At 45.7% G+C, this 71,469-nt stretch overlaps 1 protein-coding gene and 1 long non-coding RNA gene across 6 annotated transcripts; one reads left to right on the plus strand and one right to left on the minus strand.

The window, feature by feature from the left end:
* Positions 1 to 7,968: 7,968 nt before the first annotated feature.
* LOC147000128 (uncharacterized) lies at positions 7,969 to 14,876 on the plus strand. Of its 2 annotated transcripts, XR_015046189.1 has the most exons (5): positions 7,969 to 8,153; positions 9,112 to 9,215; positions 9,987 to 10,133; positions 13,340 to 13,676; positions 14,117 to 14,876. It is a non-coding gene; the product is annotated as an uncharacterized LOC147000128 (long non-coding RNA). The 2 variants fall into 2 exon arrangements; XR_015046190.1 differs by lacking the exon at positions 9,112 to 9,215.
* Positions 14,877 to 34,920: 20,044 nt separating this feature from the next.
* LOC110285774 (stearoyl-CoA desaturase 4) lies at positions 34,921 to 52,713 on the minus strand. Of its 4 annotated transcripts, none has more exons than XM_029472332.2 (6): positions 52,361 to 52,692; positions 51,871 to 52,138; positions 48,546 to 48,676; positions 47,049 to 47,254; positions 44,928 to 45,160; positions 34,921 to 35,083 (listed from the first exon to the last, which is right to left on the minus strand). In XM_029472332.2, exons 1-6 carry the CDS (start codon positions 52,460 to 52,462, stop codon positions 35,061 to 35,063), a joined length of 963 nt encoding a protein of 320 aa, XP_029328192.1. In that variant the 5' UTR covers positions 52,463 to 52,692; the 3' UTR covers positions 34,921 to 35,060. The 4 variants fall into 4 exon arrangements, with proteins under 4 accessions (XP_029328192.1, XP_029328191.1, XP_021007827.1 ...); XM_029472331.2 differs by lacking the exon at positions 34,921 to 35,083 and adding an exon at positions 39,305 to 39,783; XM_021152168.3 differs by lacking the exon at positions 34,921 to 35,083 and adding an exon at positions 42,192 to 42,660 and having other exon boundaries at positions 52,604 to 52,713.
* Positions 52,714 to 71,469: the final 18,756 nt, after the last annotated feature.

Below are 71,469 nucleotides of genomic sequence, written 5' to 3' on the forward strand. Positions count from 1 at the left end.
ATAGTTTAAAGGGGAACAAGATTCAGTTTGGCTCATGACTTTATAAATGTCAGTCCCTGTACAAGGGGGTAGAGACATGGCAGCCAGAAAACACAGAACACCTACCTACTCTTTCTGGCTTCCTCTTGCCACCCAACTCCCAACAGCTTTACCCCACCTGAACACCCAGCCCTATTACCCATCTTGCACGGATTTTCCCTGCGTGGATCTTCCCGTTCATGAACAGCTCTGGAAATGACGTCATGGACGCCCAGCAGAGGACTTCCCTAATCCTCCAGGGGCTCCATCTCAACCTAGCTGAGCTGTCCATCAAGATGAACGGTCACAAGCAGTATGTGTGCAGCCACCCCACTGAAAAAAATGTAAGACACGGAGCAAGAGGTCATGGGGGAACTTTTAGGGTGTCTTATGTCTTGTTGGGGGCATTGGTTATACAATTGGACACACTGACCCTAAAATCCTCAACGTTATAACGTAGCTGTTGATAATCCCAACTTCATGGTATTTCAGTGAACACAGAGGGCATGGTGTCTGGAACCTAAGAGTGACCATGGACCATGGCATGGAACCCTGGAGAAAGGCCTGGAAGAGGAAGTCTGGGTCTGACTGTAACCAATCTCACAGGCAGGAAGATATTCTAAAGAGATACCTGTGGCCCTCCCTTCCTTCAGCTCTCAGCTTTGCAACAAGCTCCCTCCCAAAATCAAAACAAAACAACCAGCAATCTCCTGTTGGGAAGAGGAAAAGGCCTAGTGCCAGCCAAAGGGGAACTTGCCTCAAGAAGAGAGATTTCCCGGTTGTCAGACCACCTGGAAGACAAATGTGTGCAGAGATAATAATTAGCAGTAGGTGGAACCACATCTTGTTGGGAAAGGGAGGTTGCTTGTGTGTGCGTCATTGTACTTTCTATTTAAGCCTGAACTTCATGCCAAGACCCTGGAGACAGGCTAGTTGGGTGCAGGGGACAGGAGGTATTGGGGTGAGTCACTGGACCCCTCGGTTCCTCTTTCCAATACATCCATAGTTAATAAATCTCCTTTCTTTAATTTCTCTATCACTGGTCTGTCTGGTTGGCCTGTTGAGGACTGTGCTCCAGCCTACCTTGCTTGTTAGGGTTGCTAAGGCCCTGCCTCTGACCCTGACAACTCCAGTCACCCAGGTTAACCCTCAAAACAAAACTACACACATAATGAAGAAGCTGCATGGGACTTGCTGGAGACCAGAAAGGGAGATGGATAACTGAAATCATTTTAGACTGAGAAAGGAACCGTCAGTTTGTGAGGCGACTCCGCAACTGACTTAGAACATGTCACAGAGGAGAAAGCCAACCTCTGCTGCCACTGATGCACCATTCGTTAGGAGGAATGATAATCTGAAGAGACTTTGTGCTGCCCACCCCTTTAGCTATCCCGGGCATCTCATTCTGCAAGAAAGAAAGCGCTAACCTTGGATGCTATGCAGAGGGAACTTTGTCTCTTGGGAAGAGAGTCCCACGTTTTTGAAAACATGTCAGACCACCTTACAGGAGAGACTGGAGCTAAGAGAGTGGTGTTTGGTGCCACACTTTGACCGAGACTGCTTAGTTACATAGACTTCTGTACTTCTTGTTTTGTACTTAAACCTAAGCTTCTAGCCAAAGTGGGAAGTGGTGGTGAACGATTTTAATCTCACCATTCAGGATACAGAGGCAGGAGGATCTCTATGAGTTCAAGGCCAGCCTGGTGCACACAGCAGCTAGAGAAGACTCTGTCACAAAAAAAAAAAGAAGGAAGGATGGAAGGAAGGAAGGAAGGAAGGAAGGAAGGAAGGAAGGAAGGAAGGAAGGAAGGAAAAGAAGGGGGCTGGAGGGAGAGACTCTGTGGTTAAAAGCAGTGGCTGCTCTTCCAGAGGACCCAGGTGTTGGATTTCAGACTCAGGACTAGGGGCTGGGGTGCATATTTTCCCTCCAAAGCAGACCTGGCCTCCAGGTTCTCCCAGCATCCCTCAGTCCACCCTGAACCAACTTTCCAGCACCAGAGGCTTTTCCCTAGATAATCTAGACATTCATTTTCATCCTCTGTGTGTATGTGTGTGTGTGAGAGAGAGTGTGTGTGTGAGTGAGTGAGAGAGAGTGTGTGTATGTGTGTGTCTTTGTCTCTCTCTGTGTGAGTGTGTGGTGTTTGGTGTGTGTGTGTGTGTGTGAGAGAGAGAGAGAGAGTGTGAGTGAGTGTGTGTGTGAGAGAGAGTGTGTGTGTGAGAGAGAGTGTGTGTGTGAGTGTGTATGTGTGTGTGTGTGTCTTTGTCTCTCTCTGTGTGTGGTGTTTGGTGTGTGTGTGTGTGAGAGAGAGAGAGAGAGTGAGTGAGTGAGTGTGTGTGTGAGAGAGAGTGTGTGTGTGAGTGTGTATGTGTGTGTGTGTGTGTCTTTGTCTCTCTCTGTGTGTGGTGTTTGGTGTGTGTGTGTGTGTGAGAGAGAGAGAGAGAGAGTGTGAGTGAGTGTGTGTGTGAGAGTGAGTGTGTGTGTGAGTGTGTGTGTGTGTGCACGTGCGTGCGTGCTGCTGAGGTTCAAGCTCACCCTTCTCCCTGCCAGGCAAGCCTGGCTACACCCTCTTTAGATTTTTTTTTTTTTAATGTTTGGGCTGGTGTCTCATGCAGCCCACGCAGGCCGTCGTCAAGCCTTGCTCACTGTGTGCTCAGGGATGACCTTGAATTCCCCACATTACCACTTACACTTCCCAAGTGCTGAGATTACAGCTGTGCACCACACAACCTGACCATGTGATTAGTTTTATTTTCTGTACTGTTTAGAGCCCAGGATCTTGTACATGCTAGGTATGAGTTCTTCCTGTCTGTGCTATATAACACGGCCTGTGATTATTCGATGTAATGATATAATGTGAGTCCTCCACATAGTTCCTATCTGCGTCACTGGCTTTGTTATTATGCACAACAATGCACCTCGTGCATATGTATAATTAGACAGAAGCCTACATAACCTAGTTAAGTTTTAACTCCAGAGTTTAGTGGGTGCGTGCTTTGGGAGAGCCATTTTACACACACATATTCAGTGTGTGGCCGTGGACCCCTGAAAGCACCTAAATACCTTGAGGGGATAAAACCCTTCGTCTGATTTGAGGTCTTAAAGATTTACGCTTGGTTGTCTCCACAGAGTTTTATAATTATAACTCTCCATTTTGCAGATAGTAAGGGGCCCATCAATAGTTCCGAGAGGGGGTCTAGGGGCTCCTGAGATATTTGGGAACAACTACCTTGTTGTTTCCTCGTGTTTGTTTAAGATGGTGACTGTATTTACCTTAACATTTCTGAGGGCAGATGTGAAATCAGCGAGATTCAATGCATGGAAAAGATGCATCAAAGTACTACCCTGTGGTACCAATGCTGCTGGCATGTCTCAGGTGTGTTAGTCCTGAGTCTGTCACCTATACTGAGAGAGGTATATGAATATGCATATACATGTGAGTATGTATATATGATGTGCATGTCTATGATGCATATGTATCTATGTGTATATGTATATGATGTATATGTGTATGTATACGCATGCATGCTCACACACACACACACACACACACATACACATCGTGTGCAGATGTGGTCTGAGCATCTGTTGCAACATCCCTGAGTCTTCTCTTTGTTCTTTCCCTCCCTCCTCACACACTGCTGGGTACTGGTGCATCTGTGCCTGAGGTGGTCAGAAAAGTGACACATTTTGGCCTTTACCTTGTTGCTACCTGCTCCTATGAGTTCATTGGGTTGACATTTAGTCATGGAAATACTTTGTGTATTCTTCTAATGATTTATTTTATGTGCATTGGTATTTTACTGCATTTGTGCCTCTGTGGGTGTGTCAGATTCCCTGCAACTGGGGTTACAGACAGTTGTGAGCTGCATGAGGGTGCTGAGACCTGAACCCAGGTCCTCTGGAAGAGCAGCACGTGCTTTTAATCACTGAGCCATCTCTCCAGGCCCCTGTCTATCCTTATTTTGAAGAGAGCTTTTTGAGTGGCTATTTTTTCTTCTAAGATACTAATTATCCTTTGTATTTTTATTTAATTGAGAAAAAGGGAATTCTTATTAGAATTCCCTGTTAGAGCAAAGGACAACGGAAACTCTTTGTCGCGATGTCATGATTACGGTTTTATAGCTGCCAAGAGACATGATGACTACAACTCTTATAAAGGAAAACATTTAATTGGGGCTGGCTTACAGTTTCAGAGGTTCAGTCCATTATCATCATAGTGAGAAACACAGGGGTATGCAGGCAGACATGGTGCTGGAGATGGAGTTGGAAGTATTCCATCTTTATCCAAAGGCAGAAGGGAGAGACCCTGTGCCACATTGGGCATAACCTGAGCATAGGTGACCTCAAAGCCCACCTCCACAGTGACACACTTCCTCCAACAAGGCCACACTTTCCAATAGTGCCACTCCCTGGGCCAAGCATTCAAACCTCTGAGTCTATAGGGGTCTGTACTGGCTATTTTTGTGTCAACTTGACACAGCTGGAGTTATCACAGAGAAAGGAGCTTCAGTTGAGGAAATGCCTCCATGAGATCCAACTGTAAGGCATTTTCTCAATTAGTGATCAAGGGGGAAAGGCCCCTTGTGGGTGGGACCATTCCTGGGCTGGTAGTCTTGGGTTCTATAAGAGAGTAGGCTGAGCAAGCCAGGGGAGGCAAGCCAGTAAAGAACATCCCTCCATGGCTTCTGTATCAGCTCCTGCTCCCTGACCTGTCTGAGTTCCAGTCCTGACTTCCTTTGGTGATGAACAGCAGCATGGAAGTGTAAGCCGAATAAACCCTTTCCTCCTCAACTTGCTTCTTGGTCATGATGTTTGTGCAGGAATAGAAACCCTGACTAAGACAGGGTCATATCTATCCCAACTACCACACTTGAACTAATCTAAAACGAGCCATTCCTCTCCCTTGAGTACCACGCCAGGAATGGTATGGATGAGCACGCGGTTTCCTAGGGTCAGGCCTTCACTCTTCCTTCAGTAATTTAAATCCCAGGACAACTTTACAAAGAGGCAGTCGAGCAGCTAGCGAGAAAGGAAGGTATTCTAAAATCTCACAGGTAACGGATAATATTCTGTATAAAAAGTGAGCAGTGCTTATATTCTCTGTGCCTCTTATCCCTGGTAAAGCTCTCCCTTCCACCGCTCAGGATGCAGCCACACCTGGCTTTGACAATGGTACTTGGGGTTTGAACTCAGGTTCTCCTGTTTGTAAATTAGTTGCAATTGCTGCCTGAGCTATCTCCCTGGCCTCCTCCCCGTGTTTGTGTGTTTGCTTTGATTTTCAGGCAGGGACGTATGCAGCTCAGGATACATGAGCGCTTGGTCCTTCTGCCTCTAGTTCCCAGGTACCAGGATTATAGCCATGGCCACCATGACCTGTTTTCTCTGTATTTCTAAGTGATGTGCCTATATGGCTAGTTAGTGATTTTAGGTGTTATATATATAATTTTATTCACATCTAACCATCAAAAATGAGGTTTTCTCTTTTCTTCCTTTCTTGCAGAACCCAGAGCTTTGTATGTGTTACACAAATACTTCACCACATTGGCCATCTCTCCTCCTCCTCCTCCTCTACCTCCTTACTTTTCATGTGGGCGGGTATTTTGCCCACATGTATGTGTGTCATGTGCATGCAGTGCCTATAGAGGCCAGAAGAGTGTGTTAGTTCCCCTGGAACTGGAGTTAAAGTGGTTGTGTAACACCAAATGGCTGCTGGGAACCTACCCTGAGTCCTCTGGAAGAGCAGCCAGTGAGCCTCTCTTCAGTCTGATCATCTTTTCTTTGTTACGTTAGCAGGATGATGGGCACCTGTAGACGATATTTTCTTCACCCTCTCCGTGCAGATCTGTTGTAACTTTGGCTGTGTCCACAGTCAGAGTTTATACAAATCTATGTAAATATTGCTCACGCTGGAGTCATGCAATCGCTCCATGATTTCATTCTTACGTAACTTTATTTCCTTTGGTTATAGTAACAGTGTGCTTTTGTTGTTCTTGTTGTGATGTTGTTGTTTGTTTTCTTTTTTTTTTCTTTTGGGTTCTCTATATATATTTAACAATTCAACCCAACCTCTGCATCAGTTGTCAGCAGCTCTTCCTAGTACATCTGGTCACATCAGGAATTCTGTTAATCCCGGTGACCTCAAGTATTCTCTCCTTCAGCCTTCTCTTCTGCTAGGACTTAGCCAGGTACCCTCCATTCATCCTCTCCTCTGTATGTTGGGTTTCTTCCCTGGGTCACTGTGTTCCCTTCTTTTCTTGCATGTTCCTTTATTAAGAAGTGTGCATATTATTAGCCTCTTAGAAACAGAGTGTTTTAAAAAGACTTCCGTAGGCTTCCAGTTCTCCCGAAGTGTGTGATGCTGTGCCTTGGTTTGGAACAAATTCCATTATCAAGAGTGTTTGCTACATTTTATAATGTGGTGGGAAGGAGGACTTTAGCTGGCCTATGCCAAGGTGTCCCCTAAGGAATCAGGCCATGCGACAGGCCTAGTATAAGGGAAGAGAAGTGACCTGGAAAGGGATAGAGGCAGAGAATAGAGGGGAGAAGGACAGAAAGAAAGAGAGGAAGAAAGGAAGAGAGCATGAGAGGCCTGCCAGGGACATGTAGGGGCAGAGAGAGAGAGAGAGAGAGAGAGAGAGAGAGAGAGAGAGAGAGAGAGAGAACAAGTAAGCTGGGGTAGCCAAGCAGTCCCTCTTATACACTTGGCAGCTCTATAATTTGGGGTAGCTGTTACTAGGTTCCTGGGAGTAGCCTAATGAATTGTCTGTAAGCTAACAAGAACCAAGACCTGAAAATTACCCAGTTATTCTCTGACCTCTACCCATGCATTGTTCACATTTGCCTGCATGCACATGTGCATGCAAACACACACACACATACACACACACACATACACACACACACCATATATAAATTAATTTAAAAATCATTGAAAAGGGGGAAATGCTTGTTCTTCGTAGCTAGGGAATTTTCTGTGATTCATCCAGTGATGATCTTTTATTCCCTTCTGCTTTTGCTTCTCTCTCTCTCTCTACCGAGTTTTTAGATCTGAAATGGATCCCCTCCAGTTTTTCAAAGATTTACTATTTAGGTATTTTATGGGTATGAGGGCTCTGACCACTTGTATGTCTGTACAGCCGAAAACTTATCAGATCCCATTACAGATGGTTGTGAGCCACCTCATGGTTGCTGAGGATTGAACTCAGGACCTCTGGAAGAGCAGTCAGTGCTCTTAGCTGCTGAGCCATCTCTCTAGCCACTCCCTCCATTTTTTTTTAACCGGGGGTTTTACTGTATAGCTAGGCAGTCTGACCTTACTCACACTGCTGAAACTAGAAACAGGTCCTAGTGTGGCCTTCTGAGTGCTGGGATCACAGGTGCATATGTCCATGTTAGACAATATCTTTTTAGAATTGCTATGCTTAGTCTAGTATAATCAAAATAGCCTAATCAAACTAGCCCTTTAAAATTTGTGTTCCTGGTGCAGTTCAGCAGTTAAGAGCATTATTTTTTCCAACCCATGTAAGAAGCAGAGCCGTGGCTTCTGCCCCAGGGTTTTGTGGGATGCACTCTTAACTCCAGGTCTACACAGAGCAGGCTTGTGTTCCCATAGCAGCTGTACACACCACCTGATGTCGGCATCTGTAAGGACAAGATCCGCCATGGAAACCTCTCTGGATTGGCTTGTCCATGTCCCATATAATGCCCCCATCCCTCCAATGTTCAAGGTTAGCATGGGACAGACAAAAGGGCGCACCAGAGTCTCTGTCATCCCCTGGACACAGGTGTGCAGGCTGAGCTTGGAATCAACACCTGTTGCCAGGTGGGTACACAGAGCCCCTCAGGGTGATGCTCCTTCCCTGAGGAGGAGCCAGGCCAGCACTTGCATCCCTGCAAGGATGCTCTGACCTCCTCCCTGGGGAAATCTCACTTGCATCCAGCATAGGGCCAGGGTGTGGAGCAGGAAGCAGAGATTCTCAAGAATCCCTGTGCTTTGCTGCTACAGTGTTTCTCTCTCCATAGTTCACAGGGCGGCTCCTATTTACAACTGTGCACTTAGTTTCCAGGAGAGCCAGAGGGACCCTGCAGGAAGGAGCTGGCCTTTTCTCTCTCAAGATGAGGAGCAGAGTTGAAGGTGAGGCAGACACTTCCCTCAGCCCCTGACTGAGAGGGAGAAATGAAGCTGCTCAGGACACTGTGGAATGCCAAGGGTGAGGGTCCCTGCAGCTGGTGCAGGCTCTGAGACTCCCTGGGGACAGGGTGGGGGTGGGGTGGGGGTGGGGCAGAACTGCAGCTGGAGCTCCTGTGAGACCTGGGCTTCTGTCAGAGCTCTTTGTTCTCACTCCACTCTGCTCTCCTGCTGGCCCTGTCACCCCTGGCCCTGTCACCTTACCTTGCTCTGTGTAACCACTGAAGTGTCCCTTCAAGATCTTAGCCTCAGGTGTCTAGAGTGTCTCTTTCTCACCAGCCTGGTATCACATGGATCGCTTAGAGTGTTGGTCAATCCTCTCTCTATGTCTGTGAAGCTCACTGACACCTCTTATAGGCAGCGTGACCACACCCAACATAAGCCCAGGTTAAGATAATATTTCCACTGTGACCCCAGCCAATCCCTGCTGGATCAAAGGTCTTTCTTTTTTCTTTTTTTAAAAGCATCTACGAAGACAACTTCAGACATTCTTCCACCATGCGAGCATGGCGTAAGAGCAGTTGTCAGGCTTGGTAGCAGGTGCTTTTGAGTCACCTCCCTAGCCCTGTGTCAGAATTTAACATGGATGGACAGTTGGTCATCTTGTGTTCTCTGAGCATTGCTATTTCCACAAGAAAGACTCTGATTGATTATCCAACACCAAATGGCCAGCCCTGAAAACATACAGACTGTGCAGGCTCAATTTAAGAATCTATGTGCAATTACACATACATATACGTAATAACAATTCTTGGGGAGGAAAGGCCATGAATTTGAGGGGAGCAATGAAAGCCGTAGGGGAGGGTTCGGAGAGAGGAAGCAGAAAGAGAAAATGATGTAAGAATTTTATAACTGCTTCTAAAATTAAATAATACTTTTTATTTTTATTTTTTGCTTTTTCCAGACAGGATTGTTCTATGTAGCCCTGACTGTTCTGAAACTCACTCTGTAGACCAGGCTGGCCTCAAAGATCCACCTTCTTCTGCCTTCCAAGTGCTGGGATTAAAGGCAAGTGCCACCACTGCCTGGCTTGAAATACTATTTTTAAAGTGCTGAAATTCAGGCTGTAGAGATAGCTCAGTGGTTAAGAGCACCGACTGTTCTTCCAGAGATTCTGCGTTCAATTCCCAGCAACCACATGGTGGCTCATAACCATCTGTAATGGGATCTGCTGCCTTCTTCTGATGTGGCTGAAGACAGCTACACTGTACACATATATAGAAAATAAATAAATAAATCTTTTTTTTTTAAGTGCTAGTATTTGGGCCCAAGAGAAGGTAAAAGGCTCCTGCCTCAAACCCTGATGCCCTGAGTTTCTTCTGTGATGTGCCTCCCTCCCTAAACACACCCAAAATAAGGAAATAAAAATGAAAGAGAGAGAGAGAGAGAGAGAGAGAAAGAAAAAGAAAGAAAGAAAGAAAGAAAGAAAGAAAGAAAGAAAGAAAGAAAGAAAGAAAGAAAGAAAGAAATTCTACACTCTTAGCTGGAAGGAACCTTTGTCTTATGACTGCCTCTCAGTCTTGCTACCCATGAGACCTGGTCCCAAAATTCCCTTGTGTATGAAGTAGGTCTCTAGGGCAGCCCAAACTCCTGTGTTGCTTCTCTATGATCAAAGAGATTACAAGAGTATGGTGAGGGCTTGGGTGTGGCGAGACCAAAAAAAAAAAAAAAGTCCCCTGGGATCTGCTGGGTTTTTTCTTCACAGATGACTGCTTTCATACAGCTGCCTGTGGATACAATGTATCTTTGTGACGTTTGTTCTTTCCCTTCTGCATTTAGCTTATTCAAATGGCCTCTTCCTGTGTGCCGAGAAGCAGCAGGCCCCTGGGGTTCTCCGTGTGAAATAGGTGTGAAGCATATCCTGGGCTTGCAGAAGGGCTGCAGGTTGGACCCTCTTAGCAAGGAGATGGACCTCTGGCTGCCTAGGTTAGTCAGACTCTTTCCCAGAGAGTTCCTTACTTACCAAGACAAAGGAAGCCCCACCCTCATATCCACCCCTCCCCCTCCCCACTCAATAAATGTCTACGAAACCCTGACAAAAGGAATCAAGAGTCCCAACACTGGGGAGATAAGTGTCAGAAGGATCTTTTTTGTACACCCAGCCTGGGCTAAGTAGTAAGACATCGAAAGGGGGGGCGGGGGAGAAGGAGGGAGGGGAAGGAGAAAGAGAAGAGAATGGTTTCATATTCATCTTTTTAAAAAACGCAAACTTTAGCCAACTTGAAAATACAAAGTACCAACAAACTGTACCCACTTCTTGGATTCCTGTTGAGAAAGCTGAGTTAAGTAGCACATACAAGAGCTGTGGGGGGTCAGTCTGCACAGAGCTGAGTAGCCACGTGCCCATCTTGAAACTGGGATGGGGTATGGGATACTCTAGCCAGGTCAGGCTTCTCCAGTCATGACCTTTGGCCCTAACATGACTGCATGCTATGTGCTGGTAGGTCTGAAAGCTAAATTAACCCTGTGCCAACTTAGCTTATGAAATGTTTCCCGGCAATTTATAATAATGTGTTGAAAGGCAAAGCCTGGCCCAAGGGCCTTTTAAACCTGACTTGCCTAATTTCTGCTCTTAGAATAAGGTGGAAAACACATAAAAGAGAATTTTCAAAAGCTTACCCTTCCATTCACAGTGTCTCAACCAGGGAAGGCACACATGTGTAAGGTTTATAAAGCCAGTTAACAGACAGGTACATAACATAAGATAAACATAGCCTTTCCCCTTATTTTGACATTTTATAGACCTCTAATCTATTGTTTGGTTTTTTGTTTTGATTTGTTTTATAAAATAGGGTTTCTCTGTGTAGCCCTGGTTGTCCTGGAGCTCAATTCTGTAGACCAGGCTGACCTTGAACTCACAAAGATCCACGTGCCTCTACCTCCTGAGTTTTGGCATTAAAGGTGTGCTCCACCACCACCTGGCTACAATCCCTAATCTTTTTTTTTTTTTAAGATTATTTATTTATTTATTTATTACATGTAAGTACACTGTAGCTGTCTTCAGACACTCCAGAAGAGGGAGTCAGATCTCATTACGGGTGGTTGTGAGCCACCATGTGGTTGCTGGGATTTGAACTCTGGACCTTCGGAAGAGCAGTCGGATGCTCTTACCCACTGAGCCATCTCACCAGCCCTACAATCCCTAATCTTGAAGGCTGGATTCTGACTTCTCAAACTGATCATTAGTCCACAGCAGAAGGTTTGCAGTGGGCAGAGCTGGCCCCGGTTAGGTCCTCTTTCATGCTAATGCTGTCCTGGGCAGCAGAGTTCATGAATGCCTTCCTGTGAATGCTGTAGCTCTCATGGTGAAGTTCCCATCATATGTCATTAAAATGGTCACCTTCTTGTGTCTGGTGAGGTATATGAGGGGTATAACACCTTGGGAAGACACACGTAGGCACTGTTTATCAAGAGGGACATTCTGGTAAGGCATTCTAGAGTTCCAGCCTCTGGTCTAAAATACCTGGTCCTACCCCTTCTTCTCATGGGTATTACCATGACAAAAGTAGGAGACGGGGCACTAAAAAATGGTGGGGTGAGGGGTCGCAACAGGGACTACTTTATGTAAGTCCATGTGGATACATACTTGCAATTTTTTTCATTAGCTTTTTATTAAAGTAACTCACATCCCTGGAATGGATCAGGTGGTGAGAGCTTACAGCAGGGACTTCCCCCCCCCCCCTTCTCTTTGCAACGTTTTCACAGGGACTATTTCCTTGAATGCATCACTCTCGGAGCATTTGCCTTGACAACCCTTGAGTCTACCGCCATAGTCAGTCTATGGGCTTGGGATGCAAGGGCCACAGAGCATACATCATCTCAAACTCCGAGAATTTTGTGAGGATGATGGAAAGAAGTTTTATTTTATCCCACATTTTATTTGAATTAAATTGCTGGTACCTGTCTTACATCTCCTGCTCTGCTTTTGGCACACAGCAGGGCATCCTCAGACACACTGCTGATATAGCACCTTTGGTTCTGCTAATAGCTAGCACCCCTGCTTCTGCAAAAGTCTTGATGAAAAAAGTTAAGACAGCTACTTTTGTTAATCATTTAGCAGAAAATGTTACTCATGCTCTAAATGTTTAAGAGAATTTAGATAGGTGTTTGGAACAATGGATTGATGCTCTTTATTGATACTATATTCAAATTATCATAAAGAGGTTCAGAGTCTAAGAGTAAGGAGCCATCTCCAGTGTCATGCTAAATACGAATGGATTTGTGTCACTTCTAACACAATGGCAGTCACTATAATTGGGAGAACATTCAAAGACACTTGCAGGGTATTTGGTATAATTCTAACACCTCTCTGGATGTTTTAACTTTGCATAACAAGATTATGAATTTAAACAGTGCTGCTCCACTGAGTTTAATTCTGCCGATAAAATTATTCATGGCTTAAGGTCAATATTTTCATCTTGGTCAAGCTTCAAGAATGGCTTGAACATGTTGGCCCTTCTTGTCCTAGGAATACTTTTATTCCTGCCCATTTTGATAAAACTTGCCTTTAATAACATCATGTATCTTGGTAGCCAACGTATATAGCTTGAAACTAAAAATGGATCCCCAGACAGAGTCTTTAATTTAACAGGCTACCAGTCAATGACGGGTAAGATTCTGCACAGAGCCCAACCAACCTAAGATAAAAATGCATTAATTTGACAATGCACATTCCATGACAGGTAAGGAAGGCACTTTTGTCAGAACAACCTAAGACAGACGCAGTCTTGTTTATGAAATAAAAAGGGGGAAGATGCGGAGAGCCCTTGATGCCGCTTCTAGAATATTGGCAAGAATATTTACACTGGGCTAGGAGGACAAGGGAGTAAGCTCAGATAAGAATATTTACATTTGGGCTGATGCAAGGATCAAGGTGAACACAGCCAGGGAATGTATGGCATTCCTTTTATCTTGGTCATCCTGATAAGCCCCTAGACACAGTGGCTACAGGACTTTGTGTTTATTGCCTTGTTGATTATTATGCCTTTGACCTAAGAACTGACCTTATTCTTTGCATGTACCTAGAATGGTATAAAAGCAGACTGGGAAAAAATAAACCTGCTGCAGCCTCAGCCCTGGCTGGAGTCAGGCTATAATGTTGTCTAACTGTCTTTCCTTTCTTTAATCGTCAGTCTTTCCCTCGAGACCCTGATGACTGACTGAGCTGGCTTGGTCACGACACCACTGCTTGGCTCTGAGAATCACTTATTGTTGTCAGTATGTCTTTAATTTCCTTCAGTGTGGAACAGTTGTTCCTGGACTCTCATAATCCTGCTGCCATTGGTTACTGAAGCCTTGGTCTTTCCGTCTGTGCATCAGTTTGGACTTCTCTGGTGCTGCTGAAGGGGCTCAGGCTGTGCAGCCTCAGCAGAAGATTCAGAACACCAAAGCCGTATTTACTGCACCCTCCTGGCTGGAAGATGACTTGGATCTGTCCCATGCCTGGTCATATTCCATTATGTGATTAGGGTAAGGAGTTTGAGATTTATTTAAAGAGCATCTGGAAAGATGTCTCGGCAGTTAAGACATCCCACCACGCACTCCAGTCCTGAGGGATCTGGCACCCTCTTTTGGCCTCTGAAGGGCACCCGGGAATGCATGCAATGAACAGGCATACATGCAGACAAAAACATCCATACACAAAATAGTTGGGCTGGAGAGATGGTTTAGCAGTTAAGAGCACTGACTGCTTTTCCAGAGGTCCTGAGTTCAATTCCCAGCAACCACATGGTGGCTTACAACCATCTGTAATAGTATCTGATGCCTTCTTCTGGTGTGTCTTAAGACAGGGACAGTGTACTCAAATACATAAAATAAGTAAATATTTAAAAAATAGTCATTTAAGAAGATTCTTGGAAATTACTTAAATATTCCTTTCTTCACCAAATATTTATTCACCTTCTTCACAGCATTCGAGGCCATCAGCACACACTGGCTTCTCTTCTCCAAGGCTGCCCTGTTCACCCAACCCCGGCTCCATCTTGCAATCATAGGCGCCCCCTTGTGGTACATGAAGACCCCCCTCATGTACTGCATGCCTCTGTAGTTGTGTCTACACCTGCCCATCTACCCTGCTCTGTGAAGCCTCCGCCTTGCTTATCCACCAGCTTTGGATAGAAATTGTTCATAAAGGAAACAGAATAAGAACAGAGGAGGAGAGGTAAAGAAGACAGGGAGGATAGGGTGGGAAGAAGGGGGGTGGAGCGAGATAAACATTGGCTTATTGCGGAGTATGGGGTCATGGCAGGGAGTTCATCTTAACTACATATTAGAGGGTAGAAATACTGAGACTCAGAAAATGAAAGTGCATATTGCCACGCTGACTTTAAGTCTAATTCTTTTGCCTTGCTGGAAAAACAAGATTATACTGACATTTATCTGACACGGAAAATTGAGAAAGGGATTTCTTTAGGTCACGTGGCCCACGAACCAGCGGTAGGAGAATTAGAGTGTCGTGAGCTGAAAGGAGGCAAAGTGATGACAAGACATCCTTGTCACTACGTGCCCTTGGTTTAGAAATGAGGGATAGACTCAACACCTTCACAATGTGAGCTGAGGCTTACCAAGGGGCCCAAATACCCTGGGAACAGACTCTTCCCAATATAGCTGTCATCCTGCCACTCTGCCCTGGGGCATACATTCCAATTCCCAACTTGTTCCCTAGTTTTGTTTTTTTTTTGTTTTGTTTTGTTTTTTGTTTTTTTTTTTGTTTTGTTTTTTTTTTTGTTTTTTTTTTTGTTTTTTCGAGACAGGGTTTCTCTGTGTAGCCCTGGCTGTCCTGGCACTCACTTTGTAGACCAGGCTGGCCTCGAACTCAGAAATCCGCCTGCCTCTGCCTCCCAAGTGCTGGGATTAAAGGCATGCGCCACCACGCCCGGCTTGTTCCCTAGTTTTGAAAGCAAATGGATAAGCAAAATCTAGCACTGGGCTTACTGCTTGCATGGAATCTTTGTTAAAATGCATATTTGTTGTCTGAAAACCAATGTGTAAGTGGTGGTTTTGATGATTTGCTCGGGAATCTGCCTGTGAAGGCTGAAGTCCTGTTCCACAATTGGTTCTTGATGGATCAATAAAGATGCTAGCAGCCAGTGGCTAGGCAGAAGAGGTGGACTTTCAGGTTCCCAGAGGCAGGTTAAGATGCAGGAGGAGGAGAAGGGGTCACCCACTCTGTGAGATCTCAGGTGGGATGGCCATTGGCCACTTCCCTGACTGGGCCTAGGGTAGCAGGCAGGAGATTAGAAACACATCTAAGCTGAGGGCAGATTTAAGGTGCTGAGCAAGGAGAAGATAACTGGGCAACTGAGGGAAGGATTAGAGAGGTTTGAGCTGGAAGTGAAGAGAAGGCAGCGCTAGCTGAGAAAGGCTTAGAAGAGCCAGGCCATTGAGCTAAAAGCATATTAAAAATAAGCTAATGTGTGTGTGGGTCTTTCATCCGAGTATCCAAGGGGACCTGGGCAGTGGGCTGGTAGTGCTGTCTGCCCGGAGCTTAAAGCAGAGTAGTAGAAACTACACAATTCACCAACAGGGTTTCAAAAGAGAACTCTTTTGTTTTGTTTTGGCTTGGTTTGGTTTGGTTTGGTTTGGTTTGGTTTTGGTTTTTTGAGAAAGGATTTCTCTGTGTAACCCTAGCTGTCTTAGAACTCACTTTGTAGACCTGGCTGGTCTCTAACTCAGAAATCTGCCTGCCTCTGTCTCCCAAGTGCTGAGATTAAAGATGTGTGCCACCACTGCCCGGCCAGAAAGAGAACTCTTTAAACATCCCCACACTATGGTATGGTATTATGGATAAGGTCAAGAAATAAATACCTAATGGAAGGTACATTGGTCCATGTACTGTAAGGAGGACAGCAATAAGCCAGATACAATCACAATGTGGAAATGGCAGGTATAGGAGGCTTAGAGGGGATCTGGTATGGGGAGGAAGCCTGGAAAACTTTCTAGAGAGTTGAAAAAAAGCAGGGTTAGCTAGCTCCGTGTTAGTGGGAGAAGGATAGGGGACAGTAGCATGTAGAGAAGAGAGAGTACTCACTCACTCTCAGGTTCTGCCATTGGAACATGGGAATAGAGGGAACGTGCTCAGAGACGAGGGACAGGCTTAAGCAGGAAGGCACCTTGTCTCAGAGGACTGACATCACCAGGCTTCACCCCAGTAAAACCAATAAAGAGTTCTTAACAGGGAGTCTGAACGCAGGGTGTGATTTTCCAAAAATCATTCTGGATGCAGTATGGTCAGCGGCCTGCACAGTGCTCCGGTGAGGAAGCCATTCCTGTGGCCTCGGTGACTGAGTCTGAGGACTCTCTCCTGAGGAGAAAATGAAAAGCTTGAGATTTGAAAAGGAGGGCAAAGGTTGGAGTGTAGTTCAAGTGACTGGGTGGTTGCCTAGCCTTCATAAAGCCTTGAGTTTGAATCGATGGTGGCAACACACCTGTAAAGCCAGCATTTGGAAGGTAGAAGGAGGGGGGCCTGAGTTCAAGGTCATCATCCTTGTCTACATAGCAAGTTCAAAGCCAGCCTGGGCTGTATGAGACCCTGCCTCAAAACAAACAAACAAACAAAACACACACCCACACAAACAAAAACTGAGAAAGGTCTTATGAGATCTTGACAGGAAAGATCTTGGCCCGTTCTTGGCCGCTTTGTTCCCTGAAGTCTATCTTTTCAGTCTAAGGGGACTCAGGAGCATCCCCTCTTTGTCGAATTCCATGTCCAGTCATTTGGAGACTCAGGGCAAGGAGCTTCTGAAGTGACTGAGTGGGAGGGGACTAATAATTAAGTTATATAATTAGTCTTGGGTCGGTCAAATCCTCACCGTTCCACGAAGATCAAAGATTTACTGTCAAGACTTGGAAGACCAGTGGAACTCATCTCTCACAGACAGATTACATAACATCCTTAACCAAACATGAAGACACGCCCTATTGAGACATCTCTTGGCCTCTGTGTGCCGCCCCAGGTTCGATTCCCAGTACCTACATAATAGTCCATACTACCTGTTGATCCAGTCTCTGGGAACATGGAGTTCTTTTCTGGTCTCCACAGATACTGGGAATGCACATGGTACACAGACATAAATCCATTTTTTAAAAGAAAGCAAGAAATAAAATAGTCTTTTTAAGACTATTGTGTCTCTTCAAGACTGTAGAACAGAAATCTAGGTCCACCCTTCCCAGACAACCCTGCCTTCCCAGGTCTCAGACCAATCTGTAAGAGCCCTGGATCCCACCAGCCCTGCAGTACACAGCTTCCCCAGGCAGCCTATTCTTGGCCGCTTTGTTCCCTGAAGTCTGTCTTTTCAGTCTAAGGGGACTCGAGAGCATCCCCTCTTCTTCTCATTCTACGTCCAGTCAATTCACCGCCTTGTCATTCGCTCAACTCCAAAAGTGCTGGCTCAGAAGAGGGTAGAGAGGATTGAGCAGGCATCTGAGGTCAAGAGCACAGAAAGCCCGATCTCTCCCCAGAGGGCAGGCTCTCCAGGGCATGGCAGGCTCTCACTGGGCGTGTTCAGAAACCAGGTGACATCAAGGAATAAGGAAAAGATAGCACGGATGTTTTCAATGGACTTTGTCAACTGGCAGTGTGGTTTTGTGCGACTGTCCCCACAAAGCGCTGTTTGTAGTGTGCATTTGAGGTTATGAGGATTAAGAGATTTAGAGGTGTACTCAAAATCATCCGAGCCTGGGACTTAATTAAAAACACGAGCATTGGGCCAATGAGACGGCTCAGTGGGTAAGTGGCTTGCTGCCAAGCCCCATGGCCTAAGTTTGATTCCTGAAACCCACATGTGGAAGGCAAGAACAGCAAGCTGTCTTCTGACCTTAACGTGAGTGCAGCCCATGCCCACATCCACACACAATGAATAATTAAAAAAAAAAAAATCTTCATTTCCCTCTCTCTTACCCATCTCATTTACCCAGGGATGGTTTTCCAAACCCCACACACTCCCTGCTTTAGATGTCCACAGATCATTACAGTGCAGCAGAGGCTCCTTCAGTGGGTCCCTAAGATGCACCCAATCAACAAATACTCTGAACTTCACAAAAGGTATGGCTTTTATGATGAAAGGGAAGCAAAATTCAAAGGATCTGGAGGCCTGGAATTTTCTGGAATAGGAAGGTGAGTGCACTCCTGTAGGTAGGCGCCATCTTTGTCAAAACCAAGAGTCTGTCCAAACACAGCAGCCATACAACCATAGATGCCTGCACCGATGGGTTTTAGACTGGTCCTTTAGAGCAGGGCTTCTGCAGGTTCCTCCTTCCCTGCCTGTGTCTGAGGCATATCCTCAGACATAGTAGCATCCTGTAAGCACACTTGCCAGTCCTTGCAACTCCAGTCAAGGGTCCAGTGGATAATAATTGCCGGGTACAGTCTCTGCATTTTCGGCTCCCAAGTTTTGATGGCCCCGTTGGCCTTCTTTCAAGGAATGTGTGATAATCCATATGAAATACTTGCCTGAGTAGAATTTTGATGTTTTATTTTTGATCAGACCATTTTTTTGACAGCCAAGGAAAGCTTTAATTTGTCATCAAAGCTAACTAAGGTGGGACCTGTGTTCCACCAATCTTGATGCATGTCCAATAGAGTCACATCTCTCTGCTTTATAAACTTCAGTGCTGTGTTCTTCGATTGGATTCAATGTTAAACGCCACAGAATCATGTACTCTTGTTTCCATGGTTTGTATATGCTCGGCCCATGGAGTGGCACTAGTAGAAGGTGTGGCCCTGTTGGAGTAGGTGTGTCACTGTGGGCGTGGGCTTTAAGACCCTCACCCTAGCTGCCTGGAAGCCAGTATTCTGGTAGCAGCTTTCAGATGGAGATGTAGAACTCTCAGCTCCTCCTGCACCATGCCTGCCTGGATGCTGTCATGTGCTCCCGCCTTGATCATAATGGACTGAATCTCTGAATCTATAAGCCAACCCCAATTCAATGTTGTCCCTACGAGAGTTGCCTTGGTCATGGTGTCTGTTCACAGCAGTAAAACCCTAACTAAGACGCTTGTACATAATAAATATTGATTCTCCGTTTTGTTCTTTCATTCCTCCAACACATGTTGGAGAGCTTTCACACGGGGAGACCCTCTTGGCGTATTGAGAATGTATCAATGGACAAAAGGGATCTGACTCTTCCCCTCCCCCCCCCTCCCTTCCCCGGCTCTGACATTTTAGCGGAATTTATTTTCATTTCACTAAAACAAGCAATTTCAAAAATGACCACCACTTTTTGTCAGGGAGGGGGAGGCATAGTAGGAGCCTCCCAGTGAGGCCAGTTGTGACCCAGCGTGGGGACAGACCTTACAGATTCACAGGAGATCCTGCTGCCCTCACTGCCCATCGGGCTGTCCCCTAGCTGTCCTCATGCTCCCTGCCCCCTTTATTTTACTTTTCTTCTATTTTTATGTAGCATTATTATATTTCACAATCTCCAAATCCCCTCATGGGCCAAAGGGTTGGACATATCCTATGATACACAACTGGCACTTGCTTTAACTAAGATAAATTTACATATAATGAAGATATAGATCATAGATCGTGGGCATGTTTGTTTGTTTGTTTGTTTAAAGCAAGGGAGTGTGTAGGAGCTGCCTGTAATTCTGGTACCTTCTGCAGCTACAGTGCAGGGTAGAATTACATATTGTGTTCAGAGCGATGATCCCAAGGCTCTGCAGGATGCAGAACCGGTAAGAAGAGATTTAATTATGTTCATTAGGCTACTTATTAAAGCTAGGCAATGGACTGAGGCAATCTAGAGAGATTTCAGACAACAGTGTCTTCTCATTAACCCGTAGTTAATCAGAAACCCAATTAACCAATGCGTTCTGCTCCTCAGTCCCGCTCCTTCCAGACTTACTTATTCTTCTTCACAGCCGTGACGGAGTCACCGGTCCAGATCCCATCTTCTCACATTTACACCATGGAAATCGATGGATTATTTCATCCTCCACAGGACAGAATGCTTCCAGAGACAAACAGGTACCTCAGAGAGAGATGATTGGTCTGTCGAGGAAGGGGCATGGATGAGATATAGAAGCCTCAGCCTTTTCCCAGATATTCTGCATTCTCTTGAACATATGTAGAAGTGAAAAGCCCACAAAAATGAGAAATGAAGCTGGCATGGTGGCTAATAGCACTCAGGAGTCTGAGGCAGGGGGATGACAGGCTTGAGGAAAGGCAGGTCTCCATAGGGAGGTCCTGTCACAAAAGAAACAGAAAAAAAAGCAAAATGAAGCAACACAAAGTTACGGTTTTCTCTCACAGACGGCCCATTTGTGATTGGTAAGTCTTTTCTTGTTTTTTTGTTTTGTTTTGTTTTGTTTTTGTTTTTTTTTTTTCGAGACAGGGTTTCTCTGTGTAGCTCTGGCTGTCCTGGAACTCACTCTGTAGACCAGGCTGGCCTCGAACTCAGAAATCCACCTGCCTCTGCCTCCCAAGTGCTGGGATTAAAGGCATGCGCCACCACGCCCGGCTGGTACGTCATTTCTTTGACCATGATGCACCCTTGGGAGTTCCAGTCTGTGAAAACACTAGACTTACCCCCCTCCCTTCTGGCTGCCTTAGGTTAGACCCTCCTTGGAACCTCCAAGCCCCGCCCACATTCTTTTCTTGGTCACCTGAGTTGAATCTTATCTACACCACTTTTCACTTCTCCTTCTCCCTGGTTTTTCTTTACTTTCCACGCTTCTAAAGTATTTTTTTTTCCTCTGGGCAGTGGTGTCACACACCTTTAATCCCAGTGCAAGGGAGGCAGAGGCAGGATCTTTGTGAGGTTGAGGCCAGCCTGGTCTACATATTGAGTTCCAGAGTAGCCACAGTTACATGGTGATACCCTATAATAAAAAAAAAATTAAATTAAAGAAAACAGAAAAGAAAAATAATAACAACAACAAAACCTATAAACAAACAACCCCAAGAACCTTTCAGGAGGCTGGAAAGATGGCTCAGTGGGCATACAGCTCTTGCTAAGGATGTACTTTGGATCTGGGTAGCTACATTAAGGGATTTGCCAGGAGTTACTGACTGTAACTCTTGTTCCAAGGGCATCCAATGCCTCTGGTCTACACAGGCACCTACACTTATGTGCACGCATATTCAAGCCTTATATTGCAACTAAAAATAAAATAAATAAGTAGAAAGTCAGAATAAATCTTAACCTTAGGTTCAGGAGGTAGCTCAGTAAAGCATTCATGCACACACAAACACACACACATATGTTACACACATTACTAGTGAGAATTCAAACTAGTACGGCCTTTACAGGAGACAATAGAAGTACCAGGAGATAGTTTGACCTGGTTTCTGTCTAAAGGAGATGCAATCAGACTATCAGAGACACCTGCACTCCTGAGTTTACTGAAGTCCTACTCATAGTAGATAAGATCCCCAGTCAAAAGGAACGATATGAACTTACCAGTACCCCAGACTAAACCACCAACCAAAGAGCACACATGGGGGGACTCATGGCTCCAGCTGCATATGTAGCAGAGGATGGCCTAGTCGGTCATCAATGAGAGGAGAGGCCCTTGGTCCTATGAAGGCTTCATGCCCCAGTGTAGGGGAAGGCCAGGGCCTGGAAGCAGGAGTGGGTGGGTTGGTGGGGGGGAGTGGAGATAGGGGGTTTTGTGGGGGGGAAACCAGGAGAGGGGATAACATTTGAAATGTAAATAAAGTTGGGCAGTGGTGGCGCACTCCTTTAATCCCAGCACTTGGGAGGCAGAGGCAGGCAGATTTCTGTATTTGAGGCCAGCCTGGCCTACAGAGCGAGTTCCAGGACAGTCAGAGCTATACAGAGAAACCCTGTCTCAAAAAACCAAAACAAAACAAAAATAAATGTAAATAAAGAAAATATCTAATTAAAAGAAAAGAAAGAAAGATACCCAGCCAACCCAGACGGACATGGGAGGACCACTATCTAAGGAATCTGAGGTACGCTGTTCAGTCATAAATGCCATTCAGCTATAGAAGGAAGAGAAGCCCACCATTTTAACGCCGTGGGTGGACTTGGGGGTCTTTCCATTAAGTAAAATAAGGCAGACACAAGCTATGGTTTCACTCAGATGTGGAATCTAAAAGTGCTGAATGATAGCTGAGAGTTGAAGCTGAGAACAGTCCTGGTGAGAGGCTGGGGAGAAGAGGAAGGAAGGAGGGCTAGGGTGAGGCTGGTCATGGGTTTGATGTGCGGACAACAGTAAGTTTTGGTGTTCTATGGCTCACTGGGATGAAAAGAAAATGTACCAATATGTCTGTCTCCTAACAAGGAGAAGGGAGGATTTCAATGTATTCAACATGAAGAAATAATAACATTCCATCAAGCTGGCATGAGGGCTTAGCAGGTGCCACCAAACCTGGCAGAGTTTGATCCCTGGAGCAAACTGACTCCTAAAAGTTATCCTCTGACTACATGTGTATGGAGGCACAGGCACACGCGCACACACACACACACACGCACACATAACACACACACACATACACACACACACACACACACACCCCTATGTAAATAAATATGACTTAATTTTTAAAAATGGTTGAAGGTGGGCTGGTGAGATGGCTCAGCAGGTAAGAGCACCCGACTGCTCTTCCAAAGGTCCTTAGTTCAGATCCCAGCAACCACATGGTGGCTCACAACCATCCGTAACGAAATCTGACTCCCTCTTCTGGTGTGTCTGAAGACAGCTACAGTGTACTTACATATAATCAATAAATAAATCTTTTTTTAAAAAAATGGTTGAAGGTGATGATCTGCTAATTATCCTGACATAACCAGCACACAATGTGTACATTACTGTACTGGCTAGTTTTGTGTCAACTTGACACAGCTGGAGTTATCACAGAGAAAGGAGCTTCAGTTGAGGAAATGCCTCCATGAGATACAACTGTAAGGCATTTTCTCAATTAGTGATCAAGGGGGAAAGGCCCCTTGTGGGTGGAACCATCTCTGGGCTGGTAGTCTTGGTTCTATAAGAGAGCAGGCTGAGCAAGCCAGGGGAGGCAAGCCAGTAAAGAACATCCCTCCATGGCCTCTGCATCAGCTCCTGCTTCTTGACCTGTTTGAGTTCCAGTCCTGACTTCCTTGGTGATGAACAGCAGCATGGAAGTGTAAGCTGAATAAACCCTTTCCTCCCCAACTTGCTTCTTGGTCATGATGTTTGTGCAGGAATAGAAACCCTGACTAAGACAATTACCATCACGAAAATATAAAGTGCAATCATTATACCAAAGAAAGCAATTTAAGTTTAAAAAGAAAAGAGAAAGCAATCTGGTAGGGGTGTTAATATGTATGCTAGCAATATTATTTCTAGCTGCATTAGTTTAGTTCCATTATTCAACATGGCACATGTCTACCTAAATATCAGAAAACTTTTGAAAAAAGTGTGTCTGTGTGAAAGGAGGGGGTGGAGTGTAAAGCAGACAGGAGCAGGGTGACTGTGCCAGAAGTCAAGGCAAATGATGTATAATTAGAAGACATAGTGACACAACCCATATGTCATCAGGACGCCTGACTCACATGTAGCACAAATATAACTGTTCCCAAGATGTGCCTGAGAGGAGGTGTAACTGTCAATGTGATCTTTGTTGTTGCTAATTATTTATTTTACCAATATGAGTGTTTGCCTACACGTAAGGATGTCAGATCCCTAGTACTGAGGCTTCAGATGGTTGTGAGCAGCACCGAGATTCTGGTCATCGGTCTGGGACCTCTGCAAGTGCAGCAGATACTATTAACTGCTGAGCCATCTCTTCAGCCTAAATATTTGTTTTTAAAGTCACAGAGGCCGGGGAAACCCATACTTTTACCCTACCCCGGAAGGCATAGACATTGGTTGTATCAGGCTTCTCCTTTTCGTTTCGCCTGCTAGCATTCTAGTTTCAGAACGCGGAGCTTGTGGTTTCTGACCTGGCACAGAAGTGGCTTATTTATCCTAAAGGCCAACCTGGTCAGCACGTAAACACGTAGGGACGTGCTGCCCCCTGCAGGACACGTGGGCACCTGCAGCCCCATGCTCTATTAAAGTACCATCCTGCGATGCGCATAGCGCTGTAGTGTTTGTTGCTTTCCACTGTGCGGCGCTGCTGTTCCAAGTGTCACTGTCCTGCCTACAAGGGACAGGAAAACTTCATTACTGAAGGAACCAGGCAGGGAAGTAGGAGAAGGGGGAGATTGAGGAAGGAAGCTAGCTGGCTTTATTCCATTCCTTGGAATCCCCCTCATCTGACCCTTTCAATGAAGGAAGCCACTCCCACTCTCGGCAGCCTGTTCTTGGGATGCTTCCAATAGGTCCCGAAATTGGCTCCCCACACATTCGCCAGGGGAACTCTCTTACAGACTTCCAGATTGCATCCCAAGGAAGTCTGATTCCTAAATGTGGGGAGGCACCTGGTCACATCGTCCTAAAATCTCACCAGATGATACTGATGTGTGGTTTACAAAGAAATGGAAAAGCCGAGGGCAGCCTGTTCAGTTCCCTGACGCCCATTTAGTGAGTGGCCTTGTGACCCACCTTGTCCCCTTCAGTGTATCCTAGGGAGGGAAACAGGACAGGACCTGGATGTCCTCAGCGTCATTCAGCTCTGGGTTTGTGTCCTGAATTAACAGTTTCCTCGCTGTGGGATGATTTAAAATGTCTCCTAATGTTTCCTGTTCCTGACTGCAAACGGAGACAGTCACCTACCTGCCTCAGAGGCTGCTGTAAGCCTTATACGTGATCCTAGGCTGTACTGAGTACCCGGGTTGCCTGTGTCCGGTGGGTGCTTTTAATTTTTTTTTTTTTTTTTTTCGAGACAGGTTTTCTCTATATAGCCCTGGCTGTCCTGGAACTCACTCTGTAGACCAGGCTGGCCTCGAACTCAGAAATCCGCCTGCCTCTGCCTCCAGAGTGCTGGGATTAAAGGCGTGTGCCACCACACCCGGCTTTTTAATTTAATTTTATTTCTTTACTTATTCACTTTACATCCTGCTCACTGCCCCCCTTCCAGTCACCCCCTCCCACAACCCTTTCCCTTCTCCTCTGAGCAGGTGGTGCTCCCTCCCGGTTCCCTCCACCCTGGCACTTCAAGTCTCTGCAAGGCTAGGCACTTCCTCTCTCCCTGAGGCCAGGCAAGGCAGCCCAGCTAGAAAGACAAATCCCACGTACGGTCAACAGCTTTTGGGACAGCCCACATTCCAGTTGTCCAGGACGCACATGAAAGCCAAGCTGCACTTCTGCTATGTATGTGAGGGAGGCCCAGGTCCAGCCCAAGTGTGCTCCTTGATTGGTGGCTCAGACTCACTCTTAAGCTCCAAGGGTCGAGGTTAGTTGACTCTGTTGGTCTTCTTGTGGAGTTCCTATCCCCTTCAGGGCCCCAGTCCTTCCTCCTATTCTTCCATAAGAGTCCCCAAGCTCCATCCACTGTTTGGCTGTGGATGTCTGTATCAGTCTGAGTCAGCTGCTGGGTGTAGCCTCTCAGAGGACAACTTGCTCCTGTCTGCAGGCATAGTGGCATGTCCTTAAATAGTGTTAGGATTGGTGTTCCCCATAGGATGGGTCTCAAGTTGGGCCAGTTACTGGTTGGCCATTCCCTCAGTCTCTGCTCCATACCTGCATTTCTTGTAGACGGGATAAATTTTGGGTTGAAAGTTCTGTGAGTGGGTTGGTGTCTCTATCACTCCACTGGGGTTCTTGCTCCGCTACAGGAGGTGGCCTCTTTAGGTCCCATACCCCCAGTGTAATGAGTCACAGCTAAGGTCACCCCTATCGGTTCTTAGATACCTCTTACATCCCAGGTCTCTGTCTCATCCTGGAGATGCCCCTACATCCTCATCCCTGTCAGTCACAGGTTTCCATTCATTTTCATGGCCATCTAGCCATCTCTCCTGTCCTTCCCCACACCTGATCCTGAATGCCCCATCTCCCCTCTCTCTCAACTCTACCACTCCATCTGCCTCTTACGGCTATTTAATTCTCCCTTCTAGGTGAGATTCAAGCTTCCTCCCTTGTTCCTTCCTTCCTGTTCAAGCTGCTTTGGGTCTGTGGAGTGTAGTGTGGTACCTGTATTTTACGGCTAATATCCACTTATAAGTGAGTACATTCCGTGCATGTCCTTTGGGTCTGGGTGACCTCCCTCAGAATATTCTCAAATTCCATCCATTTGTACTCAGACCCTTCTGGCTCACCCCGACAGTCTCCTGGGGTCTCACTCCACACCAACAGCCTGGACAGCAGAAAGCCTGTGTCTTGTTCACAGCATCCTATCTAGAGTGTCTTCATTTTAACTCAAGGAGTCTGGGGAGGGCAGACCCCATGGATCACTGCTTCAGGACAACTCTGCTTAATTTTTTTTTTCCAAGACAGGGTTTCTCTGTGTAGCCCTGGCTGTCCTGGAACTCACTCTGTAGACCAGGCTGGCTTCGAACTCAGAAATCCACCTGCCTCTGCCTCCCAAGTGCTGGGATTAAAGGTGTGTACCACCAATGCCCGGTTTAACTCTGCTTAATGTAAAATTTTATCTTATGTGGAGGTTTGTTTTTTACACAAGGTAAAGCGAAGAAATTTACACTGATCCCTCATCACTTGCTCTCATCCATTAGGAACGGCTGCCAATCATGTTTCCTCTACACTTTCTGCATCATTTTAGTGCTGTGTGTTTCTGCTAGTCTGGATCTATCACCATGGTGAAGACTTAGAAGAGATAGAGCCCCCTGAGAGTCTGAGGACTAGACTGCATGTGTTCATGCCTCTGTGTGTGTGTGTGTGTGTGTGTGCATCCGTGTGCCTGTGTACACACCTGTGTGTGCCTGTATGCATGTGCACACTTCTGTGTGGGTGAACATCTATTGTGTCCATGCTTGAATACCTGTGTGTGTGTGCATGTGTGTGAGATCTAGAGCTAGTAAGTAGAAAGGCCTTTGGGGAGGGGGGGACACATAAACTTGCCCCCCAGCGACATCCCTCACCCAAGTCAACAAAAGGCAAATGTTATTCAATACAGAGTTGAGTTCAACTCCGCTTGGCGGTGGTGGATATCCAAGCCAACAGGTGTGGTCTGCCGGAAACGATGGGGAGAGAAATGCTTTACTAAGCACTCGATTTAACTCCCATCAGGTAATGGAAGTTGTATAAAAGTACCAACGCTTGTGGATTTAGCTACCCTGACCGCTCCCTGGCTGTTTCCAGGGTACTTCCTAGGGCTTCAGGGTACAGCCTATGTCTCAGTCAGGGTTTGTATTCTTGCACAAAACATCATGACTAAGAAGCAAATTAGGGAGGCAAGGGTTTATTCAGCTTACACTTCCACATTGCTGTTCATCACCAAAGGAAGTGAGGACCGGAACTCAAGCAGGTCAGGAAGCAGGAGCTGATGCAGAGGCCATGGAGGGATGTTCTTTACTGGCTTGCTTCTCTTGGCTTGCTCAGCCTGCTCTCTTATAGAACCCAAGACTACCAGCCCAGGGATGGCACCTCCCACAATGGGATGAGCCACACGCCCCCCCATGATCACTCCTTGAGAAAATGCCTTACAGCTGGATCCCATGGAGGCATTTCCTCAAGGGAGGCTCCTTTCTCTGTGATAACTCCAGCTTATGTCAAGTGGACACACAAAACCAGCCAACACAGTCTGTGTCAACTGCTGTCACTGCGCTGTGATGACCCCAAGGGAGGAAAGATTTACTGTGCCTCACAGAACCTTCCAGTGTGTGAAGATGGAGACGTCACAGTGGATCTACTCAGTTTATGGTGGTGGGAGCTTGTGGCAGAGACATTATGTTCTATATTTTTCTTCTGTGTGTGCATGTGTTCATGCCTCTGTGTGTGTGTGTGTGTGTGTGTGCCCACAGAGGCCAGAAGAAGCAGATCTGGAATTGCAGGTGGTTGCTAGAGGCCTAACGTAAGTGCTGGGGGCACAACTCAGGTCCTTTGGAAGAGCAGAATGCACCCCTAACCACTGAGCTATCTCTTCAGTCCTAGAGAGGCATTTCTTATATCATAGTGCATCTGCAAGCAGAGAATGATGGAACAGGAAGTGAGTGCTAGAAATCATTTTTCAAGTCCTGCCCTGAATAGCCCACTGCTGCAAGCTGACCCCCATCTCCCAAAGACTCCAGAGCTCCCCAAAATATCACCACCAACTGGAGAACTGGATTTCAAAACAGTTAACCCATCAGTGGAGGCATTTCACATTCAAATTACAACTCTCCTTTTTATTTAAAAAACGCAAAACGGGGTTCGCATCCATGCGAATATGAACATTTTCAAGTCTCCACCATAGAAGTCAGTGGTTAGACCAGAAAGCAAAACAAAACTCGGCCTGCACAGTGACTGGGTGAGCCCCTGCCACAATGCCAGCTTCTGGGGCAGGGGCAGCGGCCTGGGCTGCCCCTCAGTGACCTTCTCTTCAAGGCCAAGGAGAGGCCTGAAGCTGCTGGGTTCCTGCCCATCTTCGTGTAAACGCCAAGTGTGTCAAAGGCTTTTCTGCAGCTCCACTTTCTCTGCAGAGCTTGCTGTGGTACACAAAGAAGGATGGGAGTGGGGTCTAAGATGGACCGCTGTGGCTCTGTAAGATCCCCTGGCAGGGGAAAGAGGACTCCTCCCACACTTCAGAGGGACTCCAATTGAGCTTGCCTTGCACAGCTCCACCGTGTACAGCTGCCCCAGGGATGGCTCCTGGGCCTTTGCCAAGAGTCGGCAAATGTTAGGCTTGTGCTAATGTAAGATTTTGATAATTATTTAATATAAGGACTATCTTTAAAATGGACACACCTCTTTTTCTTTGTTGTTTGCAGTGTTGAGGATTGAACCAGGATCTCATGAATGCCAGACAAACACTCCATCACTGGGCTGCATTGCATCTCCAGACCTTTGGCTTTAAGGAAAACAAAACAAAACAAAACTACTATCTATCTATCTACCTTCTATCTATCTATCTATCTATCTATCTATCTATCTATCTATCTATCTCTGTGTGTATATGAATGGGGGCGGTGCCTGTGTTTGTGTGTGCACATGGAAGCCAGAAGTCAGTCAGCTGTTCTCCTCAGTTACTCTCTGTGTGTTCCTTTCCAGGCAAGGTCTCCCCCTGAGCCACCTTTTTGGCCTAGGCTGGAAGCCAGAAAGCCCCAGTGATCTTCCTGCCTCTGTCCCCTTTTGAGCTGGGGTTATAGGTTTGTGTAGGGCCCCCATCTTGTCACATGAGCTCTGGGATCCAAAATTGTGTCCTCAAGATTTTAATCACTGAGGCATCACCACCCTCCCTTCTAAAATAACTGGACAATATGCGTTTATATTGCTACACTAGAATTCACAGGGATCATGGTGACTTCAGACTCCAGCCGCAAAGCTCACCTTCAGGAGGCTCAAGCAGGAGAAGTGCCATGAATTCAAGGCCAGCCTGGCCTACACAGTGAGTTCAAGACCAGCCTCGGCTACATAGTGAGAACTTATCTCAAGAAACAAAAATTATATAAGACAATTCATATGAAAATAGTTTCAGAATAGTTTATAGGGCTGACTCCCCCTGATGAAGAACACAGACAGTGCTCCACACTCCCAAGTTTTTCTTTTGACCTCTTCTTGAGAGAAATCTTTCTTTGGCTCCAGTCTCCACTGGAGTAGGTCCCACTTCCTGTGTGTCTTCCAGTGTCCTACTCCCCCAAAAGTCCACACTAGCTGCCATTGTTACCAGAATTATTGAAGGTTAAAGCCTTGACCTCAAGCCCCAATAAATCAGGTTCACATACCCATCCTTAATAATCCAGGTAAATAAACACGATACAGGCAGGAAAGGAGCCTTGTGGCTTTGTCACTGAGAGTTCCTGGTCACCAAGTGAGACTGGGACACCAGGTCCCTTCAGCTCTTAGTCTCATTCATAAATGGATTTGAGAATGGACTGGAAGCTTGAGAGCGATTTTATTAGAGTTTGAAAGAAAAGAACTTTAAAAAAAATGAAAACTTTAATATATTAAAAAAAAAAGTCTTACAAATAATAACGGGAAATTGGCCATGCAAGAGGAACGGCAAGTGAGCTTTCTGGAAACGGTCCATCGTTTTGCACAGATGCAATGATTGTATGTCAGAGAGGCGCAGCCCTGGCTGGGGGTTCCTCGCGGATTGCTTCTTGCTGCTGCTCTGCCTTCTCATGCTTGTCTTTGCTGAGCTCCTCCTGAATCTGGCATGGTGTGGTTGGTCGTAGGGAGACCCCCACTGCCGACAGTCTGGTGGGATTGCTCCTAAGACACAACCCACTCTACGGGGCAATTTTCCTGCAGATCATTATGACCTCTCATAGACTAATGCTGTTTAAATGGATTCATGATTTTACATAATTCCTGATTTGATTTAAATAGTTTGAGGAAGTTGGGACTAGGGGATAGAACATTTAAAGAGACGGTATAGGTTGATTGACCAGGAAGATATAATAATAAAGTTAAAATTACGAATGGAATGCGCCCGCTCCTTGTAGAATAGCGAGGGCTGCATAGGTTTAAAAGGGACTTCTGTGAGCTTTCATGCATTACAAGCACTTAATTGTACTAGAAAGAAAAATAGGCTTGGGACAAGTTAATAATAATAAAAAAAAATTCGTTCTAGGTTGGGTCTGAGTTCCTGGGCGTTGTGATCTAGGAATGTCATCATAGGCTTTGGTCTGCAACATGAAAGGACAGAGTTATGAACAAAGAGTAGGTCATTCTGAGTGTAAGAACAGAGAACAGGTGGTTAGCCAGTTTAGCTGAACAAGACTTCAAACATTAGATGTAAAATTTATGATGATCTGTTTCTTGATAAATACAAATTGTTGTCAGCTAAGCATAGGGGGAACTCGCTACTATAGACTGGCTTGCTTAAACTTTGTTAATTAATAACAAAAGAAGTATTGCTTTGTGGTTACAATGAATCTGTAGAGAGAAAGACGGGAACTGTTTTGTTAGGTTTGAAGTTTCAAAAGGAGAATATATAGTCAATGATCCTGATGTAATTTCCCTTTGTGCAGTGATCTTAATCAGTTTTTGAACACTATGTCTTTGTGGTGATTGTTTCTGGAGAATATGTAACTTGTGGCTATGAGGTCATCTTTTTTTTTTACACAGAAAATTTTTGTCTTAGCTGGTGTTGAAAGGCTAAGAGAAAAAATAAAAGTGTTGGAGCTTTTTGAAGCTTGCTTCATCCACATTGTGTGCGTGTTGTGTGTGTGTGTGTGTGATTTTTTTTCTTCCTTTTTTGCTGGCCCCAGAGAGTTTTTCACCGGCTCCAGAAAAATTAAGTTTTGTTCCCTCAGAAAAAAACCTGCCTAGTGATTAATTGCCAACTCCACTCCCCTTCTCAGTTTATCTGACCTGTCAAAGCTGGCCGTTGGCAGGAGATCGCATGTACAGGTTAACGTGATCTGGAGTCTACACCTCTCAGTGAACATCTGTGCAGTTAGAATAACCATTCCGAAGCTATGGAGATTCATACTTTTACACTTTCGCTATCAAATATAAATATATATTATATATAAATATAATGCAAATGTATATAATATATAATAGCATTATATATGTATAATATAATGTAAATTTTCATATAATATATAACATGTTACATATTACATACAACATGTAATATATAACATATAATTATAATAGCATTATATAAATATAATATATTATAATATTAAATTATATATATGTATATATTATACACACACACACTAGAACACCAAGGCAGGCTAGCTGGAATTCTCAGCAGCTGCCCAGAGGAGAGGAAAATGGAGGAGAGGGGAAAGCCATGCTGTTTGAGTTAAGCCAGCATGGAGGTCAGCCACATAGTGGTGGGCAGCTGCATGGAGGGGCTTTTCAGAAAGAATAGTGAAGCCCAGAGTGCCAGAACAAGGATGCTTAGCTTCTGGCAGCATCTGAGAGAAGGAGACAGGAGAGAGAAAAAGGAAAAGTCCCATGTCTATACATCAGAAGGATGGTAGACTCAGCCAAACCTTGTGCACAGACTGTTCTAGGGAGTTGGGGAATCTGGGAAGGCAGAGAGAGGATGCTGTTGAAGTGGAAACTTAAAAGGTTCTTTAGAAAGTCGGTTGAATGAAGTTTTGCTGGGGCAAACACGTGACGGAACGTTTAGCTGAAGTGGACACAGGTGAGAGACTAAGGCAGACACATGAAAGAACATTTAGCTGAAGCAGACACAGGTGAGAGACTAAGGCAGACACATGAAGGAACATTTAGCTGAAGCAGACACAGGTGAGAGACTAAGGCAGACACATGAAGGAACATTTAGCTGAAGCAGACACAGGTGAGAGACTAAGGCAGACACATGAAGGAACATTTAGCTGAAGCAGACACAGGATAAAGAATGTTCTGCTAAAGCAACCATGTGAAAGGACATGTGATGAAGGATTCTTTGCTAACAACATGCATGTATTGGCCCACCTTCCATTGCGTAATTGAGCTGCATTTGTCAGGACCCCATAGAGAGAATTGCACCAACAAACTTCTGGTGGTGTGCTGCAGTTTTGTTTTTTTTTTTTTGTCACTTGGGCTGATTGGCAGGGTGATATCAGCTGAGACAGACGCACACTCAGAGGCAAGATATGTAGAGGACGCATGATGTTTAGAGGGTATAAACAGGACCCAGACGGACAGTGACAGAGGCTGAGCTTGGCTTGCTTACAGAGCTAGCTGTGCAACGCTCGTGAGCCTCACATCTTCACTGATCTTCACTTCCCTGAGAGAAGCTCGGCCAAGAACAGATTCTCCTTGTGTTCCTCCTGGTCCCTCCTGCTCACTCAAGCCAAGGCTGAGGCCTGCTTGTCTCTGCTAGGTCAGGTCACCATTGTTGCTAACCTGACTCTACTGAACTGGGCTGCTGGTGTATCTGTGAAGTGTTTGCAAGTGGATGGAGCTGCCACTGCCTGCTAACCTGTGAGCAGATTTCCAGACAACACAGGTAGGAGTTGCTCCAGAGATCCTTTCTAAACAGGTCAACTTCCCCTGTATCCTTTCTTTTCCACTACCTCTGGCGGACACTGAGCAAAAAGGGAGGTTAAAGCATTTAAGAGCAATCACTAAAAATAGGTTTTGAAAAACTTGAAGTTACCCCCATGTCCCTGTAAAGGGATAATTATTCTACTTCCTTCTCAGCAAGAGTTAAGGTAAGCCCACCTTCCTAAGGGATTGGTCAGGTCATGGACCCACCCAACTGGGTTAACTCTTAAGGCATGGCCCTACATAGAAGTAAATTCCATTTTTCACCATAAAAGGGAGCTGGCTCGGCAGGTGAAGTCACCTACTTCATCTGACACCAAGACTGGCAATCATTTCGATCCACAGGACCTACAATGGTGGAAGGGGGAAACAAGCCTTGTAAGTTATCCTCTGACCCCACAGACATTCTGTAGCACACACACCTCCTGCCCCAATAAAGGAACAAATGCGAATTGGAAACAAAAAAAGAAAAAGAAGATTTAGTCACCGTGACTAGATTGGGAAAGACAAATCAGCAAGTGGGTCTTGAAGCTCGCCTTTCAGAGCTCTGACGTGTGACAATGTTTAATTAGGTAGAGGTGAGACATGGTCAGAGCATGGTCCTGCCCCACAGTGGTCCATCCTTGCCTCACTAGTGATGTGGTCTGAGTTGTTAGCACTGTGTGAAAGCTTGGCTGGAGCCAAGGGTCAGCTTTTCCTTCTTCCGGCGGGTGGTTCCTGGGAGAAACTCCAGTGCCTGCTTTAACAATCCAGATAGCGGGAGACACGACACAGTGTCTCGGTAAGTGGTGTCAAGGGTCATTCTCTACATTAGTGGCTACAGCCTTCCTAATGCTACAACCCTTCATTACAGTTCCTCACGAGGTGGTGATTCCCCCCATCCGTAAAATTATTTTTATTGCAATTTCCTAACTGTAATTTTGCTAATGTTATGAGTTGTAATGTAAATGTCTGTGTTTTTCCGATGGTCTTAGGCCACGCCTATTAAAAGCCAATGGATCCCTAAAGAGGTCAAGACCCACAGATTGAGAACACTGCTTTAGCATGTCCCCATTTCTCCCAGACATGTCCCCATTTCTCCCAGGCATGTCCCCATTTCTCCCAGGCATGTCCCCATCCCTCCAGGCATGCTGCTTGTGCTGCCCGGTTTTGTGTGTCCACTTGACACAAGCTGGAGTTATCACAGAGAGGAGGAGCCCCTCTTGAGGAAATGCCTCCATGAGATCCAGCTGTAAGGCATTTTCTCAATCAGGGATCGAGGGTGGGATGGCCCATTGTGGGTGGTACCATCCCTGGGGTGGTGGTTCTGGGTTCTATAAGAGAGCAAGCTGAGCAAGGCAGGGGAAGCAATCCAATAAGCAGCAGCCCCCATGGCCTCTGCCATCATCTCCTCCCTCCAAGTTCCTGCCCTGTGTGAGTTCCAGTCCTGACTTCCTTGGTGATGAACAGCAGTATGGAAGTGTAAGCTGAATTAACCCTTTCCTCCCCAACTTGCTTCTTGGTCATGATGTTTGTGCAGGAACAGAATCCCTGACTGAGACACGGCGGTTACTGTGCTTAACTTCCACTACTTGAATTTGGATTTCTGTCCATGATCCTCCTGAATGCATTTGCTTGACTGATGTTGGCTTTGTTCCTGGTTGCCATAAATTCTCTTTGTTCATAGTCTCATGGGGTCTCACTCCTGATCCCACAATGGCAGGGAGTTGAACTTGTGCATAACCATCCTACACATAACAACATTTATTCTATGAGAGCCCAGCCACTCCCCTTGTGACACAACCTTGCATTCAACTGAGTTTAGGTTTGCCTCTCATGCTCCCGAAGCCCACTGGCATTGGCTCTGGACTTTTCCAACCATTGTCCACCCTCTTGTCTTCATGTTCTTGGCTCCTCCCAGGGCGTCTTCTCTTACTGGAAATGTCTGCCTGTGTCTAAACAGAACCAGATAAAAGGTTGGAGAGGTTGTGGGACTTTGTTTGAAGTTCTGTAAATGCTACAGTCTGAGGGAGATGTAAGAGGCCTGCTGGTTCTTCCTGGCTTTGAAGAATGCTCAAGGTGAAATGACCACAGGCTACATACAATAGGTTGTGACTAGATGAAACTGCCATTTTCCTTGTCCAGTCAGATCTGTTCTTCACCCATCATCCTCTGCTCAAATAGGGGGTTGGGGGGACAGTATGTCCCATGCTGACTAATGTTAGATCTTTGCTCCTCTGAGGCCCAATGTCTTTCTTTCTCTTTCTCTTTTTAACCTTTATTTATTTATTTAATGCATATGAGTGCACTGTCTCTGTCTTCAGACACACCAGAAGAGGGCACTGAATCCCATTACAGATGGTTGTGAGCCATCAGGTGGTTGCTGGGAATTGAACTCAGGACCTCTGGAAGTGCAGTCAGTGCTCTTAACCTCTGAGTCATCTCTCCAGCCCTCAAGTCATTTCTTACATGAGTAGCCAGGGCCAGGCTGTAGTAAACTTTCCGAACTAGAGGAAGTGAAATGTGAACTGCATTTTGGGGGTGGGGGGTGGGGAACAAACTCCACCTGTGTCGAAGATTCTATAAGGCTTGTTGCTGGATTGAAGGCTACAGGAGAACCGGCCGCCCACCCACAGAAGCCTCTTACACAGGCTATAGAAGAAATGGCTATTGCAGCTCCCCCCACCAGCCTTCCCCCCAACCCCGGACACCTGCCTTGCCCGTCTGTGAGTCTATAAATAGGCAAATTGAGCCCCTAGGTGCCCAGCCAGATCCCAGGAGCTGATGAGTGCCAGTTTCACTTCCCGAAGGAAGCCCACTGACTTCAGTTGTCAGACTCTTGAGGTAACAGAGGGCTGTAGCACGCACGCGCACACGCATACAAACCGTGCAATGAAAACCCCTTAGATAAATGTGCCTCTGTTCACTTCCCCCACATCTGCAGACTCTCTTCACTTCCTCCACATCTGCAGATTCACATGTTCCTTGCCTCCAATCCCCTTCCCTGCTCTGCCAGAAACCAAGGGCATCCTAGCTGCAGGCTTCAGGCTTCCTTTGAAACCCCACACACTGCCTTGTTGGCCTGAGTTCTCATCAAAGACCTTACAGTCAGTCAGCCTCAGGATTCCCCTTGAGTCCTGAACTCAACACCCTTCGTTGGTGTGATGTTGGAGAGCTGGGATGTTGTAGGTCTCAATACCCTTTCACTGCCCATCTCTGTGTTTGATCTAACATCCATAGGAAGAAAAATCCTTTTATGAATGCACAGACTCCTGGTTTCCACCAAGCCCCCAACTAAGCCTGCCATTCGACGACATCCAAGACCCGTCATAGGGAATTACCCATTTTGCTTTAAGTCTTTTTTTTAACAATTCCTTTATTTTTTTCTTTAAAAATACTTATTTTATGCATATGGGTGTTTTGACTATATCTATGTGCATCATATGCATGCAGTACCCATGGAGGTCAGAAGTGGGTATCAGGTGCCTTAGGGTTGGAATTACAGAAGCTGTGACTGCCAAGTGGTTTCTGGAAACTGAACCTGGGTCCTCTGGAAGACCCAGTACCAAGTCATAGTACCAAGCCACCCTCTAAACCCAGTGACTCATTACATTAAAAACAGATGCTTGACTGGGGCAGGGGAGTGGGGGCATGCCTCTAATGCCAGATAGAAGGCAGAGACAGGCAGATCTCCAAGTTTGAGCTCAGCCTGGTCTACAGAATGAGTTTCAGGATAGCCAGGGCTACACAGAGATGTTGGGGATTGGTTCTAACACTTTGAATTAATCCAGCCACCAAATGGGTGTCTAAATAATGCTGAAGGTCCTTGTTCCCAACTGTTTTTTTTTTTAAGATTTATTTATTTAGTGCATATGAGTACACTGTAGCTGTCTTCAGACACATAGAAAGGGGCATCAGATCCCATTGCAGATGGTTGTGAGCCACCACGTGGTTGTTGGGAATTGAACTCAGGACCTCTGGAAGAGCAATCAGTGCTCTTAACCACTGAGCCATCTCTCCAAACCACCCCCCCACACACACACACACACTGGTTTTTGGTCCATCAATAAAGAGCTAACAGCCAATGGCTAGGCAGGTAGACTGAGGGGGGACATTTGGATTTGTGCAGGTTACGAACTGGAAGGAGACAGAGAATCACCATGACTCGGGAAGAAGGATGGATGTAAGAGCTGCAGGAGAGAAAGCCAACAGCCATGAAAGAAGTCGGGTAAATGGCCACTGGCCACTTCTCCAATTGGACCTGGGGTAGCAGAGGAAGGAAGATTTAGGAATCTCAGGAGCACCAGAGGGAGTGTTTGCTAGCAGGGGAAGGAAGGTTTAGGAGCACCCAATCGGATTGCTCCTGGGCAAGTGCACACGTGTGACCCACTGGGAGCCGAAGCTGTGTAACTAAACTCATGGCTACACAGAGAAACTTTCTCTCACCGCCACCCACCCCGCCAAACAAAAACAAAAACAAAAAAACAAAACAAGAACAAAACAAAACCCCACTTTTAAAAAGAGTTATTCAATTATTTATCTAATGTCTATATCGGGTGTGAGGCCACAAAGGCCAGAAGTGGGGTGTCATGTCAGATACCCCGGAGCTGGAATTATAGGCTGTTTGTGAGGCATCCAATGTAGGTGCTGAGAACTGAACTCAGGTCCTCTGCAAGAACAGCAAGAGCCCATGCAGTTCCACAGCAATGCAGTTTTAAGACTACTTTAAGGTATGACTTTTGTTCTGTTGCTAAAAAACCTCGAGAAACTGTTACCGGTTAGAGCAGTTGGACGCAACTTAAATCTATGTTCCTGGCTATAGTCACATGTTTGGCTTGAGATAAAAGCTGTTTTCTACATCAAGGGAGGGAAAAGAGGAAGCGAATTGTGTGTGAGAGACCCTCAGGTGCTCACAGTGGGCAGGAAAGTGAACCTCCAAGAGGTGAGAATGAAAACCTGAGTCCAATTGGCATCTTCATCCTGGATCAAACCTCAGGAGTCTGGTGCCAGGGGATTTACTGCCAGCATATTTAAACCCAGTATAATTTGGGGGAAAAAAACGTTTCCTGGTGTAATACAATTCCAGGTACACAAAGAAACATAATTACATTGAAACTCAAGTCAGGGCACACATCATTTCCTCCAAGAAGATAGGTTCTGGAGATGGGCCAAGGGAAGGATCTGACTTGGTGTAGGTCATACAGCTGGTTTAGAACTCATTTGGATTATTAGTCCCCTCTGGTCCTGGTTGTGAGAGCTTAGGGGCCCCTAGCTGTACAGGTCATGTAAAGGTCAGTAGCTATCTCTGGTCTTGGTTGTGGGATTTTGATATGGCCTGACTCAGCAGATAATACGGATTAGCAGGCTGTCAATCACTTCCAATCCCCAGCTTTCTGGACAGAAGAACACGTTTTTTGTCCATTCCTGAGAGGACAATCCTGTGGGTTTAACATTCCTGGTTTCTCTGGAGATCTGTGGGCACAAGGACCTTCACGTTGCGCTCACAACAAATGTGATGGGTGGTAAGTGGCTCAGGACTATTAGACATTCTATTTTTGTTTATTTCTCACAGAATTTTACATGCAAAAGACCTCTTTTTTTTCAGGCTGTACATTCTAGAGAATGACATTTTATCTGAAGTGGAACTTCTACAATGTAAAAAACAACTATTTTTAAGCTACTTCTGTGTCATTTCCCATACTGACAGAGTTGTACGAATACCATCCCTGGCTTCAAAACATTCCCAGAACTTGAAGAAAAACCTTACAATGTAACTAGCCAGGCAGAAATGAAGATATTATGAATAGACCTCAGTCTAACTATTAGACTGTTGAAACAATGAATCTCAGAAATGAGACTTTCTCCAAGAATCTAATGCTGGGAGGAGGAAAGGCCACCAGCCTGAGGGGGACTTAGCTCCTGGAAAGACACTTTACCCGGGGTTAACAATGTGCCAGATCACCTTATGGGATTCTACGGATGATGGAATGGGCCAATGGCAGCAGGACCACACCGTGGCTGAGACTGCTCAGAGTGGATACCCCTAGCCTTCTATTTAAACTTTCATCTTGGACTGGCTGAAGGGATGGCTCAGTAGTTAAGAGCATTTGCTCTTGCAGAGGACCCTGGCTCAAGTCTCAGCACACATGTGGAGGCTCATAACCATTGATTCTTCTGATCTCTGTGGGCCTCAGACACACATGTGGTATGTCTACATACATGTCAGCTAAACATGCATATCCATAAAATAAGCCTTAACATGAGTCTTGCTTCAAGATCTCACAGACACGAGTCTGAGCTACATCTAGCGAGGACTCAGGTTACTGAAGCTAGGGTTGGGGGTGAGCTCGGGGTTGGCACAGAACACAGCTGGACACCAAAATTCTCAGAGCAAAGGAGATGTATTTACCCTAGAAGGATAATTGGGCTACCCCTGGATCAGGCAAAGGCATCAATGGCCAACTGGCACAATGACTTTTTAAGGGCTCTAGCATGGGAAAAGAAGAAAGATGGATGCCCCAGAGAGAGTTGGCGTGGCTGTCTCCGATTGGCTAAGAGGAGGACAAAGGAGGAGGGCACAGCCGAGTCTTCTTCATTTAGTCTGATGAGTTTGAGAAACCAATCCAGACCAACAACACTACTACTATTTTTTGATCTAAACAAAAAACAAAAAGAAGAAAAAAAGAAAAAAGAATATATTCAAATTATTTCCACGATCCATCAAATGTGGTCACTTAATAAAAAACAACTCTAAGCAAGTGTCCAAACTGAAACCCAACAAAACCTCCTGTAACTCGCTGCACTGATAACCCCCCAACCAGGCTCCTTTGATCACCAGGTACAGCAGGATCTCAGGTATAGTGGGACTCTGTGCAGGGCTCTGTGTGAACTCTGGGGCGTAAGAAGGGGGCATGGGACCTTAGTGTGTTGCCAGGGCACCCACAAGGGAATAACTATCAGAGAGTCACACAGTTAGATCTCAGTTTCTTGTTAACAAGTCATTTGAATTGAGCTTTAGAATCTCAAAGCCAGTGTTCCGAATTGAAACATCACTCTCCTACATGGATCTGAAATACACACTTGGGCCATGAATATCCATCTAGACTTATATAGGGATATGCAAGGATCAGATCTAGGGAAACAACATGAAGGGGAAGAAGAGAAAACTGTGCTTGTTGTCCATAGGGTATTTTGGGGGGTGGGGTGGAGTGGGGGTGGGGCTTGCTTGAGGTGAGTGGGGGGGGGGGTCTCACTATGTACGTATGAGACTCCTCCCAATGACTCCTCATTCCACTGTCATCTGGGAGCTCTGGTGCACACAGACTGATGGGAGGCACTGGCCATGCTCCCACACTCTCTGCTCTGATCCACACAGAGGACGGATAACACCCTCTTGCTCAGTGGTGGCTCCCTGGCACAGCGTGAACATTTTGCATTGGTTGGGATTTGAGCTAGCAAGCCCTTCTGAGCCAGAGTAGTTTCTAAGACGGTTTGCTGAACTTTTCTGAAGTCATTCCTGTGACAGAGTTACACAGAGGACTAGGAAGAGTAGAAACAGAAAGGACAGGAAAGTATCCAACAACTTTACTTGTTAGAGACACTGAAAGTCTACGCCCTTGAGCATCGTATCTGAAGGAGAACGGATCACCCTGAATGTACACAAGAGACTGCCTGTTGAGGGAAAGGAGAAAGCTCAGGGAACAAACAGACCTATAGGAGAAAAGAAAACGATGGGGAAATCAAGAATTAGGAAGTTAAGAGACAGGCATCTTTCCTCTGGCGTAAATATAGGCTGGACAGTCATAGAGCAAGAATCCCGGAGAGGCACAAAACTGAGAAAAAACTAATTACTCCTTGAATCCAAGGAGACATTTAGGCTAATGAATAGACAGACCTGCTAGACTCAAACTAGTTTCATTCTGATACTTAGTAACTCAGTAACTTCTGGAGCCCCCACAGCACAATGTATTCTCAGGGCTCGCTCTCTCTTTGCAAAGCTACTTCTACTGAAGTGACTACTGATACTGGCCATTAGACTTTCCTCTCTTCTCAGGGGTGGGAGTTACAGGAAACCCAAGTAGTCCTCTGTTCTAAAGTTTCTGGAACCTTCTCAGAGGACTCAGTGAAACACCTCCCCGCTCTAAGCAATCGTCTACATGTTTTTAGGTTTGACCCAACTTTGCCTACAATCCTTCCAGTTGGGATGTTTGAGGTTGCCATAGTTACCCAGTCACTATGAGAGCAGAACATAAATAACACTGACAACGCAAGGCAGGCAGAAGAGAAGTGTAAAACAGATTGGACGTGTAGCTTGTGGAATCTATGACTTTTCTGTTTTTACCAAGCGGGACACATCTCATCCGAAGCCTTCTTGTTCTGTGGCATAACAATGTTCCTTGTCAACACAGAAAACAACAAACAAACAAACAAACAAAAACCCTGTCTCAGGAGAAATCTCTTTTCCTACTAACTGAATTGTTTTTCCTTTACTTCTGGCCTGGACCAGACTGAGCTGCAGAGACATTCTATTGTGTTCTAGCATGGCCACTTTCCACGGCCATTTCCTGCTCCGCGTCTGGGCTCCGTCTGTGGGAGGTCTTATTTTGGCGAGTACTTCCTACTGCGTCACTTCCTACCTTGATGCTCCCCCTGCTTCTGAGTCACACTCTGCATGCTTTCCCACCTGAGGATTCTCCACCTTTAGCACTTCTATGACAACAGATGCTGTTTTCCCCTTTTTCCTCAGAAAAGCGTGAACTAACAGCTATTAATAAGACATTTCCTGAAAGGTTTTGTTGTACTGATAGCTTTGGACAAATACCTAGGCAGAGAATGGTCCATGATGAAGGTCCTTACTTTGAGACAACAGAAAGGCTGGGAAGCCTTGGGGAGGTTGGCCAAGCACTCACTGGCTGCTTCTTAGAGAAGGAGAAAAGAAAGACAAGCATAGTAGGAATGAAGGGTGGGAATGGGGCTAGAGGACAAAGGGCTCATAAAGGAGAGTTGCCTTGAACATTTGACAAGACTTCGCAGAGCTGGGCAATGATACACCCCTTTAATCCCAACAATTGGGAGGCAAAGGCAGGAAGATCTCTGTGAGTTGGAGGCCAGCCTGGTCTATAGTATAGACAAGAGAGAGAGACAGACAGACAGACAGACAGACAGACAGAGACAGACAGAGACACAGAGATAAGGAGACAGAGAGACCATGTACCCCCCCCCCAAAAAAAAAAAGTTCAGGAGAGGGCTTTGGTAGCATTATTCAGTAGTTAACAGAAAATTAAATGTTGGCCCAGTTGGTTTATGGAACAGAGACCCAGATGACCCCACACTCAGCTACTCTTGTGACTCCCATCTCCAGTTCTCTTAATCCTGGCTAAGACAACAGCCTTAGAAACTTTCTTCCGGTCGTAAGCCAGGCCCAGGGCAGCCATGCAGTCGATGAAGAACGTGGTGAAGTTGATGTGCCAGCGGTACTCACTGACAGAGTAATCGTAGGGGAAGGTGTGATGGTAGTTGTGGAAGCCCTCGCCTGCAACAGAAGCAAGGAGAGCAAACAGGGGGCTCAGTGATTGCTGCTTCCCTTTTGCACACTTCTTAGCTGTTGTGTACCTCATACCTTGAAGAATCCCACTGTTGGGGTGAATAGATGAACCCTCAGTCTTGTAGTCTAATGCAAATAGATGCCCTAGAGGCATCTCAAGAAACCAAGAAACAGGGTCTGCTCACACATGGGTGTCTGAGAGCCTTTGTCAGAGGAAGTTTCTATTGTAAGATAAGAGGATGGGAGAGAAGCTGGGTCTGTGGGAACATATTTTACGATGGAAAATGTCAGGAAAGAGGGCTCCAAGCCCCACAGGGTCTGTGCCTAGGTGCCTGCGGTCAGGGCAGGGCAGAGGATGCAGGTCAGATCTGTAGCTACTTTTCTTAGATGGAGTAAACCCCACTGTCCCCATGAACTGCTGTTCTCTGTAAGGTGGAGGTTTCAACAGGGTACATAACAACCACCTTTTTTTTTTTTTTTTTTTTTTTGAGATAAGGATTCTCTGTGTCCTGCCTGTCCTAGAACTTGCTCTGTAGACCAGGCTGTCCTCGAACTCACTCCACCTACCTCTCTGCCTTCCTGCCTCCCGAGTGCTGGGATTACAGGCATGCACCCCTACAACCTGACACAGCCACCAGATTTTACAGGAAGTAGTCCAGGCCGGTGCCAGGCATTTCCTTAGCCAATCCTGACTCACTGGAGACTGCTCTGGCTGCTAATTCTCTGAACGTTGACCTTGGGGTGGGAGAGACACTAAGAAAACAGAACTCTGAAAGTACTCAGACATCCCTTTAACACTTGAGATTCTGTGACTCTCCTCGGATGAGCCTCTTGCGGGATTAAGAACAGAAATCTGCATCCCCATACCCTGTAACCAGTTTGCTGTTTTCCTGTTGGCCGCATGGCTCTTTCTTCTGAACTGATTTCAACAATACTGATCCTGTCCAGGTTGAGGTAAAGACAGTGAATAAGAAAAATCATTGATCCCTGAAGATAAAAACACTCCTAGAGAAAGTCAGAAGAGCAAGAAGAACATTAAGAGCCAGAGAAGTAGGGGAAGAGGGCGAGCATTATGTAATGCTGACTTCCGGGCACAGCATGGCTTTAGCGATCTTGAAATCTTGTGTGACATTTAAAACAGAATCCACTCATATTCATTCTCTCTCTCTCTCTCTCTCTCTCTCTCTCTCTCTCTCTCTCTCTCTCTCTCTCTCTCTCTCTCTCTCCCTCCCTCCCTCTCTCCTCCCTCCCTCCCTCCCTCCCTCCCTCCTTCCCTCCCTCTCTGTCCCCCTTCCTCCCTCCCTTTCTCCCTTCCTCTCCTCCTTCTCTTCCCCTTTTTTCTCTCTCTTTCATACACACACACACACACAAAACACACAACACACAACACACAACAAGGGATGGCAAGAGGGAGAGAGGAGAGAAAAGGGAGACTCGGCTCTACGGGTAACGGCTAGGACAGGAAGAGATCACTCAGGAAAGCAATGGAGAATAATAATCTTTATCAAACAGCATGAGCGTATGACTATGGGACGGGTAATTAAATGAAATAAAACCTTTGGCATTCAAGGATGAGGTGATGGGGCTAGAAGAACAGATGTAGGGAGTAGAGTAACATCGATGATGAAGCCAGAGGCTGGTAGCCACTTCAAGTTCATAAGGACTCATTGTATAGACTCTGCTTACTGGTTCAGGACACACACCGGCCTATGTTACTCCATTTCTATGAAAATCTCCAAATTTTACAGCATAGGTGGTGGGGTTTGGGTTTTTTTTGTTTTTGTTTTTGTTTTTTGTTTGGTTTTTAAATACAGTCAAATTAAGAGTGTGTGTAATGGTGGCAAGTACCTAAAAGCTGGAGACAGATCCAGGAAACTACAGTGGTGTGGCACAATTAAGGATAACCGAACTAAGTAATCGTCATTTTCTTCCCGCTATGTAGCAGGCTTACATATATAAAACACTATGATGTATAGGCCTTTCTTTCCATCGACGTTACTGCTCTATTCTGCATCTCCTGCCCTTAGGAAGATGCAACCTAACTCAGAAGCAACTGGGAAAGGAGAACTTAAAAGGACCCAGTCACATTTGGTGATGGTTTGGGAAATTAAGATCAACAGATCAGCCCTCTTCTGGTGGAAACCTATGCTCCAACGCAATCCTAAAAGTAGATTCTAGTCTGGCCGCTCTGACTTAGCCTTAATGCCTAATCAACAGCCTGCCTCATGCACTCTTGATTCGAGCTGAGGACTTACCTAAAGATGCCATTGAAACGAAGGGATTCTCCCGGGCGCCAATGCCCCTGTCATAGGGCCGGTATCCGTAGAGGTGGGCCGCACTGTTCACCAGCCAAGTGAAGTTTAGAAGCACAGCATACCGCAGGAAATTCGAGACACATAAGCTGTGTTGAAAAGTTTCACCCCACAAGTACCAAGGTACCAGTGTGGGCAAGATGATGAAAATGAGCATGACAGCTAGCTTGTAGTACCTGCGTGAAGAGATCACATACTGAATCTGGGTAGAGGGACCACAGGCAAACTTGAGAAGGCCACGTTTACTGGGCTGCGCTGTCTTTTCTCCTACACTATGAATACAAGAGGGGTATATGTTCTCTCACTCTTAAACACACACACACACACACACGTGAGTGCTTTGCTGTGTGTATGTATGTGTATCACATGTGTGCAGGTGTCCAAAATGATCAGAAGGCAGCACTGAATTGCCTGGAACTAGATTTACAAGTTCTGAGCTATCATGTAGGCTCTGAGAATCGAACTCAGGACCTCTGGAAGAGCAGCCATTGCTCTTTCCCACTGAGCCATCTCTCTGAGTCCTTATCTCAATCTTTAGATGGGGAACACTGCTGGAATGTGGGTTAGAATGTGTGTCTGTTGACTAGAAATCCATTCTTTCTTCTCACCAAGTGGAAGGCCACGTTGGCCGAAGAGGTTGGGATCAAAGCATGAACTCATCCGCTAACTTTAGCTGCCTGGGGCCCTGTCCAGCTGCCTTTGGGATCCTTTCTTTCTTGAGTCTGCCTCCATCTTTGACACAGAGTGTGTGACAAGTGTTCGTTTCCATGGCTAATGCTCAACGTCTGCTCTGCTTCCCAGGAGGCACACTGAGTGCCCCCTTGGCTGTTTGGTGGACCAAGGACAGGGACTGAGGTGTATATTCTACAAGCCAAAGCAGACCTGGTCACCAGGTTCTCCCAGCATCTCTCAGTCCCTACCTGGCATACTCTGCCCCCAACCTGAACTTTGCAACTTTGCAGCCCAGTCCCTTCCCCAGAGGATCTTCCCTATATAATCCAGACATTTTTATACTCTCTCTCTCTCTCTCCTCCTCCTCCTCCTTCTTCTTTCTGCACACGTACCTTCTCTCTTTCTCCCCACCCCCAACCATGGTGACTCCCCTCGCCTCAATCCTTGGGGCCAGTGAACTTGCCCACTGAGAGCAGCTTCCCAATAAGCCTGACTTCAATATAATCTAACCTGGCTTCAATTGGCTCACTTCTCCGGCAGCAGAGAAATAACCTGTCACTGCCTGCCTCCAGTTCTCTGCCCCTTTGGAGGCTTTACTCAGTCTTTAACACTGCAAGGATTTGATCGAGGTCTGTCAAACAGTCTGATATTCAACCTGCACTGACATTGTCCACATCCTACTCCTTCCCTTTTGCACTCTTACCTCTGCATCCCTGGCCTGGGTCTTCCATATCTAACATGTTTCTCTGACCTTTACCTGTCAATCAAGGGCTCCTTTTTCACCTGTATTTGGACAGCATCTCTGAAACATATCTCTTCTCCATGATGCTAAGAGATCTCCTTCAAGAAGGCTTTAGCTAGTCTCAAGTGTTGTGTTTGTGTTGTCTCTGTGTTCTCTCTCTCTCTCTCTCTCTCTCTCTCTCTCTCTCTCTCTCACACACACACACACACACACACACACACCAGAATCACTGTTGTTTTGCAAGCTGCTTTTTCAACAGCTCTTCCCAGCAGTCTTGGGCTGCATGAATGCACGAACCTTTCCCAGAGTAGACAGTATTCGGCTTTGATTCTGGTTATTTGCATACCTGCCTAGGATACAGGCCTTTCGAAGAAAAGGACCCCGTTGCTTCTCCTATTATGTCCATGACAGTTCTAGGTCAGTGAACATGTGTTGCATTTATGAAAATATCTCAGAGAGAAAGGAACATAGCAATAATCTGTAATTATGGGCCTGTGAGACATTAGAGAACTGTGTTTTAAAACGATTGTGAGCATGCAAACAGAGCAAAAGACTTCAGCTCTTATTTAATGTGCTCTATTAGAAAAAGTGGGATTCCCCAAACCCCAGGTGCCCTGGGTTCCACCCCCAACCCCCACCCCATCCCTCACCTCCTCTGGAACATCACCAGCTTCTCGGCTTTCAGGTCAGACATGTCCAGGTTTTTGCCCTTCTCTTTGACAGCCGGGTGTTTGCGCACAAGCAGCCAACCCACGTGAGAGAAGAAGAAGCCACGGCGGGAATTGTGAGGGTCGGCGTGTGTTTCTGAGAACTTGTGGTGGGCGCGGTGATCTCGGGCCCACTCATACACATCATTCTGGAGGCACAGGAAAGAGGAACCCAGTATTGAGAGGCCCTTCAAGATGAATGCAAGGGTCTAGATGTCTGCAAGGGCCTGGGACTCTCAGCCCAACTCACAAAACCCTCAGGACTCTGACCCAAAGGAGTCCTCGTTGAGCCCTCTCTCCTGCACACTTGTCAGAAAGCAACTACAGTCCCAGGTCCAGGAATGGTACTCATGCTGCCTTAGGATGTGTGATGGGGAGATGGCACATGGAGGAGAGGGACAATGAGGTTCACAAGCCCAACGTGGAAGGCGGCAAGCAAGGAACATGAGTTTTTGGAGAAAGGAATGTGAGGCAGGAGCCTCACAGAATACTTAGTCACTGGGTGCAGAGACTGTGAAGTAAGGTTCCCCCAGGAACATGGATTCTGCTCTGTCAAAAAGGTACAGGGATAGTCACCCTGACGCCTTTACAAATGACAGCTTAGCCAGCCCAGTGTCAGGGCCAGGGTGTAACTCGTGATCCTCGTCCCTCTCCCAAGCGCCCTCTGGTTTATTTGTGACTCTATCCTTTCAAAACTGCTCCAATGTCTCTTTTTGGTTTTGTCCCACTAGGACATCAGGAGCCTTTGAGGAATAAGTTGTTGGGTAGAAATGATTAGCACATGAGGTGATGAGCATCTTAAGCCATGCCAAGACAGAGGGACTGGTTTGATGTCCTCTTACTGCAGGGTAAGCCCCATCCCATGAGCTAGCCTGAGCTCACTGCTGAAGTCTAACAGCAATAACCGATCCCTATTACTTTTCGCTGTCCTGGAACTCACCCTATAGACCAGGCTGGCCTCGAACTCAGAAATCTGCCTACCTCTGCCTCCCAAGTGCTAGGATTAAAGGCATGCGCCACCACCGCCCAGTTTTTTTCTGTTTTCTAACTTTTTGCCTCAGCAAACTTCAACCGTTGACTTGCCCAGCATGGCAGTCATGCCTAGACCACAGTGTTTACCTGTCTAACCTCTTCGTGACCACGTGCAAAATGGGGCTTGATCTCTTAGGAAAGGTATTTTGAGGATTTAATGAGTTCATCTATGTCACAAACACCAGTGAAGTGTAACATGGGGACCTTGGGGAAAACAGTGACCCTCTAGCCAGCAAGTCCTCCAATGAACTGTTTCCCATCCCGGTGACTCCCATGCTATGTGAACCTCAGCATCAAGCATGCACTTGTGGTGGCTGTCCTATTGGCTCCTCTTGGGGTGCTGACTTGCTTCACACTGCCCCCAGCCCTCACAGAGTAGACACAGAGCCTCTGTGAGCAGCCTCTTACCTGGAAAGCCATGGTGTTGGCCATGATGAGGAAGATGCGTAGGGGCAGCCTTGCTTTATAGGTTCGGTGGCTCCACAAGCGATGAGCTCCGGCTGTGATACCCAAACCGGCAACCACGTTGTAGAATACTCCTGTCAGGAGACAAGGGTGTGAGGACCCTTGGCTGACTCTCTACTTTGCTTCAGAGGTTAGTGAGAATCCTTTCCCAGAACCCTGAGATGCCTTGGGGTTTTGTTTGTTTGTTTGTTTTTTATGATTTATTTATTTTATGTATATGAGTGCACTGTGGCCATTTTCAGACACACCAGAAGAAGGCATCAGATCCCATTACAGAGGGTTGTGAGCCACCATGTGGTTGCTGGGAATTAAACTCAGGATCTCTGGAAGAGAAACCAGTGTTTTTAACCACTGAGCCATCTCTCTAGCCCATGCCTTGGTCTTCATATCTTGTGGCTTTGAACACTTGAATAGTTGCATTATGTATCTGTCTGTCTGTCTGTCTGTCTGTCTATCTACCTATCTATTTAGAGATGGAGGTAAGCAAAGAAGCCCCAGAAATCAAGGCAGACAACTGTCTGTCTGCAGGAGGCAGTACCCTGAGCCTACCAACCATGACCTTCCTTTGATCTTAGTTGTTCAGGGTCACAGATTAGCCCTCAGTGGCTTGAAAAATAGCAACCAGAGCAATTTGGTTCGATCAGTTACAACAACCTCCAAATTTTAAGAGCTCACAGGCCTGTGCCAATTCACCAGCTGGACCATTTTGATATGATGGCAGACACATGCTTGTATGAGGGCGAGTCAGCCCTGCACAGAACTACATTCTTACAGTGGCTTGAGCCTTACCAAGAATATTAATATTTTCATAATCACTGGACACCCTGGGTGTGATTCTGCTACATCTTGAAGAATTTGATCATACAGGAAGGCTAAGTTTTTCCCCAGAATCATGCTGTAGCCAGGGACTGAAGCCCAGTTTCCTATAAATAAGGCACTGGTCCAGCCCCACCATCCACCCCCAAGATCTTCACTGAGATCTCAAACCTCTCCTCTGCCCTGTCTCTGTCAATCTGGATGCTCACTGCCAGTACAACACTGGGTAGTGCTTAAAGCTGGCAGCTGGTAGTGCCTATATTAGGGTGAGTTGTCTCTGTTACATTTGTATCCTGGACTAAGGATAGGTGCCATCAAAGGTCTGGGAGGTGCAGCTGTTAATAGAGAAGGAAACAAACTACCCTTACTCTGTCCCCTGACTAAGGCTATGCCTGTGAGGGCTTAGAGGAGACATTCAACCATGCTTCGCTCCTATGGGAGGCTGGAAACCATGGCCCCTGGGAGGCCACAGAGCATAGTTCAGCTTGAAGTCAAAATACATTGTATAAACTCTCTTGTGTTCTTCTAGAGCCAGAAGTAACAGTTTCCCAAACAGCATCTCCCCTCTCCTGCCCCATACCATTCCTTTTTGGGCTTCCCACAAAGACCACAGAGCCAGTGTGCAGGCACGGAAGGTTCTGCCCATGTTCTCTCTGAGTTGGGACCAGACCCAAGTGATTTTCTGCTTCTAGATGTATTTAGATTGAGCTCCTCCCACTTATCCAAGCTGACCCAGAACCGCAGGGGAGCCAGGATCCTGCAATCACAGGAGAAAAGAAAGAGCTTTGGCCAGATCAGAGGCCCTCAGTGGAACACCCAAAAGTGTCAGTTTTTTGTCACAGGTGTCTCTAGGACATTGGCTTTGAAAACACTCAGAGTATGCACAAGGGAATTGAGACAAGAGCCCTGTTACTGTGTGGCCTCTTTCTCAACCCCATGACTGTCAAATAGACATCTCAGTTCAAATAGATGGCTCAGTTCAAATAGATTAGTTCCATGACCTCCAGACAAGGTCTGTTTGTGTCCCAGGTACATTAAGCAACAACTTTTAGCACTGTTCTAAGACGTGAGCAGGAGAGTTTTCCTCTTTTAGCACTCCATGTCAGTATCCCCGCAGGGTAGAAGGCTCTCAGAGTATCCAAGTTAGGAGAATACTGGAAAAGCACACAACTAGCCCAAGGACCATGGCATGGCCTTCCTAATCACAGCAAACTCTGTTGCGCCCCTCCCACCCCCAAACTTGGTACCTGGAAAAACTGTAGTCCTGAAAAAAAGAGTTTTTCCTCAGTTGTATTTTCCCTGGCACCTACAGAACTTTTAAGGTAATGCAGAGCTCACCTGCTGCAGGTACTAAGAGACGGAGGGCAGGGGTGGCCAACACCAGCAGCCAACTTCTACATCACTACCCTCTAGAGGCAGCTACCAGAAAGTCTTCTGTCTTCCAGAGAGCGATCTCTGGCTCATCATTCCTCAGAAGGCAGCAAGGAACCCTGGCCTGCTCCTCTTTCCCTGATTTAAGAATTGGGAGTCAGAGGCAAATCTACCTGAAAACACACATGTGGGTCCAGGGGCCAGCCCTGCATCAGCACATACCCACAGATCCCCAAGGAGCTGAGCTAGGTAAGAGACACAGTGGCAACCTTCTTTCTTGTTACAACAGTCTGAAGGCCAGGGTTTCTCAGTCTCTGAGCCTGGCTATTTTGGGCAAGGGGAGGTGGAGGTATGGAGGAAAGAGCAGAAAGTTCTGGGCCCTTTGTCCTACATGGTATTCAGAGACAAGAGCAGGAACTGGCTGGCCAGGGAATGAATGGAATGTCACCCAGAGAGTAGCCGCTGGAATGTCACCCCCCCCCTCTATTTTTGTCATTTTAAGAACATCTTGCTGACTGACAGGAGCAGCAGAACTATACACCAGTGTACTTGGATCGTGTGGGATCCTGCCTCATCTTTCTCTGGGGCAAACAAGCCTGTCCCGGTCAGAATCACATACAAATATTTTTTGTTGGTAATCCCATTTTATTCCTTCTTCTCCAGTGATCCCCTCTGAATAGTATGACTTTACTCTGTCTCCTGACTAAGCAAATAGCCCCTCATCAAGCCCCCATGCCTCTCAGCAAGGGCTCTAGTTTTCCTGTGGCAGGCAATGCTAAGTCAGAAAGCTTTTTGGACAGAAAAGCTCTTTAGGAGACTGTCAATCCTTTGTCATACAGTTATCTCTCCACCTTTCATAAGCTTTAGCATCCAAGCTAAAGAACCCCCCAGAACTGATACTCTTGTACCCTAATCCCACAAGGCTCTGTTCCCTGTCTAGTTATCAGTATCTCAGAAAGTGGAGAGAAAATTTGAAAAATCTGGACAGAGAGCGGCTACTTTTCAGAATCAGAGTCTACCTTATTAAAGAGTTGGGGGCGGGGGAGACATGGGGTGCTGGCCCAGGACGGAGGGAGATTACCCAAGAGCCAGGTGTAGACCTTGCAGGAGGGAACCAGTGTGATCCCATACAGGGCACCCACGTGCAGCAGGGCCATGAAGATGATGTTCCTCCAGACGTACTCCAGCTTGGGTGGGGGCCCCTCCTCATTCTGGTAGCTGGGGTCATACAGATCATCTTTTATTTCAGGCCGGATGTCTTCTGCCTGGAGGGGCATCTTCTCTTCTCCATCCTGCTGTCTCCGGGAGTGGGGTTCCATGATGTTGGTAGTGCAACACCTGCTGGAGATCTTCAACGGGAGGAAATGAAAATCAAAATACATAGGACAGCAAGGGGGGAGGGTCCTCCTATAATACAGCCAAGGCAGTAGAGGCAGAAACCCCAGTGCCCTGGAAGACAGAGTACAGATGTGCTAGATAGAGCAGAGAAAACTTCCCAGAAACTACCTAGAATGTGTTGACAATAAAACCTCACAGTGAAGGGGCAGGAAGGGGGAATCAAACATTCGTACCTCAAGCAACATACAAAGGAAAATGCATGTGCATGCAGAAAGGTATTGGCTGGACGGGAGCTTTCTTTCCTTTAAAGTCAACTGGCAACATAAATGCCACATCCCTCACTTGAAGGTCATACAAATCCAAAAAGATATCTGAGATGTCTCTGTAGCTCTCAGCTCTGGCCTCTCCCCAGTCAGCACAGTTCCACCTGGTACCAAAGATCCTGTGCTTTAGGGGGTCATTGATGAAAAGCTGACCTCTTGTGGCAAGTGGGCCGTCATCTTGCTCCTTGGAGGCCTAGATCCTCTTGTGAAGGCAGAGAGAGCAGGGTCCAGGTCTGCAGCGACTGAGGATCGGTGAAGCGTTGAGTCCAGAGCCCACTGTGCGCTGTGCGTACTGCACTGATGCCTGGCTAACTGTGCAGGTGTCACCAGTCAGTCCTGCTGTGTGTGGTTGTTTCCAGGCATGGGATTTAAAGGGTATGTAGAGCTGGCACTTGGTGACTGTGTCTGGTATTTGTTCAGATGTGCTTCATGACTGCCAACAAGGGATAAAGAATTCAGAGCTGGCTAGTCAAGGCAGCCCCATGAGGAAATAAAGGTTGAAGGCGAGAGAGGGGAGGACAGCCAGCAAAGCTCACATTCACCTAAGGCAAGGCTGTGGGATGCTGCACACACTAAGAGAGAGCCACCTTTGTTCCCATTTCTAGACAGATGGAGTATTCTCAGAACTCTGGCAAGCTCTGAGCAGGGGAATTTGTTACTCTTCCCGGCTCTGGCATCCAGAAATCTGCTATCTCGCTGGCAGACAGCCCTCTGTGCCAACCTCCTCCGTTTCATCTCTGTGGACCCTGGGTCTCTGCCAGCATCTTGACTGGAGGAAGCTGGGGTCCAGTTCTCAAGCTTCATAGAGGGTAGAAAATGTCCTCAACGTGGGAGAAGACTGAATCTGGGGGTGGGGGGGTGGGAGTCAAGTCCAAGCCCAGGACTAACACAGGTGCTTGGCAAATGTGTCACACTGGGGCAGTTGCACAGTGGGGACAGCTCATCGGTGTCCACCACAATTCCACCTTCTCTTTCCACTCACCAGGTGTGGTGGGGGTAGGGGGGGACTGGCCTCCACCCCCAGATCTCGAGACAAGAGCAGGTGCATAGCCCGCCTTCTTACTTAGCATCTCAAGCCAGTGGCGGCTCTTCCCCACCCACCTGCCCAGGATGTTCAGCAGAATCGCAGAATGGTCTGACCAGCTCACACACACAGTCACACGCACAGGGCTGAGTGTCTGAGCCCACGCTCAGTCATAGGACTCGTTTCACAGGGGACAACCACCTCCAGACATTAGCATTTAATTACTTCCCTATGTTCCTGCCCCCGGAACATCTGCTGCAGGCAGGGAGGTCTGAAGATTCTCCCATCAGGTTGGGAATTGGGAGTCTTCTATAAGGGAAAAGTGGGAACCTCAGACAGGTGTTTACAGGCAGCAGAGGTGCAAAGGTTTGCCTGTGAAATAAGAAGACTGAGCTGGTAACGAGTGACTTTTTAAAAAAGCTAATACTAACTTTTTAAAAAGTCTCCCTGTGACCCATGACCTGTGGTTTTAAGGAGAAGGAAGTGGAGATATAGAGAGCTCAGATAATTTGCCTGTGGTCCCAGGAGCCAGTGACTTACAGAGCTAGAAACTGATCATAGTAGGCAAGATGCCAGAGCCCAGGCTCAAACCCTGCTCGGAAACGATGCTGGCCTAGAGTCCCAAGACAAAAGGACTTCACAGGCCATCTTCAGTAGATTCACAGCAGGATGAGGAAGCTCAAACTTCAGGGATTTGCATTCACTAGGTCTCCTGAGACAGACATCTCCCCTGTACACTCCCCTCCCACAAAGGAGACTATATGAGGGCAAGCATGACCAACTTCTCCCTCTGTGAAAGCTTCCTTGGCCCCTCCATCCTCTCCCCCTCTCATCAAACAGCGAGGGACCCCACAGTCCTTTTGGCTCCCCACATACTTTGCTTTGCTTTGACCCCACAATTTTATTTTAACAGCCATATGGAGAATTGTTTGCACTGGGCATGGTGGTGTACATTTTTCATCCCAGCACTTGGGAGGCAGAGGCAGGTGGATCTCTATGAGTTTGAGGCCAGCCTGGTCTACATAGTGAGCTCCAGGACAGCCAGGACTATAGACAGAAACCTTGTCTGAAAAAACAAACAAACAAACAAAAACAAAACAAAAACCGGTTTGCAAGTCCATCTCACGGGTAAACCATCAGCCTTCCTCATGGCAGAAACCCTGCCTGACCTTTCCTTGGTTTCTCTAGTGCATTATGGAATTTCTTACAAACATTAATTATTCAGTGATCACTTCCCAGAAGAGAGATAAGTTACGGGATATGAGGAGGGACCAGTGGGGACCATGATTTGCTTGAAATGAAATTTGTAAATGCGAGCTAGAGGAACCCCCCTACCGAAGTTGTAAAAGTAGGCATGGCATTATCTACTGCTGGCTAGGAAGCAGAGAAATAGAGACTCGAAGGGCACTTATGAGCCTGGAAGTTGCCCAACTGTTCTGAAGAACAATCTATCGGCACTCAATAAAATCAAATGTGTGCATCTATCATCTTCGAAATTTCCGATCCCGAGAAACTGTTTTCTTCAGTGACTTTCGTCAGGGCAGATTTTTGTGTCTTTTGTTTTTGTGTACTTCTGGCTCTATGGGGGATCAAATTCATAACCTGGTACATACCAGGCAAGTTCTGTACCACTGAGCTACATTCCCCAGCCCTGGGTTGTTTCTTGAAAGGTTTCACTATGTAGTTAAGACTGGCTTGGAATATCGTACCCCTCTGCCTCAGCTAGAGTAGCTGGGGATTGCATGGGTTTTGTTTTAAGGAAAGAGCCTTCTGACACTCCAACACACAGTTGGAGATAGATGATGGGCAAATAGGTCAGACAATTCAGTCTCACATGTTGTCAGGCCTGTGCTCTAATCCCAGCATTTGGGAGGCTGAAGGAGGATGACCAACTTGAGGACATCCTGGGTGATGAAGCCAGACTCTGTTTCAAAAACAAAAATTAAAATCCTCTTCAGCGCTTGGGAGGCAGAGGCAGTTGGGTTTCTATGACTTTGAGGCCAGCCTGGTCTACTCAATGAGTTCCCAGCCAGTCTGAGCTACAGGGTGAGAATCTATCTCAAAACAACAACAAACAAAATCCGTTTTCATCATATTTGCAAAAAGGTCTAAGCTAAAAATTCTCACACACTGAGGGATGCTCTCAGTGAGGGAACAGAACACTTGAACCCAGAGCCTGCATGTGTACGTTTTGAAAGATCTCTACAATCAACATCCTTCCTTTTCAAGAACACTGAACTAAAATGAGCCAGGGTCTGTTAAGAGAGCAGGACCTCAGACCTGGGTTCGAGTATGACCCAGTTATACAGCCTACAGCCTTATAGGGTGGGGATGCCTGTCTTTAGAATTCGGGATCTTTGTGAGAATCTGTGAGCTACTCAGGTACACAGAAGGCAGGTAAAGGACATCTGATCTGAATTGAAGTTTCCTTGGCTCATTTTATACATGCATTCTCAGTTTTTCACTTAACACATGGAAATCAAGCAACCATGGAGGGGTAGAAGCGGCCGGCAATGGAGACACGTAGGCTAAGTTAATTATTCATCAAAGTTTAAAAACATCAACTAGGGGCTGGGCACATAGCTCAGTGGATAAACATGAGGACCTGAGTCCAGATCCACATACAAAACAAGAAGGGATAGGGCAGGCCTCTACTCCCAGGCCATGAAAGCCTGGGAAAGAGGGAGAAGGATGCTGGGGTGTGTGGCCTGCCAGCCAAGCAAGCCAATCTGTGAGCACAGGCTCAATAAAAGACTGTTTCAAAACCAAGGTGAAGGGCAGTCAAGGACACGCCCAGATACACACAGAGACACCTTTTCACTTCACTTTGTCCCCCTCCGTGGGGATAAAGGACAAAGGCACTTTCAGCTACGGCCTTTTATACATAATATTACCCTTCATTTTATGAAATCTACAATGACTCCCCCTTTCCCTCATTAGCTATGCTATTGGCTCTGATTGAAAGGAAGTCTATGACATAACCAAGGAAACTGGAAGACAAAATTAGAAGATCAGCAGATCAGGCTGGCCTTGAACTCACAGAGATCCACCTGCCTCTGCTTCCCCAGTGCTGGGATTAAAGGTGAGCACCATCACTGCTTGGCTCCTTTCACTTTCTTGATAGTCTCTTTTGGAAGCACAACTATTTCAAGTTTTACTGAAGCACAAATTATCCGATTTTTCCTTTCCTACTCACATCTTGCCTTTGGCTTTGACCTACACAATTCTCTTCTCTGTGATACAACAAAGCAAAAATGGACATTTAAATTTTAATTATGTTAAAGTTGTGTTTATTTTTAGTTTATGAGTATGAGTGTTTCCTCACATGTATGCCTATGCACTACATGTGTGTACAATGTGCATGGAGGCTGAAAGAATGCACAGGATCCTTTGGAACTGGAGTTACAGATGGTTATGAACTGTTACATGGGTGCTGGAAACCAAACTCCAGGCTTTTCCAAGAGAAACAAATGTTCTTTGTTGTATGCCAGCCCACAGCCTACTTGAACCGGATACACCTGGGAGGCAGGCTGGGGCTGAAAAAGACTTAGATGGTGAGAGAGATAATGGAGACCAAGACATGATTCTGTTCAAGGCCCACGAGTTTACTAAGAAAGTGTGCTTATAAGGGGGAAGGCCCATTCCCTGCCAGTCCACTCTTGGTGTCTGGAGCCAGCCTGTGCAGGATAGGATGTTCCTCTGGAATATCTCAGGGGCCTCTCAGCAGATAGCAGTGTCTTGGAAAAGGGCAGTGGCAGGTGACAGAACAATTAGAGCTATCTAGGTCGGAAGGCTCCCCCCCTAAGCAATCTCCTTCTTAGTGGCAGCAAGGTCAAAGTCTGGATCAGCCTGCTTCGAGGCTGGGGGAGGTTACAATTCCTCCCTGATTATATAATAAAAATAGCTGGACCGAAGCATAAAATTTTTTTTATGCTCCATAATCCTGCCTGATTTCTTTGGGCCTAATGAAGAAACCTGTCTCAGTGAGATTCCCTAACTTTCTCATGGTAAACCCACCTATTCGCTAGGCCCTGGTGAATTCCCTTGTCTGGGTAAGACTGGCTGCTGTCCCAAGTAATCACTCTGCAGACTAGCCCTGAGCTATTCTAGCTCATTCTTTGTAATGCCTAATTAGTTTCACTGTCTCTACTAGAAGTAAACTTGAATGTTACTGAATAGGTAACCTTCTCACTGAATTCCTACTGAATTCCCAGTTTGTCAGCTTCAAGGGTTTTCTGGGACATTGGAACACTGGCAAAGGCTTAGCTATGTCAGAATTCAATCTTAAAAGGCACTTATAATAAAATAATACTAAAAGAGAGCAGGAGGATCCATACACCAGACTAACTCGAGGATAGGGTATGAGTATACAGGTTATGAGAACGCCAAAGTTCCAGGAGGTGAGTTTCCGTGAAACTCTTTGCCTCGTGAGTGCTCCCAGGCCTCTCGGCCTGCCAAGCAAACTTCACTGGAGTGTGTGTAGCATTCTCCCCCTATCTTTTTTATATTTCTGCTGAAGTTCCGGAATGTCCCACCTCATCGTAGCTACAGATCTCAGGAGTGCTCTAAAGATGAGTGGAAACACAACGATTACTAATAAAATAATGCCAATAATAGTAGCAAGTAGGATTATATATTGAACCCAATCCAGGGGATTCAATGCACTTAGGTTTTTGTTTGTTTGTTTGTTGTTGTTGTTGTTTTTTAAATCTCTGGCCAATTCATCAATGTTCCAAGTGTCCAAGTGACTTTTGCTAATATCTGAAATTTCTGCCTTTCTAGCCTTAATATATGCTATGTCCTGCCCTATTGCTAAGACTACTACTTCTAAGACATTAACCTTTGCCCCCAATTTTTATCTATAATATGCAGCTCTGACAAGGCTATGGAAATATTCCTGTGCTTACCATTAACAAAATGAGCAGTATGCAGCTGCTGATCTAAAGCTGTGGTAGATACCTTTTCAAAGTTTGCATTCCTAGATTTTTAAACCAAGGATCATTTCCTAACTCTAATAGGCAGCAAAACATAAGCAGATCTCTTTAACAAAATCATAACAGCAGATTTCTTATCTAAATTAGGATCTACACAATTAGTTATTTGACAAGAATTACAATGAATATGAAAAGACTTGCCAAGATTGGTGATCTTAACTCTTAAAATTATCTAACAATATAGCATACAGGTAAGGTACACAAGTTTTTACAGCTATAGGGGAGTTGGCCTGAATGGCCAAAAACAGTGTCTCTGACAAAATCTTGTCCAATACTCTGTAGCAGTCCCTTTGCCTCACGAGTCATCATTTTTAGTTGTCCCCAAGTTGACACCACGTCAGCTCTCCTTGCTGTAGCCCATGGCAGAGATAGGAAGTTTCTTCATCTTGTTTGCAAGTGACTGCTCTCCGATTTCCTCCTCCTCTGTGCGCTCAATACAGCTTTCCTGTAACCACTGTCAGGGCGCTCAGGAACTCACAGGTCAGCCTGTCACATTGGAAGCTAGCATACTCCTGCAGCATTCTGTGGAAAAAACAGAAACACTCCCTCTCTTCCCCAATATTAAGACAGAATCTGAACCATTCCACGTATTAGCTAATGGTCCCGCCATTATGTGGAAACAGGTAGGAACTGAGGACACCAAGAACAACTCTTTCACAATTTGATATGTACCTTCTCTAAAAATACCAAAATATTATCTTAAGCCATTACTGTTTTGATTAAATAAAGAATGAGATTATTCTTTTTTTTTTTTTTTTTTTTTGGTTTTTCGAGACAGGGTTTCTCTGTGTAGCCCTGGCTGTCCTGGCACTCACTTTGTAGACCAGGCTGGCCTCGAACTCAGAAATCCGCCTGCCTCTGCCTCCCGAGTGCTGGGATTAAAGGCGTGCGCCACCACGCCCGGCTAAGAATGAGATTATTCTTATGTAAGTCCTGTATCTGCATGAGATATAAATCTAGCATGGCATTGCCTTAAGGGGTCTTGTCCAGACAATCCAGAAAATTTTATTAAATGTCCAAAAACAGTCTTCTTAAAGGAGCAGCATTTTTTCTTATGAGTTATGTATGCATAAACCATTGCAAATTTGAGAATTTATAGTATCTGAGGGAAGAACAATTTTAAGCAATTGTAAGCTCTGAGATATACATTGATAATTAACATACAAATTAAAGCTTGATTATTCAACATTTTAAAACACCATCTACAGCACAGAACTTAATTATCTATGCTGAAGCAGGAGGAAACTCAAAAGAATAAGCATGTAATCCAATTCACATATACTTTTCTCCCATAGAAGGGCTGTTTTTAAACACAGTAAATGGGATGCATACATGCATGAATTTATAGAAGATACAAAAGCATGCATAAAAACAATTTTTAACATCTTTAGGATAATGATTATCAATTTTATTTTAAATGATGGTGTGCAATAGGCCAAATATCAATATTCTGCAATAACCAAATTAATTGCTATTTGGAACAAGGAACAGACACTTTGTCAGGTTCTTAAGACACAATTTTTTGTTATAGGTTTTCTAAAATATACAAATTTATCTTACAATTCTTTATTAGCACCACAGCAGCCTTAAAAGGATGTTAAAACTTCACTTTGAGGCAAAGAAAGATGATTTTACATTAATTTTTTTCTCTTGCCAAAGAATTGCTATGGGCATATTTAATAACCACAACTAAAATAAGCAGCTAATATTTAATTACTATTGATTATAATTGATAACAATTATAAAAAGCTTTCTTTATTTTCTGCAAAGCCTTTTGTTCTTTGCCAGTTAATTTGTGTCTCACTTAATAGCACCTAACAAAGGCTTAAGTTCTCCTGTGGTGAGTGTAAGGTGAGGTCTTAGCCAATTAACATCTCCTGGAATCTTTTGAAAATAAAATTTTGAAGTTCTTAGATTTTTCTGTACCAGAATTTTATAGTATAACTAAAACCCTAAATATTAAAAAGATATTGCCTCTGAATCTTTTCTGGAGCAACAGCTACTCCCCAGAATTTTAAAGCTCATTGTATGAGAGCAAAGATTTAAAGTAAACTTCCCTTGAGAGGCATTAGCTTTAAAATACTTTCCGCCGGGCGTGGTGGTGCACGCCTTTAATCCCAGCACTCGGGAGGCAGAGGCAGGCGGATTTCTGAGTTCGAGGCCAGCCTGGTCTACAAAGTGAGCTCCAGGACAGCCAGGGCTACACAGAGAAACCCTGTCTCGTAAAAACAAAAACAAACAAACAAAAAAATACTTTCCACTTAGGAAACAATATACACTGAAAGATTCAAGCTCTTAGCTTCTTGTATAGAAGCAGAGACAATAAAAATTTTTTCTTACATAATGTAAAGCTATATTAGCTATACCTAGAGGCAAAATTTTCCAGTGATTACCAGTTCACTCCTCCCTAGGTAATCTCCTTTTTAGTGGCAGCAAGGTCAAAGTCTGGATCAGCCTGCTTCGAGGCTGGGGGAGGCTACAGTTCTTAACCATGAAGTCATCACTCCAGCCTTTAATTTGGGGAGAGGGGATGGACTGGGTTTGTGCACACCATGGCACAAGTGTGAGGATCAGAGGACAGCCTTCTTTATGGAGACAGTCCTCTCCTTCCCCCTGGCTGTGGGTTCCAGGGATCAAATTCAGGTTATCAAGCTTATGTAGCCTTTGCCCACTGAGCCATCTCATTGGCCCAATAAGGAATATTTAATATTTTGGAAGAAAGAGCTGGGATTCAAAAGCTCTCAATAGTTTCCAAGGTTAGGATGAAAAGATATCAGGAATACTTTTAATGTTCAAGATATTCATTTAAAAAATCATGGAATGGAGAAGACCCAGGGTAGCTGTTTACATGAAGAAGGGCAGCCATAAACTTACTAAATGCACAGTAGCAAATGTCCAGAAGATTGCTTTTAAAAAGTGATGTGTGGCCGGAGAAATGACTCAACAGTTAAGAGTACTTTCTGTTCTTGCAGGGGATCCAGCAAGGCCAAGGCCACATTCATTAGTATTCGCCCTGTAATCAGGGAGGTCTTTAATAATGGAGAGGCTGCCAACCTCAGAACTGCATAAAATATTTCTAACTCACTTGAAAGCTCAAATGTTATTACTTGAATACTGAAGCAAGGAACTTAGTGCTGTTGGGAGCTGACTCTTAAGAAGCAGCTATCAGCTCTGCAGCCACCTCTGGCTGCTTACTTACAGGTGGTCCTTTTCCACCCTGACGAGAGACTTGTTTTCCTAGCATGATGTTTTTGCAAGGAGCCCACCACAGCTGAACACACTCTGATAACATCTTGTTTTTCTCCTATACATCCTGGACTTGTGGTTAAGTGTCTCCAGTTGCACTCCCCACGAGTGCATATATATCCATAGTTGCCTTTCAATAAATGAGACTCAAGACTTGAGACTTGATTCTTGATCAGATAGCCTGTCTTGTCTCCATTCTTCACGTCTCTTGCCCCTCAGTCCCTAGTCTCTCTCTTGCCGACCCCGTTGACTGACCCTCAGACCTACCCACTTTGCCCTACCACACCATAATGTTTTGTGTTACCAAGGGCTAGATGCAATGGAGCCCTCCATGGACCAGAACCTCTGAAGTCAGATTCCCACATAAAACTGCATCATGTAAGCTGACTTTCTCAGCCACTTGGTTATTGGAATGCACTAATAGACTAGCTGTCAGTTATTTCAAGTAACAAGATGTTATGTGTCTTAGTCACTGTTCTATTGCTGTGAGGAGACACCATGACTAAGGGAATGCATAAAAGAAGTCATTTCATTGGGGCTGGCTTACAGTTTCAGAGGGTTAACTCATTATTATCATGGTAGGGAGCATGATGGCATGCAGGCAGACATGGTGATGGAGAAGTAGCTGAGAGCTACATCCTGATTCATTGAACGTGGATGGACAGGACTGGACCTGGTGTGGGCTTTTGAAATGTCAAAACCAAAACCCACCCCTCAGTGACTTACTTCCTCCAATATAACCACACCTCCTAACCCTTCTAATTCTTTTAAAACAGTTCTGCTCCTTGGTGACAAAGCATTCAGTATATAATCCTATGGGGGCCATTCTTATTCAGAGAGAGTTGATTCAGTTCATAAGTAATGGCCATACACCCTTGAATGGTCTGTACGTGAAACAGAAAACCCTCATGTACACCTCTGTTTTCTGACACAGCCTTTTTAAAAGTCGTCTTGTAAAGGTTAAAGACTGAAGTCCCTTAATGAAGTTTACTTCTTTAATGAAGACCATCAGAAATGTAATTGAATCCTCAGTGCGTTGGCAATGAGGAACCCAGCAAAAGTACCCTGACGCTGCTGCCTTAGTCCTGTTACAACAGGTTTCACCCACTATTGCTTTGGTTACATCAAATGTCAATATTTGTTGGTTGTGCTGGCTTGGGTTATATCAACGTGGCACAGGATAAAGTCATCAAAGAGTAGGCAGCCTCAATTGAGAAAATACCTCCCTACGCGACACAGCTTTCCAAACGCCTATAGAGCATTTTCTTAAATAGTGATTGATTGGGGACGGCTCAGTCCATTGTGGGTGGTGTCATCCCCTGGGCTATGGCTCTGGTGCTATAAGAGAGAAGGATGAGCAATCCAGGAGGAACAAGACAGTAGGTAAGCAGCATCTTGTATGGCCTCTGCATCAGCTCCTGCCTCCAGGATCCTGCCCTGTTTAAGTTCCTTCCTGACTTCCTTTAATGATGAGCAGTGATGAGGAAGTGGATTCTCTATTTCACCACAGCATATTAAATAAGTGATAAGGGTAGAAAATATGATGAAAATTATATTAAAATTATACTGAAATTACTACTGTAGGACTAGTTATAACTGCAGGTCACAGAGGCTAGGAGTATGGGGTTGGATTCTTTTAGAGTGCTGGACCCTGAATTCCATCTATAACATTGCTAAGAAATAGACCATCATTAGTGGGCATCAAGTATGTCTACACACTTTAGGTATAACTATTCTAGATCATAAAGACAATTTAAGCTGATTTATTTAAAATCATGATGGTGAGGCTGGAGAGATGGCTCAGTGGTTAAGAGTAATTGTTGCTTTTGGAAAGAACTCCAGCTGGGTTCCCAAAACTCATAGGAAAGTCTTTAACTCCAGTTCCAGAGGATCATATACCCTCTTCTGGACATCTTGAGTATTGCATGTGCTGATGTGTGTGTGTGTGTGTGTGTGTGTGTGTGTGTGTGTGTGTGTATACACACAGGCCAATTATATATATACATATATATAGTCCACTCACATACATGAAACAAATTAATAAATATTTAAATATATCATATGAATATACATATACATATATATTCTAGTGTGTCTGAAAACAGCTACAGCATACTCATATTAAATAAATAAATAATCTTCAAGGGCTAGAGAGATGGCTCAGCAGTTAAGAGCACTTGGGCTGGAGAGATGGCTCAGAGGTTAAGAGCACTGACTGCTCTTCCAAAGGTTCTGAGTTCAAATTCCAGCAACCACAACCATCTATAATGAGATCTGATGCCCTCTCCTCGTGCCATCTCACCAGCCCGCTTGCTGTCTTCTTTAAGAATCAGTGGGCTAAGGTTGTAAAATGCTGATTTATGAGACAATCAAAAGGGAAGCTGGGCAAATGATTGAATTGATATCTAAATAACAGACCAGGCTTTGGCCTGCAAGAGAGAGCTACTCAGAAAGAACTGCTGGGAGAGTGAGCACAGCCCTTTTAGAATTTTTCTAACAGGAACTGAGCTGTCTGGAGATCTCTAGAGAGCTGTCTCAAGCAGAACACAAGCCTATCAGCTTGTACCCTATGATCAACTTCAAGTGATTTCTCGATTTCTCTTGCCACCCCCAAACACACCTTCCTCAGAACCCCTCTCCAAGCCCAGGCTGGTCTTTGGCAATAGATGCTATTCCAAAGCGGGGGGGAGTGCTTCAGACATCCAGGAAGGATACCAGAGAAGAAAAGGTGAGTCAGACACACCTCAAGTGCACAGTTCCCCAGCAGTGGGCAGAAAAACAGAAGTAGCCTTCAGAAAGTAAACCAGATGGCCCTGACAAGGAGAGGCCAGCAGTTCTACCCCCAAGACAAACCCACAGCCCTCTCAGGCCTCCAATCCAGCTATGGATTCCTCTCTCAGTCAGGTAAAGAGAAATCCCATTCGATCTCTCTCTCTCTCTCTCTCTCTCTCTCTCTCTCTCTCTCTCTCTCTCTCCACATATGAACTAGATAGGAGCATCATGCATCATTTTTATGGGTAATTTATTTGAAACCGAGCTACTCTAAAGTCTTGAGATCAGGAGTCCCCCACAGCTCAGGGGACCACAATGTTTGGCCTGCCACAGGAACATGAGGCAGTTGTTCAGAAGCAAGAGGGCCAGAGGAGACTAAGCTCAAATTGGGAATTATATAGAGAAAGGATGGGTGGCTGAACGCAGTTCTCTGCCACATAGAATGGCCCTGGAGCTTAATGGCTCTGAGCTTGAGGCCAGCGGGTGGGTAAGTCTCTGGAGTTGATCCTCTGCCTCTCTGGAGTCGATCCTCTGCCGCTGACTGCCACAGAGGCCAAAAGTTCAAGGAGTGTGCATGACACTCACAGCTGCACCCCTCCACCAGGGTGGTCAGTATGCAGGAGTTCTGGAAGGCACAAAGGCAGGCACTGTTCTCACTGCTGTGGTTTGTATCCACACCAGAAGAGGACATCAGATCTCATTACAGATGGTTAGGAGCTACCATGTGGTTGCTGGGAATTGAACTTAGAATCTCTGGAAGAGCAGTCAGTGCCCTTAAACACTGAGCCATCTCTCCAGCCCCTGGATTTTTGTTTTTAAGTCTTATCCCCCCCCCTTTTACATTTACATTTACCTACTTCACACCACCACCACCACCCCCGAGCTTCTTTTAGGGGCCAGGGAGATAGCTCAGCTGTTAAGAGCACTTGTTTCTTTTGTAGAGGGTTTGATCCCCAGCGTCCACATGGCAGTTCACAACCATCTGTAACTCCAATTCCAGATGATTTGACAGCTTCTTATACCTCTTTGAGCACCAGGTACAGACATACACGCAGGCAAAGCATCCATCCATATACGTAAAATTAATGTGAATGAAATCTTTAAAGAGCAACACCTTTTTATACTGTTGGGTCGTCTTTGTGTTTGTTCTTTTTTGTGTGTGTGTGTTTGTTCTTTCTCTTTATTTTTTCCCCAGTCTCCTGCTCTTTTTCCCCCACAGCCCCTCCCTCCTCTTCTTTCTCCTTCTTTCATCCGTTGTCTCTCTCGTCTTTCCCTTTCTCTGCCCACTGTCTTCATCTCATTCACTCATTCTTCCCACGTGCTCCTTGCATAGCTTTTAACTTCCTAACAGTCTTTTTTATTTATTTTACTCGCTCTGTAGACCAGGCTGGCCTCGAACTCAGAACTCCACCTTGCTCAGCCTCCCGAGTGCTGGAATGAAAGGCGTGGGCCAGCTTCACTTCCTAACATTCTAAAGTAGTTTTTAACCATCTTCAGTTCCATAGTCATTGGCAAGACATTAGCAGGCATTGAAGAAATAAATAAACTCCTAGTCATAGAGGACTCACAAAACCAAACCAAAAGGACATAAATGATTAAAATGGATTCATAACAATCAACAAGACGGCTCTTACTCCTCACTCTCACTTTCTCTCTCATTTTGTCTTCTCCTCTCCTCTCTCTTCCTTTCTCTCCCTCTTTATTCTCTAGCCTTTCTTCTCTCTCTTTTCTACCTTCTCTCTTTCCCCCTGCCTTTCTATAATAAAGCTCTAAAACCATAAAAAAAAAAAAAATCAACAATACTGAGACAGAAACCAAAAGTTTCCTCAAAAGTCAAAATGTAGCACCAGACTGACTCGTTGCCAAGTTTTATCAAATCTTTAAGGAAGAAGTAATAACCAAGCTCCTTAAACTGCTTCATATGGTATACAGAACACTACCAAGTTCATTCTGCCAAGTCTGCATTACTTTGATATAAAAACTGGTTCAGGGGCTGGTGAGATGGCTCAGTGGGTAAGAGCACCCGACTGCTCTCCCAAAGGTCTAGAGTTCAAATCCCAGCAACCACATGGTGGCTCACAACCATCCGTAACAAGATCTGACTCCCTCTTCTGGAGTGTCTGAAGACAGCTACACTGTACTTACATATAATCAATAAATAAATCTTTAAAAAAAAAAAAACTGATTCAGAGCACACACATTCTAAAAAAAGAAAATTGTCAGCCATTTTTTCCCCCTGATGAACATGGAGACAGAAAAAAAAAATAAAAAATTCTCAATGCAACTCTTGCAAGCCAAATTTAAGAGCACGTTAAGAGGATTATGTGCGGTGATTACTGCCTTGAATCCCAGCAAACTTTGTACAACTCCCACTCCCGTGTTAAATATTAACTTCCTGCTCCCTGTCCAAGCCTGCTTCATTTCAAGCTTCTTATTTTAAGTTGGTGCAGAGGCTGCCCCTGCAGAGCGACTCAGAGCTAAAAGCCTGTCCTGGGTGCCCCTCCCACCCTGCATCCACTTCACCATTCCAGCAATTGAATGTCTACTCTGCTCCAAAAATACTTTTCAGATGTGTCCTTCCTTTTCCTTCCCCATGCCTGTCACCGGGGTTTTTCAAAGCCTGGAATAAGGCTTCCAACCCCTGTAGTCCCCTCTGCCATCACAATAAATTTCTTAAATATCGAGATTTCTAGACTCTCACCGCCTCCCCTGCATTTTCTCCTCCCACTGCCCACTCCACGCCCCTTCATGCCTGCTGACATCAGCCTGGAAAGTTCCTGATCACATTAATGTTGTGCTTTTCGGAGTGCTCTCCTCTACACCACGACCCAATCTGAGGTCTGTTTTGCTAACTCCTAGCGCTCTGCTTCCTGCTCCATAAGCGTTTGCACTACGTAGACGGAAAAAAAACAAACAAAACAAAACAAAAAAAAAAACAAAAACCGTACGCTGCTTTGCCAGCCCCCACCCCCTTCCTTGGCGAAAGCTGGCGACCAGAGCCCACATTCAAGGTCCGGGGGCCGTGGGGGTGAGGGTGGGGGGTGCGGTCAGGGACTGGGCTAGCCTCCATCTGTGACTGCAAAGTACACCGGCTAGCTTCAAGGAGCAGCGCATCCTGATTGGAGCGATGCATGCAGAGCCCCGTGAGGCCTCTGATTGGCTGCGAGGGGTCAGGCGCTTTGGGCCTGGTGAACGCGAGTGAATCTGGGGCCAGTGCTAACCCAGAGTAACCCCGGGAGGCGCCCGCATGCCTGACCCTTGCTTCTCCTCGCCCTAGCTGGACCTCGCCCGGCAGGCACTGGCAGAGGGCCAGGACTGGAGGAAGAGCGTTGCATGCTGCTTCTATTTCAGGCACTCAGCTTAACCTGAGTTGGAGTTTGATAGGGCTCCATGTGCGGTCACTAGGACAGTAATTTATGATGTCACGGGGCTGTGTATGTGTGTTTGGCGGCAGTGGGGTGGGAGGTGCGTTAGTGATCCAGGGAGGTAGCCACACTGCCTGCTCCTGGAAATGGCGAGGTTGGAGGCACGGTTTGAGGCTTTGGCTAAAGCAATCTTGCTATTGGAAGCAGAGCTTCTACTTTACTCCATGGGGTCTGGCCTTCCCCGAAAGCAGAAAGAAAAAAAAAAAAAAAAAGGAGAAATGTTATAGTGAAGGGTGGGTGACACTGTCCATTACTGCTGTTGAAAACTGTTCACTCAAAAAAAAAAAAAAAAAAAAAAAGGTTAAACAGAATTATCACAGAAGAAATCCCATTCCTGTGTACACAAATCGACAGAGAGCAGATGCTAGAATATACACACACAAATGTGCAGAGCATACTATTCATAGAGGCCGGGGGCGGGGGTAACTCAACTGCTCCCCATAAATACAATGGACTGTTAATCATAAAGAGAAGTTAAAAACTGATTTGTGCCACAGTGTGAAAATGTTAGGGATCGATCAAAGAAGAGAAGATCAAAGAAATGACTTAGACACAGATTTAAGCCAGTAAAAAGTCTATTAGCTGGCTGGTACCTACAGTCTTGAGCCTTTCTCAGGGTGAGATGTTTGTTTTTAATTATTATTTTTTATATGAGTACACTGTAGCTGTCTTCAGACACACCAGAAGAGGGCATCGGATCCCATTCCAGATGACTGTGAGCCACCATGTGGTTGCTGGGAATTGAACTTAGAACCTTGGGCAGAGCAGTCAATGCTCTGAACTGCTGTGTCATCTCTTCAGCTCTCTCAGGGTGAGCTTTTAAGAATACACACACACACACACACACACACACACACACACAACAAAGCATGTCTTTGTTTGACACATCTTAGCAAGAACAGTTGGCCAGAAGAGGAACTACAGAAGCCAAAAAGCAAGGTTGGTACATTTACAGGCTTCCCAGAGCTATGGCCTTTGATGAATTAGATCTTTGTTTTCATTTTGGCGGGTGGCACTGCCTATGTGCGGGTTCCATGACCTGAATAGTACTTCTATCACATCACCATGTTAGTTGTGTTACGATTTGGGAGCCAACTAAGGACCGGGGGGTTGGGGTGTACTGTTACAAAGAGACACACAGAATGTGTGCAGGGAGGCTACCAGACACACACGGTATGGCTGTTTCTCCGACATAAATAACAACCGATTCATAGGCAGCATATTGGTTGTTGATACAGTGGGAGAGTCGTGAGGAGTCATTTGAATGGGAATAGTGTTTCCTTTTGGGGTGAGGATAATGAAATTTTTTAAAACTAAAGGTGAGGCCCAGTATAGTGATGAACATCTTTGATTGCAGCACTAGAGATGCAGAGAGAGAGAGTCTGGTCTAACAGACTGAATTCCAGGACAGCCAAGGATACAAAGAGAAACCTTGTCTGAAAACCAGATGATTAATTAATAACTAATAATAGTAATAAATGGTGGTGGCTAAACAGTATAAGTATATAAATCCATGCACCATGGTCATGGATTTGGGACCTTTAAAATGATGCTTTTTTTTTTTTTTTTTTTGGTTTTTCGAGACAGGGTTTCTCTGTGTAGCCCTGGCTGTCCTGGCACTCACTTTGTAGACCAGGCTGGCCTCGAACTCAGAAATCCGCCTGCCTCTGCCTCCCGAGTGCTGGGATTAAAGGCGTGCGCCACCACGCCCGGCTTAAAATGATGCTTTTATGATGTCATTTATTCATTTAGTTAGGTTTTTTTGTTTTTGTTTTTCCAGTGTTGGGGACGCAATCCAGGGCATCTTAAAAGCATGGCAAGAGTTGTGGCTACATCATCAACCCTAAAAATAAACAATAAATAAATAAACAGAGCCTTATTTTTAGAGTGTAAATTGCTTTTACGCCAAGGAAATGCTGCTTCAGTTAACAGGCATAACTAACCCAAATAGTCTCAGAGGAGAATTTTTCTTACCCTCACCCTCCACTTCTAAAGAAAAAGAAAAAAGAAATCGTAAGAATACAGCCAGGCATGGTTCTGGGCCTGCCATGCCTTTGACAACCAGTTTTCTCTCGTTTCCTGTTCTTGTTCACAAAGTCTTTCAAGGCCTGACCCTGACTACTCATTGTTCTCGGTGGAAAATGGCCAAGATGCCAATGGACTCTTGGATGTCCCCAGCACCAAAATCACCATGAGTCAGCACGGCACACACTGCCCTTTTGTGAGCTCTCTGCTGTTCCCCCCCCCCCTCCCCCCGGGAAGATAACGTGGGAGGAGTGCTCACCAGAGGAGGAGGGCTCTTTCTGCCTCCAGCAGCCTCAGGGCAGAATCTCTGTCCCGTAGGGAGTTTATCATTGGGATTTATGGCGTGTGCTCAGAATTCATTGTCCAAACTCAGTGCTTTCTTTGTTGCATAAGCAACAAACATTAAGCACAGGTCACCGAAGAGAACGCCCACTTCCCGTGACATTTGCCACTGAGCGCCACTGTTGAAGTGCAGGGAGACATTTGCAATTAATGGAAGCTGCCCTCGAGATGCTCAGTCCTTTACAGGCGGTCAGACTGTAGTTTCGAGAAGAGAAAATGCCAGCACTATTTATATGGTCTGAGAGGTGGGTGTAAAACTGGGGTGTGGTAGGTCACAGCAAGAGAATGAGCTGGATAGATTGTTTGGTTCCAGAACACAGTAAGCTCATGCAGGGAAAGGGTGCCTGGATTCTGCGGAGCCTGACTGCCACACCACTCCTGCTGCCTGTAAATGAACTCAGCTACCACTCGCCAAACTGAGGCGCTCCCATCTCTTGCTTCTGATGTGAGATGAGACATCCTCCAGCCTTTAGCTTAGTGCCTGACCAGAGAAATGTTCCTGGCATTATCACTGATGTATTTATAAAAAGATAAGGAGGTATAGGATGTGTTCTATGGGGGTGTGGTGAGATGTGGGGGAAGGGGGTGCCTCAGCGGGCCCATGCTGAGGCATCCCTTCCCCTGAGGGACCAGCCACATGATGGTATAGTATAGAATAAATTTAGAGCATAAGGAGGGGAGTTAGAAGGGTAGTAGAGTCAGAGAAAGGCAGAGAGAGGGAGAGAGTAGAGAAGTAGAGGCCAGCCATGGCCATGAGTTTGTGGGGGGGGGGGGGGAGGGAATGGGGAAGGGAAGATCCCAAGAGGGCAAGAGAGAAATAAGAGGGAAACAAGAGTAAGAGAGGGAGGAGGGGGCAAGCAGCCCCTCTTAGAGTGGGCTAGGCCTGTCTGACTGTTGCCAGGTAACTGTGGGGGGGATGGATGATTGTTAAATCATCGCATCTTCCAGCCTGCGAGCTTGACTGTCTGTCTTTCAAAAGGTGCTGCATTTGTGTTTGAGTTTGGCACAAGCCCTTTCATTTACAGAGAAGACCGGATCTGGCTTTCCCCAACCACTGTAATTTGATGGGGCAAGATTATCATCTCACAGGCTACATTATAGCAGCTGCTTTTGGTCACATGCTTAGTCTTTTTTTTTTTTTTTAAGTCCAGAAGCCACTTTACTGTTGAATTAGAATGTAGAAGAGAGAAT

The sequence above is a fragment of the Mus caroli genome, unplaced genomic scaffold, assembly GCF_978045245.1.
Source record: "Mus caroli unplaced genomic scaffold, Mus_caroli_1 scaffold_20, whole genome shotgun sequence".
Taxonomy (NCBI): Eukaryota; Metazoa; Chordata; class Mammalia; order Rodentia; family Muridae; genus Mus; species Mus caroli.

Bases quoted from the DNA above. Each gene is read 5' to 3' on its own strand.
- LOC110285774 (XM_029472329.2), bottom strand. From the start codon at position 52,462: ATGTGGCATTTATGTTGCCAGTTGACTTTAAAGGAAAGAAAGCTCCCG. The intron at 47,255-48,545 runs GTAAGAGGCTGC...CTGTGCCTCCAG, and splicing joins CCAACACCATGGCTTTCCAG to AATGATGTGTATGAGTGGGC. The intron at 45,161-47,048 runs GTGAGGGATGGG...CTCTTCACGCAG, and splicing joins CTGGTGATGTTCCAGAGGAG to GTACTACAAGCTAGCTGTCA.